This window comes from Leopardus geoffroyi, chromosome D2 (genome assembly GCF_018350155.1).
Source record: "Leopardus geoffroyi isolate Oge1 chromosome D2, O.geoffroyi_Oge1_pat1.0, whole genome shotgun sequence".
NCBI classification, from domain to species: domain Eukaryota; kingdom Metazoa; phylum Chordata; class Mammalia; order Carnivora; family Felidae; genus Leopardus; species Leopardus geoffroyi.
This window is the reverse complement of record NC_059334.1, coordinates 77835251-77907339: the sequence shown is the minus strand read 5'-3', so window position 1 is coordinate 77907339 and position 72089 is coordinate 77835251.

Genomic DNA, 72089 nt, shown 5'->3' with positions numbered 1-72089 from the left:
AGAAGCCTTTGCAAAAGAGAATGAAACGCAGTGGAGGTTCATGGCACGGTCTAGGCATCTCCGGTGGATAGCCTATTCTCTAATGCCTGCGAGTGAGGAAGTTAAGAGGCCCTGGATTATACAGACAAATTGGGAGCGGAAGTGGCTTTTCTGAAATGGCACGTTAATAAAACAGATGGTCGTTGAATACTCGCTGGTCATTAATTTATGCATGCAGGCAACACCGTCTGCGTCTTCGGGGAAAGAATATGGACTCAGAAGTCTCGAGTTCTGTTCTGGGCCGTGCTACTTGCTATGGGTATGACGTTCAACGCGTCGTAGATCCCCTGCGAATCTGCCTCTTCATCTATGAGACAGAAACAGTAATCGCTGGTGTGTCAGAACAGGCTAACCTGTACCGAAGGTGTCTCTCTTCCACCTGGTCCCTCAGAGGTCTAAGATCTCGTCGTCTTGTCCTAAGCCGTCATGGGGTCTTCAAAGACACCCCCGCGGTGGATGAAACACATCGCCTATTAACCGCCTTGACTGGGAAGTGACACCCATCGTCTCTGCTCACGGTCCGTGTGAGTCCCGTTCCCCTGAAGGGGGAACAATGAAATTCAACCAAGTAGACGTGCGGCTCTCATCGGCTTCGTTAGGCGATTGGTGAAGAGGGCAGCGCCCCTTCCAGCAAGTAGAGAGGCGAGCCCAGGAGGTGAGCACATCCCGTCTTTGCCATGGGTGCCTCGCACCTGTTCTCCATGTTCAGATGAGATTCCAGATGAAAGCGCGTTATTGACAATTTACTCTCTTTGTCACCGGATTATGCGGATTTATATTTCTCCCAAGACCTGCTGATCCAGATATTTGCTGGCATTGTCCTCTCGCATTTCTTATTGTCTCACTTTGATGCTTCGGCGGCTGTGACTTTTTTTTTTTTTTTTTTTTTTTTTTTTTTTTTTGAAGGCTGGCTTGCAAAAAAGGTCTTCACCCTTTACCTTTCGGCACCGGAACACATGGCCGCACATCACTTGGTGAGAGTAACGAAGCGAAAACGCACCGGAGTGAGCAGAAGACTGGAATTGCAGAGGGTTTTATTTATTTAGTTTTAAATTTATTTTCTTTTTTTAAAATATGAAATCGATTGTCACACTGGTTTCCATACACCCCCCAGGGCTCATCCCGACAGGTGCCCTCCTCAGTGCCCATCATCCACCCCCCCCATCAACCCTCAGTTCGTTCTCAGTTTTTAAGAGTCTCTTATAGAGGGTTTTAGAGGAGATACAGGGGCCCGTGGAAATGTGAACTAGCTTCTAACAAGCCGGTTCTCCTTTCACGAGCGCTAAGATGCCTCTGTAACAAGCCGCTGTTATTTGCATACAAACTGCTCACTGAAGCCTTCCTCCAGGAGCTTGAAGACATCTCCTTGCCACCTTATTTGCGTTATTGATTTGCTCCCCGAAACCACTTCTCGAAGAGCCTACAAAGGCAGGCTTCAATGCAGCCAAAGCCCCAATTATTAGGATTCTGGAATGAGTGGAATCTGGAATAATGAGGTTTTATTTTACTTTGTCCCAGAGGTTTCTCTGTGTCGTATCGGGAGAGGAAAAAAAAATATTTGTTTTCTTAAAACAAAACAAAAACAAAAAACACGACTTTCATTGTGTTCACAGTAGAGTTAGAAAGCAAGGCGACACAGCAACCTTGTGGTACCAGGGGACCCGTTCTGTTACTAATTTCACTCTGCAAGGCATTTACCTTCAAAGGGTTGAGCTCCCCCCGCCCCTACCCTACTATTTGGCTCATTTAATTTCGAATTCACGGCTTATAAACATGACTGCAAAGTCACTGTCTTTGGTACTAATTTCTTGTCTGGGGTTCGAAAACTCTGGACCGTGAATTGTGTGTGTGATGTGTGGGCTCCAAGTCTTTCTCAGACAGGTCGATCCACGTACGGGGGGGTCATGCACATGGCCTCACCTAGATAAGCCTCTGTGGAGCCAATTATTACTCTTGTTCTCGTTTTCTTTCTGCACCACATCTGTATAAAACACTGTGTGGAGCATCTGGCCTTAGCTTTGGAACACGAGGGGGTCTTGATTTTTTTTTCCCTGCCCTGGGGTCCGTTCCCTCTCTTAGGTGGACATCCGTCTACAACATGCACAAGAACGGAGGGACCTTCCGCTGAGGTGCCCTGCCTTGTCTTGGCCAGGAGATGAGCATGTGACCAAGCTGAGCCAATCGGAATTCTCTCTCTCGTGCACCTATTGACCACAAGGCTGTACGCTGTTCGGGGTGATGAAGCTTGAAAATATGTTTGTCACCTGGATCCCCTGGTCATCATATTTAAAGTGAAAAGAATCCTCTTAGATAGAGACTTACAGACTCAACTTCTCAATTGGCATTGAGTCTCACAGGCACGTCAATGCCAAATTGTCCAAAACGAGACTCAATTTTCCCAAAACTTAACTCCAGGGAGGCACAGAGAAGACTTCAGGTATAAGAAAGGAGTTCTCATTTTCATCCTGTTGCAACTTCTCACTTGGCATCTTTACTAGAAAGGTGATATCTAATAGACTAATTTAGAATTATATTTTTTTTCTCAAAGCTTCTAAAAGCTTCTCTCTCTCTCTTTCTCTCCCTACTCATCCATGCATCCATCCATCCACCCACCCAACCATCCGTGCAACTATCTATCTTCATTATAATTACATTATTAAATTCAGAAAATAAAGAAGAAAAAGTCTCACCTAATCTTAGCACCCAGAGAGAGCGCCTGGTAACATTTTGGTGTGGTTCCTTTCCTATAGATTTTAATGTGCTCTCACTAATAGCACATGTGCATGTTTAATCTTGCTTTCCACTTGACATTGTACAATAAGCAGTCTGTATATGGCAATACAGGCTTTATAATTATCTTCCAAAGGGCTGTATGTTATTCTATTAAGTGGCTATTCTATATTGACTCAGCCATTTACCTTCAGGACATTTAGACACGTTGAGCAAATATAGAATGCTCACATTTTATACCTCCCCTTGCCTTGGTAGAACAATTCAGACAGCTCCATATCCCGCTTAGTGAGGGATTTACAAAGCATTTGCAGCTCATTTGGTTCTTTTGCTACTGGAGACAAGATGGCTCAGATATGATTGCTTGTCACAACACAAATATCTGTAGTCACAAAACAGTTGGAAACTTTTAAAATCCAAATTTGATGCTTGTCCTTAAAAGTTTGAAAGAACAATAGCTTTTTTTTTTTTTTTTTTTTTTTTTTTTTTACTCCTAGCCTCTAGAATTGGTAAGATTTTAATAATTTGTATTTAATTTCTACCACAGAGTTTATTGGGTTTAAGTTTTGGATCTCAGCCTCTTTGGATTTACTTCTGCTCCTTCCCCTATATTTCAGCAGAAAGTGATTGTGTTTGGGTTTCCACTCTTGGAGGGCATTCCCTGGTCTGAACTGTTTTCATTTATTTTATTTTAACATTACAAAGACATTTCCAGTTATATTTGGTTTTGCAATTCATTCCTCCCTCTGTTTCACAAAAACCATAAAACCCACATTGTCTAAAAATGCTGTGTTGAGCAAAATGGGTTCAGTCCTCCTTGGAGAGCAGAAAAGAACGGAGCCAGTATGTGTTATAAACATTTCCAGGGAGATTGCCTCTTCCCCAGAAGTGGTTTCAGACAAAGGCTGCTGACCAGTTGTGCGATTTCATTTTGGGTTGCTGACCCCGGACCCTACTCGAACTTGACTCTGGATGTCACGGAGGCATCTACCCATGTCTCATCCATGCCCTCTCAACTCTCACTTCTTCAGCCCTTCTGCCCCTGCTGGTTCGGCCCCTGCCACTGTTTTTGAAGGGCCGGAGCCATGAAACACCAAGACTTTGGATTTCTGAACGAACATTTCTGATGTGAAAGGCAGTGGTTTCCTGTCACAGAAGCCCAGACCCGGTGGATTCGGATTGTTCTGCAGTGTGGATCTTTGTCTTCCGGTTATAGATTAAACATCCTCATTCCCTTCGATTGCAACATTTGATCGTCCGTGCTCAGAGTCTGCAAATTCTTTGAACAGTTTATTTTCGGCAGATTATAAGTAGCCTTTCATTTTCCAATCTGAGGAAAACCAAGTGGAAAGTGTGGGTTTTCTGTGGGATTTATTTTTCCTGTTTGCCCTCATATTTACTTGAGGACTGTGATATGGAACTCTGATGGAGGACTTTCTCATGCAGGCCCTTGCTTCCGGTAGGCACTTGAGTTCTAGGTGTTATTAGACCGAGCCCTGCTTCCCCTTATGACATTACAGGTATTAGCACCTGGCCCCCACGTCGATGGCAGTTGTGGTCTCAACCTGAGGCTTGGGGAGAGGATTTTGAGGGAATCTGAGTCTTGCTCCCTCTACGGAGATCGCTTCACAATTGTCCTTGCCACCCTCCACCTGCTCCTTCCCTACCCAGCTTTAAGGAGGGAGAGAAGAGAAGGGAAGAAATATGGAGTAGGCATGTTGCTCACTGCGCTGGTATTCTTGGGTTGGAAGAACTGTCCATTCCTTAAGGAATTTAGGTGACAAATGGGCAAGCTCCTTTTGGAGGCACCCATACATTTTGTATCGCCTTTGTTGTGTACTCACACCATTCTCGTTATTTTGGTGCCACCCTGCCTTCTCTGCCAAACTATGGGCCAGCTGAGGGTACGGGGACGTCTTGATCAGCATATGTTTGCTGAGTGAATGAATAGATAAGTCATAGTGGAGCGTCTCCCGGAGACTCTGCGCTAAGAGAAGCGGCGACTTCCTAGTTGGATTTGAGGAGGTTCACGGATATTCCTCGGACCCTCTTCCCCAGCAGCCCCCTGTATTCGTTTTCTCGGGCCGCCATGACAAATCACCATAGTAGATGGCTTAACACAACAGAAATTGGTTCTGTCCCTCTCCTGGAGGCCAGGAGTCCAAAATCAAGTTGTCGGCAGGGTCTCTTTCCCTCTGAAGACTCCAGTGAAGAAGCCCTCCTTGCCTCTTCCAGGTTCTGGTCACCCAAGAATTCTTTGGCTTCTCACTGTAAAACTTGAATCTCCACCTGCACACGACCTTCACCTCCCTCCGTCTCCTCTTCTGCCTCTCAGAGGACACCTGGCATTGGGCTGAGGGCCCACCTGTGTAATCCAGGGTGCTCTCATCTCGAGATCCTTAACCAAATTACATCTGCAAAGATTTTTTTTTCTGAATAACATTCACAGGTTCTAGAGATTGAGATGTGGGCATATCTTTTTGGGGGGCCACCATTTCACCTACTACACTCAGCAATCTGAGTTATGCAGAAAAAGACTGCCTTTCAGAGGTTTGCAGTCCTGATCAGAAAAGACTCAACGTTCAGTTGGGTTGGATTTCGCTTCTGTTAAGGAGATAGTCAAGGACCAGGAAGGACCGTGTCGTGCCTCTCCAATTAAGTCTCCTTTTCCCCATTTACAAAGGGTGTGTGTGTGTGTGTGTGTGTGTGTGTGTGTACAGCTTGGACTTTTTTCTCTGCTTTTTGTTTCCAGTCTGTGCTGCTTGTTCTGACATGGAGCCTCTTCCCTGGAGGAACAGGGCCAAACATCCACATTAGTTGTTAATTGTGAACTTGCAACCGAAAAAAAAAATGCTTTCTTACTTGATCATTCGTTTACTTAACAACAGGTTAAGTATTTACATCAAGAGTTTGGAAGATGTCTTTTCTGACTTTAGTCAGTATTTGAACTGTCCTAAGCATCGATGAAAGAATACCATCCTTCCCTTTATTGGAAGATGGTTCTTGTTTGTTCTGTGTCAAATCAAGGCCCCTTCAGCAGTGAAATTCTAAGCACAAGGTGGGCAGCTTCTTTGGAGAAGCTATTACCTTTTGTTTGTTTCCCTCATCACTTTACTTAGTGATTTTTGTTTGGCTTCAGTCAAGTCCTGACAGTACAGAATCAACCAGTAAATGGGTTTTCAAAGGGGCGGCTCATGAAGAATCCCCTGGAGCCACCTGGGGCCTGCACTAGAAATAAATAGACCCGAGTCTCGTGTTTCACTCACACTTAAGAATGTAGGCTTTACTTCTTGAGATTATAAAGGGGGAGGGTAGAACAGATTACAATCGGAAGACAAGGATTCTGGCCACTTTGCAAACTGGTGAGTGACTTTACGTGTGCCACATAACCTTCTCTTGGCTTCAATGTTCCCATCTCAAATTGGCCTCAACTTACCAACCCTCCCCTAGTTCTGAAAGTCCAGTTCTTTCTTTGATCTAAGGTTCATTTCTAGCTCTAAAACTAAGCGTCTACGATTGGTATCTTTATTACTTGCAAAATTTGTTTGGAAGTAGGAAATAGATCATCTACAAAGTTATTCATCATTCTCTATGTATCCAACCTTTCTGCACAAAGCAGAATTTGTTTTGAGTTGAAGTTTAGGGTTCCAGTTGCTTTGGATGGAGAAAAGTCCTGAGTATCTTTACCTGGGTCTTAGCTAACTTTGCTCCTTGTTCTGGGTCTTTCATATCCAAGATGGTTTCTCTCTCTTTTTTTAAGTTTATTTATTTTAAGAGAGAGAGAGGAAGAAGAAGGAGGAGGAGGAGGAAGAGGAGGAAGAGGGAGGGGTATGGGGTAGGGGGGAATCCCAAGCAGGCTCCACACTGTCAGTGTGGAGTTGGATGCGGGGCTCAAACCCATGAACCGTGAGATCACGACCTGAGCCGAAATCGAGAGTCAGACACTTAACTGACTGAGCCACCCAGGCGCCCCTGAGATGGTTTCTCTTAAACAGAAAGTTATCTAGAGCTTTAGTGAAAGGGTAATTATGTTAATCAGCGTATCTACACTAACAGCAGTCCAAATCTCAGTGGCTTAACACAATAAAATTGTATGGCTTGCTCATCCAAAGTCTAACATAGATGCTCCTGGAGGCTCTGCTGGGAGGAAAGCCTCTTCTCCACACTGTGACACAGCTTTCCTCCATCATTGGCTTTCACTTCAGAGTCTATGTTTATGGCTTGGGGGTGGGGGTGGGGGTGGAAAGAGAGAGAGAGAGAACACAAAGAAGATGGCACCAGAAATTTTGTGGTCCCAACCAAACTGCAAAGGATGTTGCAAATGCAGTCTTCCTGTGTGGCCAGGAAGAAGAAACAGATTTGGTGAGCATACAGAATTATCTCTGCCACAGTAATTCTACTTCTTATTTTGGAGAGATGAAGAGAACGAGGCCAAATGGTTACTCTTAGCCTTCATGGTAGAGCTGGGTAGATCTCAGAAGAAAATTTGTAATTTCTATTGCACTCCTGAAGACATTGATCCACGCTTGCCTTGTCATCATTTTTTACCACAGAAACATGATTTAACCCAAGACTGTGGTTTATTCCTTAATTTGCATCATGTGCTCCCAGGGCCTCATGGGAATAAATGAGAAATGATTTAGAGGCTATCAGTCCTCTACCCACTGAGGCTTATACTTCCTTGTAAAAGGGCATCCAACCACATCTTAAGAGTTTGCAAGAGTAATAATCATGATAATAGTTAACATTTATTATGTGCCTACTATATACTTAGCCCCATGGTAGGCATGTGTTAGACCTACCTTATCGAATCCTCTCATTTAATCTTCAAGATTTACTTTGACCAAGTGACTTAGAAGGTGACTAATTTCTAAGGATGGATTTCTAAGTGGCTTTGAGGAAAAGAACAATTATAATTCCTTTTAAGGTGTTCCCCTCGAGAACAGCAATCACTTGGATGGATAGGTTCTGATAGGTTTGTGAAGACACGGGTCACATGACCATGGAGTCCCATCTCAAGTGACTTGGTGGGGGCCTGGGGCTGGCCTGTCATCACTTCTGTTGGCAGATGGGGTTGCCCATTGGCTCTTCATTTTTGTTGTTGCTTGCTCACCCTGCAAGCTCGCAGTCAAAATGGTAGACAGATCTCCTTGTCCATCTAAGTGGACAGAACAGTTTGTTAAAGATGAAGGGCATCGGTATTCTCTTGGGGGTCTTGGGATCTGTTTTGGGGAGATGTGCTTTGGGGGGGGGTCCCTGACCAAAAAGTAACTGCAGTGATTGGGAAGGTAGTATTCATGCATCCAGACACTTTCATGGATGAAATTAGTGTCTCTGGACATCCTTCCTTCTTCTGGAGGTAGTGGATGGATCTGATCCTTGTCCAGCGAAAATCCCTATGCTCCCTATGCATTACTCAGATCTATCCTATATAAAGACATGTGGTTGAGGGATATCTGAATCCCTCCTTCTCTCCTCCACAGATCTAGAGATGGCCCTAAAGATACATTTCCCAGGGACTCTTATGGGGCTGGAGTCAGGTGAAATAAAAGGTCATCAAGTTGTTGGAGGGAGACCTAGTCTTTGGGGCACCTCTAGCACAAAAGATGTTTTCATTTGGGATGGACACTCAAAAATATTTTGCGAACAGGTTTTCAAGGAAACTTTATGCCACAAGGACAATGGAAGACCTTTCCTTATGCCCAAAGAACACCGTCGAGCGATGCCAAAGATGAGGTTCGAATCTGGACGGATAGCTTTTTAAATTATAGCCTCTGTTTCAATGTCATTAGTATTTCTGATGAAAACGGGCTAAAGCAAAAGTCTCTTAAGGTGTAAAATCATAGCTTTTAGTTCCGGAAATAGACATTTTTTTTTTTTAATTTTTTTTTTTCAACGTTTATTTATTTTTGGGACAGAGAGAGACAGAGCATGAACGGGGGAGGGGCAGAGAGAGAGGGAGACACAGAATCGGAAGCAGGCTCCAGGCTCTGAGCCATCAGCCCAGAGCCTGACGCGGGGCTCGAACTCCCGGACCGCGAGATCGTGACCTGGCTGAAGTCGGACGCTTAACCGACTGCGCCACCCAGGCGCCCCCGGAAATAGACATTTTAAATTTCCTTGCTCAACTCAACTGTCCAAAAGGAGAAGGGAAAAGGCAGCTTGGCAAATGTTTTGAAGCTCTTTCAGGAGAACAGGGAAGATTTGCACAGATGCTCTTAACTGTGTGCCTACACACTCCCCCAGGGCCTTTCAGGCCATGAATTTGGCCGTGGTGGCTTCATGGGGCAGTCTGGAATATGGAGTTACCAGAGAAGGTGAGCTCCATTTTCTATCCATTAGTGAGGTACCACGCTGCTGGGCTGGAGGTGTGTATAGCCAGATGAAACAAGGCAAGATTAAAGAAACACCAGAGCAATTGACTTCACTTGACTTTGTAGGCACATCCACTCTGTGAGGGTGACCTAGGTCTTTCTCTCTGTTTTCTGATCATCAGAGATTGGCTTTGGTCTCAGCCCTCATACTTCAGTGCTCTGACACCACCAGGACCAACCCCCTCCTCCCCACCCCTATCCCTGCAATATGTATCCTGGGTGTGATATTCGTAAGATAATCAAATAAGCCACTAAACAACTATATCGCATGTTAGTAAGGCTGTTTGATTTGAAAGTCTTTTGCTAAATAACCATAATAGCCATAAGCTGCTAGAGATAGGTTAATGACGATCATAACATTTATTACTGAAAGTATCTGTTATCTTCCTGAGAGACGCCCTCTCTTTATCACAGTTGGGCTGATTACATTTCCATGGTCAACATTTCACTATGGCCTGTGTTTCCCTCAGGGTCCCATAACTTGTCAAGAACTGAAGCCCGTCAGCCGGGAGCTCCTTTTGGGAATTTGATTTTATTAATACTTTACGGTTAGTGGCCTTTAATTAATGTTAAATGAAAATGGGATTCTAAAAGCATCACAGAAGACTTTTCACTTGGGTGTCAACATAACTTACAGTGATGAATAAGCTTTAAATGACCATTATAAGAGATCGTTTGAATTCCATTTTGATGGTAAGACACTGATTGGAATATGTTTATAATTAAAAAAAAAAAAAAGTGTCCCTAGGAGGAATTTCTGTCTGATCTTACCAGTAAGAAATGTAACACGTCTGCTGAACAACTAGTATGTCCTTAGGGGGTGGCCGTAGGAAGAACATGCAACAACTTTGTTGGTGGCCTGCCCTGTGTTATTGTGGGATTCATTATGGGATGCCTGAATCAGCTTTATTTATCCATCCCTGTTCCCTTCTACCCACCCTGCTCAGCGCGCGCGCACGCGCGCACACACACACACACACACACACACACACACACGCTCGTATTCTGGAAAAAGGTGGAGTATAAATAAACAAACATTCACAGAGAGTTTCTCATGTGTCCAATGGTGTGCTATTCATAGGCATGGGCTCATTTAATTCTCAGAGCAACTCCATGGGGTAGGTCTTACTATTCTCCCCATTTTATGGATAAGGAAACCAAAGGCTAACAGTGGTTAATGACTTGCCCAAGATCTTCTGCTAGTAAGTGACAGAGTGGGATTTAATCGAAGATTTTCAGAATTCAGGGTCAGTATATCATCCAGTTTTTCGTGGACAAACAGATAAAATTTCAAACCCCCTGCTTTCCTGCCAGTAAGCATCAGTGACCTGAGATCAGGACAGGTCTCTGCCTCCATAAGGAAACAGGGCAGGCAAGGGATCAGAGCAGGGCCCTGTGCATCCGGCTAGGCAAGCTCGGTGGAGGGCGGGAGAGGCTGTATTACTGGCCACCAATGCCCCGGAGCCAGTGGTTGCCCCTCTTACCCAGTACTCATGGGCTACCAGCTGTAGGGGAGATATGAACTGCTTTCAGAGGGCGGTGTTTAGAAGAGAGTCCCGACTCTGCCCTGTTTCATAACACCATTCAACACGTTTACTCTGATACTCTCCTGTCCATATTTCTGTATAACCCATTTTCACAATGGGTCCGAAACGTCACAGAGAAGAGGAGATTTGAATCAATCCTGGCTTCTCCTTTCCCCGGTCACTCAGGGCTGAATTTTCACCCAGGCCACCCTGCCCCACCCCTGAGCCCTCCCTGGGACGTCTGGCCTCTCCTCCCCCACTGCAGGGTCTTTTCTCTCGGAGGGATACAAACTTCTTTGCTGGAGAGCCACAGCCAAGCATAAATCGGATTCTGAGGGGTGAGGTGCTGGGTGCAAGGTCCACGTGGCAGGTTCACTATCTGCTTTGTTCCTCACACCTATTTCTCCTCTGTCAGTTTCTCCTGCCAAAACCATGCAAAAACGTCTGCAGCTACGCACATCCCCGGCGGTGGGTGAATGTGTTGATCGTGAGTCTTTCGATGGTCTGAGCGTGCTGGTCTCTGGGGTCCTGGGTATTAGAGAGTTCAATGGCAACAGCAATGAGGCCCCTCTGTGGGCCCATTACCTGCCTCACTTGGCCCCAGACCCACACAGCTGGGTGGGACCGGGTGCTCTTACCCAATCTCTCCCCTCGAGGGGACCAGAGCTCTTTTTACAGCTGTAATTTTCCATCCCTTGGCGTGATTATTGGTTCATGTCTACCTCCTCCTCCCACAGCTGTTCACCAAGGTGCCACCAGGGCCCAGTGTGTCTTTGGTCCTGGCTGGCCATCAGGAGGGGTCTCCTGAGTGGTTGCATGAGCGATGAGTTTGCAGTCCCCGGGACAGCCTTGCGTGGGGGCCCTTGCTGATTGGTGGGAAGCTCAAGGTCAGCTGATGCCATCTCATTCCTGGGTCTCATTTAAACAAAAGACATTGGCGGGTTATCTGTGGAGAGTGATCTATAGACGTGTGAGTCTTCGAGTGTGCCACACGTTGGCCACAACCTGCACTCACATCTGTCAGGACAGAGGAGCTGCTGAACTTTAGAGCTGAGAAAAGTAAACGCGGCCATGGAAACGGTCTGCTTAATTGGTTGAACTTTATAATGGGCCCTTCTGGAGCCTTGTGTGCAGAAACTTCTCTCTCAGGTCCTGGTGGGTGGGGGAGTCGCTGGGACAGCTCATCCTTGGATATCCCTGCCTCCCTGCTGTGCAGCCTGCAGCCTCCTTCCTTCTTATCCCCTGTGTGCGTGCAGGTGTATGAGTGTATAAATAAGTGTGTGCACGTGTGTGTCCGTATGTGAGTATATGTGTCCGTCTGTCTGTGCCCATGCAACTACGTTTGTGGGAGTGTGTGCACGCATACGTCCATATATGTGTTGGCGGTGAATATATGCATTTGTGGGTGGGTGAGTGTGCACAGGTGAGCGTGTGCCTGTGTGTGTGTTCATGGCTTGCGTGCATGACTGTGTTTGTGGAGGTGTGCTTCTCTGTGTGTGCACGTCGTGTCTGTATACACACACGGTGGAACTTTGTTGGGAATGTACCTGGCAGCGTGCGTCTGTGTGTATGAGTGCGTGTGTGTGTGTGTGCATGCACACGCGGTGGTGGGAATGTACCTGGCAGTGTGCACGCATGCACGTGTGTGTATGAGTGTGTGTGTGTGCGCGCGCGCGTGTGCATGCCCGCGTGGTGGCATATTGATGGGAACACACGTGGCAGCGTGCGCGCGCATGTCTGTGCGTGTCCGCGTCTGGTCTGCGCATGCCCCGGTGGCCCCCCGCTGCGAGGCAGAAGATGCCGGTGCTGCGCCCTCGTCTCTTGATGTTATCGCTTCGGCTTCCAGAGTCTGGCAGGAGACGCAGAATTAAACGCAGACGCTGTGGTGCCAAAACAAAATCGTGAAAAGATTTGAAGCCCCCGTTCCCTAGACTCGCAGCCTATCGAACTGGGAACAAGCCCGGCTTTGTTTCATTTCCTGCACTGAATGGGGGTGGAAGAGTCTGGAGCCGCATTGGTTCCGATAGCGGAGCTGACTCGAAGCCAGAGAATTTGAAATTGCTGAAACCCCAGGCAGAATGGAGACAGCAAGATGTGATGGAGAAAAGCCTATATGCGGGGGGAAAAAGACATTCTTACCTTGAGTTAGGGATGAGAAGTGGCAGCTTAATACTGAGAACTAGAGAAGCACAAAGAGAGAGGGAAAAAAAAAAAAAAAAAAAAGAAGAAAAGAAAAGGTGGTCCAGGTCCAGGCAAAGAAACCAGGCAGAGGTGGGTCTGTCCCTGCCCCGCTTTACCTGGGATATGGGATCAGACAGGTGGGTGGGACTACTGATAAGCACAGAGGAAATGGGTCCAGTTAAAAGTGTTCTCCTGTCCAGCCCTTGATTTTGTAGCTGGGGAAACAAAGGTCCAGCTCAGAAGTCACCTCCCAGAGTCACAGCGGATCTGGGCCGCGGGGACTCTTGGCCCCATGCTCCCTGCACCTGGTTGCTCTAACAGGAGGTGAGAGCTGGCTTCTCCTGGGTCTCTCCGGGTGCCCCAGGCTGCCTTGCTGTCTCCTTGTTTTGCTTTCTGAGAACAAGTTTTCCGCCTTCTGTTTGGAGCCTCTGATCTTGAACCAGCCTTACCTGAGATTTCTGCTTTTACTGTAACAATAGTGTTGGGATAGTGATATCAACCGGGTCATATTTTCACCGATTATGACTAAAGTGTTTTTCTTCTTTTTTCCCCATCATCCACCCTAAGGGAATTGATGACACTTGTTCTCCAGAGCTGTAGCTGCCAAGACGGCTGGCCTCCAGGTCAGCTGTGAATATGAAGTACACGGTGTGTTTGTGGGAGGGTCACAGAAGGCCAGAGGAGGAACAGAATGGAGGCCACAGTGGGGGCAGGGGTTAAGAATCATTGCACTGCCAGGGGTCGGTGTCTGAGCCACCTGTGTCCTGGGATCTGGCTGAGACCAACCCCATGAACTATAGATATCCCCACAACGGTGTTCCCGAGACCTTGGCGGGCCCGGAGCCTGGTTTCTACTCTTGTACTGAGCCTCTCTCCCCAGCGAATCCCCAGGCCGGGGGAATGGGATCTCCCCTGCTCTGTTCCACCCCTCTCCGCGCTCACCCTCCTGAAAGGGGCACATCTGTATAGAAGACCAGCCCGTCCCAGGAAGGAACCCTTCCTTAGTCCAAAGAGCTGAGGCTGTGGGTTTTTGAGCAGTGACCGTGTTAGCCACTGACTTCTTCACTGTCGACCCCGTTGCAGAGGAGCACTTTAATGGCCATTAAAACCAAATTTCTAATCTCCTCAGGTTCAAATGACAACTCTTCCCTCTGTTATCTTTTGCCAAGAAAACTTTGGATAATGAATCTCCTTTATGGAGGGGGTTGTGAGACGAATTGGGGTACATTTGTGCAGGAGAAGACTTTGTAGTTGCTAAAAAGAATGGGACAACTCTATGTAAAGAAAAGATAGCTAGGGGCGCCTGGGTGGCGCAGTCGGTTAAGCATCCGACTTCAGCTCAGGTCACGATCTCGCGGTCTGTGAGTTCGAGCCCCGCGTCGGGCTCTGGGCTGATGGCTCAGAGCCTGGAGCCTGTTTCCGATTCTGTGTCTCCCTCTCTCTCTGCCCCTCCCCCGTTCTTGCTCTGTCTCTCTCTGTCCCAAAAATAAATAAACGTTGAAAAAAAAAAAAAAAGAAAAGATAGCTATGATTTTGCTCCCTATTCTTTTACTTTGTTAGGTGAAAAAAGCCAGCTATAGAACTGCATGAATTGTGTGATTCCGTTTTTATTACATAACGAGTGTGTATGTGTCTGGAAAGCCATAAAGCAGACTGTTAACGGTAGTTATCGTGGGGGAGTGGAGCTTAAGAACTTGTAATTTTTACTTTATGTATCTTTGTTCTCTCTCTCTCTTGAGCATCAGCAGCTTGTTTCAATGGAAAAAAAATCTCTTTTTAGTATGGCAGTAAATATACTGTCAGTCAAAGGTGGCAGGAGTTCATGGTAAGAGCTTTTTTGTGTATGTGGGAAGAACGTGAGGATAAGCGGTCAGGACACCTGACTTTTCTCTTCACCAGGCGTCTTACCTCTTTTTGGGGCCATGGACCTTTTTGACAGTCTGATGAAGTCTTTGGACCCCTTCTCAGCCCAATGCTTTAAATATAGAAAATGATATATATGTATATATAAATTACAAAGGAAGCCAAATACATTAAAATACAGTCATCAAAACATTAAAAAAACAAATTTGTGGGATGGTAATATATGTGCATCTTAATTAATGCATTAATGTACAAAATCTAGCTGAAGGTCTAATAACTCCTATAATTTAGCGTTAGCAGTTGAGCACACGTGATATTTTAGGAAATCTGCAATGAGTGAACGTTACATGAAAATATCACTGATTGCCATTAGTGGTAACGTCAGATATGCTAATACTACTATGGTTTGTTGCTTTCCTTCCTAAGTGAATGAGATGCTAAATTACAATTAGGGATAGTGAAAATAAAGAGGCATTTTTTTTTCCCCCTTCCCCATCCAGTACCACAGACTCGTGTTTGAATTTTCCAGGCGGAGAACCAATGCTCTCAACTAGCTGTGAGACACTGAGTGATACTATTCCGTCCCCGGGTCCCAGGCTCCTCATCTGTAACACGAAGAGCTCAGCTGTGGCAAGTGCATATTCCCCTGTGCGTTCGCTGTAACTAATTCAGAGCGACCTGGGGACGCGTGTCGAAGACGTTGCTGAGATCGCCCCTGAGATCGGTCGGAAAGGATACCACGAGTGATTGGCGAGGTCTGCCACGAACAGATGAGAGAGAGAAAGAGGGGTATGCGTGGTGCAAATTTCCACTCTTGGACTAGATGAGCCTCTGATATTCTAGTAAGTCTGAAATTACTTATTCTCTTCCGACTCTCGTGGAAAATATGTGCTGTGTGACAACAGCAGGAGCAGCACGAGGAATGTTAGTGCTTCCTGAGGGTGTGTGTGTGTGTGTGTGTGTGTGTGTGTGGCATTGTTACCGCTCTGCCCCCGTAGACCACGTCTTGGGATAGACTTTTCACTAAATGAAATTGTAAGCATTACCTCCAGTTTCAATGCTAAAATGGGTACTGGGGACAAATTGTCTAGAAAGAAAACAAGAATTAGTAAACACAGCCTTATAAATGAGCCATCTGGAGATTTATTTACATAAGAAAAGAGGAAAGCCTTGGTATTTTCAGGCTGGGGTTTGTTTCTCTAGCAAGTAGCCCCAGGGGAGTATTTATCCTGAAGACACATTGAGCTTTTTAGCAAAGATTGCTGAAAGCAGGAACGAGGGATGCTCATTTGGTTCCCTAGTTGGGGACTGGGTGGGAGGAGGAGAGACAGAGTAGGAGTCACCAAAAAAAAAAAAAAAAAAAAAAGTTTTTGAATGAATTTTAGCAGATGGGATTTCAAAATAGTTACAATGTGCTCACACCCTGGTTTTGAAATTACACATTATCCCCAAAGTGCCAAATGAGAACAATTTTCCCATAACAAGGTCAAATTTTGGAGGCATTAAGCCATCAGGCAAATGCAGAGGGACTGCAGAATAGCGCTGAGGGCCCCAAACCTTGACACAATTTGCTCAGCTGTGGGAAGAGTGGTCTTTCCACCCCAGGGAGCCCCCTGGGTGTCAGACCAGCTCTGCAGAACCACTTAACCCCCTCTGCTAGCTTGTCCCTTTTCCCACCGTTCACTCAGGAAGTACACATGGAAACAGTCCTCTCTTCCTAGGGATTCCAGCCACATGACCTGTCTTCCCACCCACCAGGAGTGTTCCTCCATTTGAGCAGGACAACACAGGGTAGATGGGAGGGGTGGGGAGGAGCCCAGAGGTGACGGAGCTCACCGGGTCGCAGTGCCCATGTTGGAGACCACACAGGCCCAGGTTACATCGCCTGCCAGGCTCGCCAAGTGACAGTCTGGATAAAACTAGCCTCGCCGCGTCTGGACAAGCCCTGTTTGGCCAATAAAATACAAATCAATAAGACAACACTTGGACTGACTTTACAGAAAGAGAACTTTCTGCTCCTGGACTGGGCTGGGTTGTAAAGTATCTTACATGTTTGCTCTGGAAATTGTGTAGCTTAGGGCAGCAATTCTGTATAGAGGCAAGAAGAGGCAAGACTGAAAGGGCTGAGCAGGTCTCCTGCCCCAGGGCTCCTAGAGTCAAAAACAGCTGCGGGGAGAGGATGGGAAGTGAAGCTTGAAGAGTGAACAGAGCTGGAAGGCACCCAGCAATTCAGAGCCATCAGCATAGAAGATAATTACCTGCTGACAGGTCTCTGATGTGTACCTGGATGTGCGTGTGCACACACGCGCGCGCACACACACACACGTACAGGCTCTGGTTAACCATGTCTTCACAGGCAACTTGGGGGCATACTCCATATTCCATACCTGGGCAAGAAGGGGAAGGGCTCATAAATAAAGATCCAGAACGCTTAAACATTGTACCGTGAACAAATCTGCAACTAAACTTGAAAATGTCAGAGGTGCAAGGAGGAACAGAATTTGAAATGTGGGAAGTTTCTGGAAGAGGTAGGTTGAGAGCAGTGCTCTGGGCCAGTGCCTGGCTTGAAGGAGACGTTTCTGAAAAGATTGTAAAGGAGTGCAGGATCAATTGGCCAACTGCTTGAAGGGAATTATAAGAAGAAAACCAGCCGATATAGACGGCAAATATGTGGCCAGGCTCTGGGGCTAAGGGCCTTCGCCCTTGAACCTCCATGGTTCATCTCACGGGAGGCACTGTTTGTGGATCCATTTTTAAGATGAGCATTTTGAGGCTGAGAGAGGGTAAAGTAAATTGCCTGAGGCTATAGAGGAAGACTGGGATTTAAACCTACCTAGCCTGATTCCATAACCTGCCTTCTTAGCTATTACTTAAGCAAAGGTGACCTTGACCTTACTGAAATGACAAACGGGGGACCACGTGAAGTGGGGGGAGCACTGAAGTAAGAGACCCCAGCTTCTGAAGCTAAGGACCTCCCCAACATTGGGCAAGTCATGGTTATTTTGATATGTTCTTTTTTTTTTTTAACGTTTATTTATTTTTTGAGACAGAGAGAGACAGAGCATGAACAGGGGAGGGTCAGAGAGAGAGGGAGACACAGAATCAGAAACAGGTTCCAGGCTCTGAGCTGTCAGCACAGAGCCTGACGCGGGGCTTGAACTCATGGACCGTGAGATCGTGACGTGAGCCGAAGTCGGCCGCTTATTAACCGACTGAACCACCCAGGTGCCCTGATATGTTCTTCTTGATATCATCATAATTGTTGTGATTTATCATTACCAATATGTGGAATTGGGTGATAAGGTTGTAGCATTTTGGATTTTGTTTTTCATATTCTTAGAGAGGTATTTATGGGGCTCTGAAAGTGAGTTCACACCATAGTGAACAATAGTGAAATTGTGAATAGTGAATTTGGCAGGTGCCCCCAGACCAGTACATTGCGTATCCAGTGTGGACGATATGCACGTCCATGGTGCTCTAAATTTAGAACACTTCTAAATGAATTTGTATGCTGCTGTTATGATATCATACGCGTGTATTTGAAAACAGTTACATATACGTGAAGGAGACAAGATTATTTAAGACACAGATCATGCTTCCTGGGCAAGCGTGGTTAGGAAGGTATGTTTCAATCCTAAAATGAGAGAGGAATGGTTACTTTTCAAGTAACACAAGGAACACCGAATGGAGCTCTTGACTTTCTGTGTTATCCAACATCATACCATACGTCCAGTATGACTCATTCAAGGACAAAAGTAGGGCTCCAGGAAATGGCAGTCCAACTTGACCATTGAGAGCGTCAGGCTAAGAGTCTCTCAGGTGAGGTGATGGATATGACTTGTTCCATCAAAGTCATTCCAGAAGACGTGGCTTCAGAGTCAGGCGAGCAAAGGCATAAGTTCAGCACCCTGTTTTCCTCTTCCAGTTCCCATTATTGAAAGCCTCCACTGCTTCCTTTATGATGGCGGTTGGGGGAAATGTGATCTTGGGAGAAATGAAGCTTGCAGCCCTACTGATGAGTTACATAGATGCTTTCTCCCCAGGCTCCCACCTCCAAAAGCAGAATTGGCTCTGCTTAAGTCGCTCTTGCTTTCTCAGCCCTGATGCCGGGAGCAGCAAATTCCACAGGCACTCGGTAGGATTTTATCTGATTGTCCCTCTCGGGCACTGACACAGTGTAACTCATTGCTGATGGAAATGAAAGGTAATGTAATACCGATACTTTGCTACTTTTCCATGAAAGCCCATAAGTGAGAATCATGCTTGTTTTCCATTCATCTTTCTCTCTTCCTGAAATTTGCAGAGTTTAACCGGAACGCATTTGTGTTCTCTGTCGTTTTGGAACTGGTAGTGCTGGAATTTTCTAACATTCCTGGTGTTTTCAACTTGAGTGCCAAATAGATTTCTTTCTGCCTGGAAATGAATTAGCTCTTGGAGTTGCAGATACAGAGACCAGCGCTGCTGGGTCTGCCTATATCTTGAAACGCAAGGACCTACCGGGGGGAAGGCAGAGGCGTTTGGTGGTTTCCTCTCACTTCTACTGGTGTGCGAGTGAGATTACATTATGGGTGACAATTCTGTCTTCCTTTGCAAGGACAACATCGTGCATTTTGCTGAGCTTTCAAAGAGAGCGCAAGCGGCAAAGATTCGATAATTGTTGTGAGTAGAATCTAGTAGGCTTACAGTTCCAACTTGTTTTGGGGCTCAACTTCTGGAAGGCAGCCTACAAAAATAGCAATTTACAGCGGGGGGGAAGCAGGTCCCGAGGCATTGGGTCGGGGCAGACATTAGTTCCATTTAGGGTTTAAACCAGCCCACAGTTAATTGTAGGTCTCTTGCATTAGCTTGTAGGAGCAGTAAAAGCATGTAATTTGAGCTAATCTGATGGGCAAGTGAACTGGGTACTTCGTGCCAAGTGAGACCGTGAAACAAAAGGACACATATGTTTTCAGGAAAAGACACACACACACACACACACACACAAAACCAACACAACATAGTTTCAACTGTTGCACACGTGAAACTCTGGAGAGTTCTTTGGAAGGTTTGCCATTTTAGAAAAGAACCTTTAGGGTACAGTGGATGAAACTTGGGAGCTCAGGGCCTCTCAGCTGGGCAGTGAAGCCTGTGGTCCCGGATGATCTGGGGGCAGCCTTCCGAGGAGAAGTTTTGCTTCAACTGATTATCAAGGTCTTTGTTAGAAAACCCCTCTTTCTTGTGGGTCTTTGCACCATTCCACCTGACCGTACCTTAGAATCAGGTCCCGTCCCTATCAATTCTGATTTACTTAGTTTGGGGCGAGGCTCAGGAGTCCTGGCCTTCTGGAAGCAGCCCCAGAGGAATGCAATGTGATGATTGTAGTTAGGATTAGGAACCCCTGATCTAATAGCAGATATGGCTTAAGGAGGGTGGGTTCATGGACATAATTTCAGCTACCTGAGAGGGAAGTGACACAAGGCCAACTGTGAGGGTGCAAATGGATTTTGGGCATTTTGCAATGATGCCATCTTGTTGGTCCGTGTCGTAGGATTTATGTTCCCGAGGAGTTAATGCACTCGTGGTTTTTCTAATGTCATTCATCCGGAGACAACTTCCTCAAAGCATAAATGTAATGTGACCTTAAATCAGACTGCTCTGATGGGCTCCACCCAAGAGCAAGCCTTCCAAAGGAGATGATTCTGGACCTTCTTTGTTCAATCCTGAGCCTCAAATGGGGCTTTATTATTTTCTTGTCAGGGCTGCCCTCCTGGGGTCCAAGGTGTGAGTACCTGTTGGTAAGCAGGTTTTAGGTTAGGAAAACACTTAGGTAGTCTCATCACTCAAGACAGAAATTATCCACTTCAGCAAAAAGGTATTAAACCCCTAGTTGAAACATCAGTTAAATCAGTAGTCAGTATGTTTTGAATACACTTTGCTAACTTAACTCAATTTTTAGTGTAAGAATTTGTGTGAAAATAAGGCATCTTCAGGGTACCTGGGTAGCTTAGTTTGTTGAGCATCCAACTTCAGCTCAGGTATTGATCTCACAGTTTGTGGGTTCGAGCCCCCCATCGGGCTCTGTGGCTGCCAGCTCAGAGCCTGGAGCCTGCTTCAGATTCTGTGTCTCCCTCTCTCTCTGCCTCTCTCTCAAAAATAAATAAACGTTAAAAAAAAATTAAAATCAGCCATCTTGATTTTACTATTCAAAGAAAAATTGCGTAAGGGTAAAAAAATTTAATACCCAAAATGTGCCATTTGGGTTGAACCACAGGACTAGAATCCTCAAAAATTAGAGGCAGAAAATTAAATAGTAACTCAAACATAAGCTAGTCTATATCTTGAAAATGAAAAAGTGTTGAACATCTTACAGAGTTAATAAGGCTCGTCAGAAAAGACCCTAAAAAACGCAGTCTTCTCTGTTGCAGACTACATATTAATCTCACATCAGGGAAGCAATGGGTATGTTGTTTTATGCTCCAGATGTTTATATGGAAAGTGGAAATTGAATCAGTAAGTCATTTGCAAACTTACCGGTTGTGATCTCCCTGGAGAGCAGTGCACGTGGCATCGCTGGTGTCCTCAGGTGTGCTCAGTTAAGGACCTTTGGGCAAACCAGGTGTGGGGGGGTGGAGTGCCAAAACAACTTCTGAACAGACATTTATATGTATACAACATTCGTATACAGGCAGGAGCTCTGTGAGTCAGCAGCTGATAATTTTGTGCGTGTTTTCATCTACATGACTTTCCCAGAAGGATCTGAACGGTTGGCCTAAGGGGACTCCATTCCAGGGCCCAAGAATAGTCTTCTCCTCCCTCCCTCATTTAACAAATACCCTCATAAAAGAACGGGCTCGCGTGATTGTAGAATCGCGCGAGGCCAAGATCTCCGGGGGATGCCGCAGACTGGAGACCCAGGAAAGAGCTGATGCTGTGGCTCCGGTCTGAAGGTCACCTGCTGACAGAAGCCCTCTTCCTTAGCGCATCGTGGTCTTTTTTCTATTAACGTCTTCTACTGGTTGGGTGAGGCCCACCACATTAATCAGCCTTCCTCAAAGTCTACCGATTTAAATGTTAATCTCATCTACAAAATACCTTCACAGAAACACCTAGGATAATGCTTGACCAAATATCTCGGTATTACGGTGTAGAAAGGTTGGCGAATAAAATTAACCATCATAGACAGAGTCCTTGTGTGTGAGATGTGAGTATAAGGATTCTGAGTGGTGGGCTTGTTGGCTCCCACCCTCTGTCATCCCCAGAGGGTGCTTGAGGTCCAACCAGTTTGTCAGGTGGGGGTTACCAGGTGAGGCTCCATAGTCAAGGGGAGGAGCTTCTGACCTCCCTCACATACGATTTCCTTCCAAGAGATGGAAAAGAAATTTACTGAGGAGATTAACAGTACACGTGTGGAGTTCAGAAAGCAGAATGATCCTCTTGTGTTGCTTTTATGGCACAGAAAATTATTCTCATCACCAAGGTTATAATGGAACCACGTTTTGACTCTGCGAAAACATTGTTATCTCCTTTCTCTGCATCTTGACCGTGGCGGATGGGAGTCTGTGACAGCTGTCGTTTTAGCATAAATGGGACAGGCAATAGGGTAGTTGGTGGTTTCCGTGTAAGTTGATGAATGGAGTCGTTTCGCATAAAATTTGTATGATTGACTTAATTTTTTTCCTAAGAACTGTGTGATGATATCTCAACAACTTGGGAACACGGAGGAAGAAAAAATGATTCGGCCCACCAGGTGAGCACAGTGATTTCTGCTTTCATGTGGACCCTTCTGCTTTTTAATATACATATATTTGCTTGCATGCTTATTATAACTTACATATATTTTTACCCTTTCCCCATTAACATTGTATCACAAGTGCATTTCCGTGTCTTTTATGGTCAGTTTTTATGGAGACATAACGTTCCATCAAAGGATGTAGCATAATTTAATTAACCAATCCCTATTGTTGCTTGTTGAGGTTGGTCCTGGTCTTTTGCTGATACAAATCATCTTGCAGTGGTTTGTTTTTCTTTAGTATAAATTCCTGAAAACAGGGTCATTGAGCCAAAGGACATTTTTATTTTTTTATTTTTTTATTTTTTTATTTTTTCAACGTTTATTTATTTTTGGGACAGAGAGAGACACAGCATGAACGGGGGAGGGGCAGAGAGAGAGGGAGACACAGAATCGGAAACAGGCTCCAGGCTCTGAGCCATCAGCCCAGAGCCCGACGCGGGGCTCGAACTCACGGACCGCGAGATCGTGACCTGGCTGAAGTCGGACGCTTAACCGACTGCGCCACCCAGGCGCCCCAAGGACATTTTATGGCACTTGATGCATACACTGCTTTGGTTGGATTTGATTGGATTCTTTGTACTTTTCTCCTTTTTGTGTTTCTTTGATAATGACCTTCCATTTCCCCTCCGCCCCACCCCCCACCCTGCACCCCCGCCCCGGTTTCCAACAACGACCTCTGCAGCCAAGGTGACTCTGAGGTGGCCATCAGAACTCCAGTTCCTGCAGTCTTATCGCTGACAAGAATATTCTTCAAGGCTAAAAATGTCCATACCCAGTCCTAGCTTGAGGGAGATTTATAGCTTGGAGCCTCTGAGTACGATCTCTGCAGCCATTTTTCAGCCGAGAGTGGAAAAAGCCCACATTTCACACTTAAAAAGCAATTTGGGATTTATTTTTGGTTCTTTGATAATTCAGGGAGACTTTGAAATGCTTGACATCTTGCTGCCTCTTACCATAATTGAAAAAGAGCTCCAGGTTGAGAAGTTTAGGGAACAGTGGAACTTGAAGCAAACATTTGAGAAGGCGGAAGTTAAGGGTGCCATTATCTCTTTAAAAAGAGGCTTAGTTTTGTTTTTTTATGTTTTGTTGCAATATGTGGAGTTTCATATTGGGCATCCCTGCTGTATTTCGCTTGGTGGAGTCTGATAGAGGTGCTTCAGGTCTTGTCTCAGTACAAGAAGTGATGCATTTAAAGAGGTAAGTTAAAAAACCAATGTTAGCCATGGTGCTAGACTTAAGTATGAGGAGTGAATTACTTATATTTGGGGAAAGTTGTTTAAACCTGAACCCGATAACTTTTGAACATCTCACATAAATGGACTCCTACACGACGTGGCCTTTGGTGACCTTCTTCTTTCACTTGCCGTGGGTCTCTGACGTTAAACCCACGTCGTAGCACGCGTCCAGCCTTTGCCCCTCTTTATAGCTGAATAATCGTCTGTTGTATCGATATGCCGCATTTTCTTTCTCCATTCATCAGTTGATGGACATTTGGGCCACTTTCACTTTGGGGGCTATTACGAGCAGTGTAAATATTCGTGAGTGTTCACGAGGGTCCATACGTATTCACGTGCAAGTCTCGGGTGGATGTCTGTGTTCATTTCTCTTGGATACGTGCCTAGGGGTGAAATCGCTGAGTCATATGGGGACTGCATGGCCAGCTTTTTAAGAAATTGCCATATGTTTTTGCAGTTCACCCTAGAGATGGGCAGGGTTGTGCTTAGGCCTGCCCGTGTCCGCGTGGGTGATGGGAGTGACCCTGATCGAGCGTCAGAGAGCAAAATGGAAGAGAGGAGTGCCTCAGACTAAGGAAGTTTTAACGAGGACGGTTTTTTTTTTTTTCGTAATAATTTGCCCATTCAGAACAGTCTTCAGTCGTGAAGCGTACTGACTTGTGTGGTAGTGGTGTTGTAGGAGGGATCTGCAAGGTTTGGTGTGATCCATTTATAAAGCTTCCTATCATGCCAAATGCCTAATTGAGTTTTTAGGAATGCGTCTTTGCGTCAGAAAGCAAAGACCGTACCCCGCACACCCACAAGCTCTCCAAATAAATATCCTGTTTGGGCCTTCTGATAAAAATAATCTTGGCGTCTGCCTTCAGTTCAAGGTACCAGCGATGCTTCCCTGCGACCCAACGAGGGGACCCGTCAGTTCACTGCATGTTTGACCTCTGCCTGAATTCTGCCGCGTATGCGAAGGTTATAATGAAGTTGGTTGGTTTCATGCAAAGCCCCTTTAACAACATGGGAGGCAGTGTTTGGGGAACATTGCTGAAATTGACATTTGATAAATTGAAGATCTACGATAAGTGTGTCAATGTTACTGTCAGAGGCTTCCTTTTTTCACTTCTAAATGTCTGAACATGAATACCTTAGGAATTTGAGATTAGCCTTGGTATTAAGCTTAAAATGGTTAATTCACATGAACGTTGGCCATGAGGATTCCTTTTCCTCTTCGTTAGTAGAAAGACGATATTAGCTTGTGTAATTATATCCCTAGGTGGCATTAACCACAGAATTGAAGGTTTGGCTTCCTTCTGGCAAACAAACCTCCGTTTCTGACTTGACGCTCGCACGGCTCACTTGTATAATCACGCTACATGTGAGGGTGGAAATTAGATCTAGGGTTGCTGATTTATATTCCATGAGCTCAGTTTTCCTGTGCCAGCCCAGAAAAATCTTAACATTGCTGAAGTGTTCATTTTTTTTTTTTTTTTTTGTGGCTTCTACAGACCCTGTAAATGATCCAGGAGGGCAGATTTGGGTATATTACCCCACAAGTTCTAATTATGGATGTAATGATTGGTGAACATTGAAAGCAAAAGCCTAAATGCTAAACGTGGACCTTCTTGTTTTTACATGAAAAGGTCAGCAACCCAGTGTCAACAGTTTTAGACAGCTTGGGTTCTACCTCTAAGAAATAATCAAAGTCAGCAAGAAAAAACAAACCCAGACCATTCCGCTGCTCCTAAATGAAGGAACCCAGTTGTCTTCTGTGTTGTAACTGACACGACCTGACATGCTCATTTTTTTCTTTTTTTTTTTTAGTCTTTGGGTTTTGAATAATTGCTTCTTGCAGAAAGCCTATATTTTCTGTACTCTGTGGTTGCCAAGTTGTACTTGACTTTTAAAAGAGAGTCAAAGGAACGTATCCTTGTGAGAAATTGCTGCTTTGTGGAGTACAAATGAGAGGTTTCATGATCTTTGAAGCTAGGAAGGCCAAATCCGGCTCCGAAACCCCATCGCCAGGCTGCATTTTATATTCTCTGTTGCTCTACTGTCCTTTTGCTGGAAGTGGGGGAAAAAAGATATCGTGGAGAGTAAGGGTCCAGCTAAGTGATTCTCCATCTGGTTCAGAATGTAGAAAGTTGTCCCTGACCATTGTGGTCCAGAAGTTGGGCTGAATGGCAGCTTGCTCCAGACCTAGACCAGTGGGCCTCAATTGGGGACAGTTTTGTCCCCGAGGGGACAGTGGGCAAGGTCTGGAGACCTTTTGGTGGTCGTAACTGGTGGGGAGGGGGCAACTATAGTTAGCGGATAGAGGCCAGGAGTTGCTGCTATGCATTCTACACTGCACAGGACAGCCCCCTGCCCCCACGACAAAGGAATATTCTGCCCCAAGTCAGTAGTGCCCGGTGGAGAAATGCTGACCTGGAAGGTCGCTCTTTCTAACAGGTAGGTAGGTAGGTAGATTTACGTATATATATAATTTATTTATTTTGAAAGACAGAGAGAGAGCACATGTACAAGTGGGTGAGGAGCACAGAGAGAGAATCCCAAGCATGCTCCACACTGTCTAGCAGAGCCCGACGTGGGGCTCGATCCCACGGACCTCGAGATCATGGCCTGAGGCGAAATCAAGAGACGCTCAACTGACGGAGCCGCCCAGGCGCCCCTGGAGGGGTGGCTCTTCATACCAGATGTGAAGTTTCCTACTCCACTCTTCACAGCGGGTGGAGGAGAACAGAAAGGAGACCCAGTGCCTTCCTTCCAACAAAATGTTCTCTTTATTTGGCACCTCATTTCTCGGGGCCTCTCTTTTTTTTTTTTTTTTTTTTTTAAATTTTTTTTTTTCAATGTTTATTTATTTTTGGGACAGAGAGAGACAGAGCATGAACGGGGTAGGGGCAGAGAGAGAGGGAGACACAGAATCGGAAACAGGCTCCAGGCTCCGAGCCATCAGCCCAGAGCCTGACGCGGGGCTCGAACTCACGGACCGCGAGATCGTGACCTGGCTGAAGTCGGTCGCTTAACCGACTGCGCCACCCAGGCGCCCCTCTCGGGGCCTCTCTTAAAGACAGCGTTGGAATTGTAGGAAGCAGGAAGCAAGCACCCCTACCTGTAGGAGGGCTATGGAGCCAGTGCAAACACACAGCTTCTTCCCACACTGCTCGGTAAGCCATCGACAAGATCCTGCAGGCCTGGGCTTATTTTCTTTCTTTCTTTCTTTCTTTCTTTCTTTCTTTCTTTCTTTCTTTCTTTCCTTTCTTTCCTTTCTTTCCTTTCTTTCCTTTCTTTCTTTCTTTCTTTTCTTTTCTTTCTTTCTTTCTTTCTTTCTTTCTTTCTTTCTTTCTTTCTTTTTCTTTTTTTTCTTTCTTTTCTTTCTTTCTTTCTTTCTCTTTTTTTTTTTTTTTTTGTCAAGTGTTTCATAAAATGCTTTTGTCCCAGGTTAACTTTCCGCTTCTTTGTTGTTAAAAAGAAAAAAAAAAAAAAAAAGCTTTCTCGGAAGGGAAACACTTTGACAAACAGATTAGAAAGTTGTCCAAAGTCACCAAAACTGCTGGTCTGTGTGGAACCTTGCTGACATGTGAGTATTCTTGTTCAACCACATCTCCAGTCAAACAAAACCACTCCCGCTGGCTCTCTAGAATCAAAACGTCTAAGCGATCTGGGGGCTGACCGTGGCCTGTGAAACGGTGTAGAAGCCAAGGTGGACCCCTCCCTGGCCTCTGAGGCCCCTTCCTACTGTGTGAGCACCGCTGATTCTTGGGGCAGCTCGAGGCAGGAGGAAAGTGAACAGAAGACATTTGTACTGAGACGTTTATGTTTTAGCTGACTTGCCTCCTTTGCTTTTTAACTCGAGAGAGAATGACACGAGGGGAAGGGGTGATACCCACCATGGTTGTTTCAGAAATTGCGGGTGGTGATGGTTGGGTGGGGTGGAAGTCTTGGGATCCGGAGCTCTTTACCTCCGTAACACACGCAAAGTGAGCCGGCCCTCCTTCCCACCTTCCCACTGTAAGCAAACGTTTATTGCACTACCCAGCACTAATCACCCTGAAGAATGGGAAATTGAGTTAAGCATGTTTTCTGCCCTGTGCTTGGTTAGGAGTATCTTATTTAATGTTTAAAAACAACCCTAGGAGTGGAGAATGTTTGTTATCTTCGTTTTGCTGATGAGAAATGAAATGATCTGTTGCAGGTTCCAAAACTAGTAAGTAACTGTGTGAAAATCTGAACTTAGGCGGACGCCTTTGTATTTTCTAGATTCTGCCACACAGTAGGAGCTCAACAAACGTCCCTGAGCTGGAATTTTGTCCACATAGGAAGTGAAGGCATATATATGCATATCACTTCTAGTTTCAAGTGAACTTGAAGTTTCAAGTGAAACTTCTAGTTTCATGTGCTGAGCACACCAACAGTCAAATCTCGGGGATCTATAGCACGTATGAGGTGGTCAGGGAGAGCCTGTCCCTCCCGGCATGTCCCGACGTGTGGCTTGGAAGCGAGCACGTCTTGCTCAGTGATTCTGATGCTTAAAGATCATTTCTTGGGGGTGCCTGGGTGGTTCAGACGGTCGAGCATCTGACTCTTGATTTTGGCTCAGGTCGTGAGCCCGGGGTATGGGATCGAGCCCTACGCTGGGCTCCGTGCGGAGCGTGGAGCCTGCTTGGGATTTCTGTCTCTCTCCCTCTGCCCCTCTTCTTCTTGTGCTCTCTCCTTCTTTCCTCCTTGGACCCTGGGACCCTCAATGCAGACCAGCTATTTTGTCATGGTTCTCAGTTGAAGAAATGGGGATCTGTCTCAACACTGGAGAAAATCCTGGTCAGGGTGCCGTATGGGGATGTGGCCTAAGCCACAGGAGACACACAGATGGTCTAGAGCTGCACCGTCCGATACTTTAGGCGGCTCCTGGGCCCTCAGAAAGTGGCTAGTCTGAGTCAAGATGTACAATAGGTGTGAAATTCACCCTGGATTTTGGACTTAGTACAAAAAAGTAAAATATCTCACTAGCAATTTTTTTTTACATTGATTCCGTGTTAGGTTAAGCAAACTGTATTATAGAAATGAATTTCACCTCTTTCTTTTTATATTCTGAATGCAGCAAACAGAAAATTGTAAATTACTTATATAGCTGTCATCATATCTCTATTGGACACTGGTGGGCAATTCAGTGAGTTTTCAAGGAAAATATGATTCAATGTGCTAATTTTGTGGTCTGATTCCCCCTACCCCAAATGCAAATGCAACTCCATTATAATTGTCAACATAATCCTAGGAAGTAGGTGTCGTTACATTTTTACAAATGAAAAATACAGTGTTCTGGCAGGGTTAGATTATTAGATTACTCTGACAACCATTGATGATTTGTACCTGGGAGTTGAATTCATGTCCATTTGAATTCAGTCCTTGTTTCTTTTCCTTGTAGTTTGTGAAAAGAAAACCAGAGAGCGGAAGAGAAGGAAATGTGACCACCCTTTCAGTCAAGTACATGCCGAGGCCGCAAATTTCACGAGCATTTTCTTACCATTGCTACTTACTTAGATGCAGACGGTGTACAAATTCCAGCAAATTGAGGGTTCTGGTTAGTTGCTCTTCAGTTAATCCAGGTTTCATGGAATATTTCAATTTTGAAAGTTTCCTGTAAAAAGTAGAGAACATAAGGGGCGCCTGGGTGGCTCAGTCGGTTGAGCGTCCGACTTCGACTCAGGTCATGATCTCACGGCTTGTGAGTTCGAGCCCTGCGTCGGGCTCTGTGTTGACAGCTCAGAGCCTGGAGCCCGCTTCAGATTCTGTGTCTCCCCCTCTCTCTGCCCCTCCCCTGCTCATGCTCTCTGTCTCAAAAATAAGTAAAAACATTAACAAAATTTTTTTGAAAAAAAAAATTAAAAAAATAAAAAATAGGAAAGAATGGGGCACCTGGGAGGCTCAGTTGGTTGGGCCTCTGACTTTGGCTCAGGTCACGATCTCATGGTTTACGGGTTCAAGCCCCGCGTCGGGCTCTGTGCTGACAGCTCAGAGCCTGGAGCCTGCTTCTGATTCTGTGTCTCCCTCTCTTTCTGCCCCTAACCGACTCGCATTCTGTCTCTGTCTCTCTCAAAAATAAATAAACATTATGGGGCGCCTGGGTGGCTCAGTCGGTTAAGTGGCTGACTTCAGCTCAGGTCATGATCTCGTGGTCCGCGAGTTCGAGCTCCGCGTCGGGCTCTGTGCTGACAGCTCAGAGCCTGGAGCGTTTCAGATTCTGTGTCTCCCTCTCTCTGACCCTCCCCCGTTCATGCTCTGTCTCTCTCTGTCTCAAAAATAAATAAACATTAAAAAAAATAAAAAAAAAACAAACAAATAAACATTAAAAAAATTTTTTTTAAAGTAGAGAACATAAAAGAAATAGCAATTTGCAAGACGACCACTTTTTCTCCCATTTTATTGAGATAAAACTGACATCCAACATTGTATTAGTTTGAAATGTACAACACGATGTATATTGCGAAATGATCACCGTGGTTAGTAAACATCTACCACCTCACATAGTTACACATTTTTTTCCTTGTGATGAGACTTTCAAGAACTACTCTCTTTAGTTACTCTCATAGACAATACAGTATTGTTAGCCACAGTCACTATGCTGTACATTACATGTACATTACAACTCGGTAAATTGTAGAAGGAATTTACATCTGTAGTTTGTCTCCCTGTATTCTTTTTTAAAAATTGTTTGTTTATTTATTTTGGGGAGAGTGCAAGCAAGCGAGGAGCAGAAAGAGAGGGGGACAGAGGATCTGAAGCGGGCTCTGCAGTGACAGCAGTGAGCCTGACTCAGGGCTCGAACTCACAAACTGTGAGATCATCACCTAAGCTGAAGTCAGATTCTCGACTGACTGAGGCACCCATGTACCCCCCACCCAATGACCATCAGAGAGGACTCTTTGGGGGACTCCGGGAAGTTAGTAGGTAAGAGGGGTTTTTAGCTGACTTCGTCACAGTCCCCATGCTGCAGCCTGCCTCAAGTGTGTGCCTGCGTGCCTCGGAGCACAGCTGAGATGTGTCAGCTCTTCACTTTCTATGCTATAGACCAAGTGGGTGGCCCTTTTAATTTTTCGCATCTCTGGCCAAATGTGAATAGAAACTAGCTTTTTGTCCTATCATGTTTTGGATTCGTATCTTGACTGCCAGTCAGAAGATCCCCACCTATCAGTCCCTCCTTTCATGCTTAATGTATTTTATGATGATTTGCTGCTCAGGCTGAGAATCGTGTTCCCCATCCAAGTCGTGCCAGCATTGGGAAAGTCAAGCCAGGGGCCTCTTCCTTCACAATATGCACAATTTTGATTTTGGAACAATACAAGTTGAGAGGCTGGAGAACGTGTTTGAACACAAGTAGTGTCGTCCTTGGAGTAACAGATGACAGCAAGCCGCGGAGGCAGCTGGTGGCCGACACGGGACGTGACCCAGTCTCCCGCTGTCTACGCTGCCAGAGTCTGCCCCGTTTCTCAAGTGGGTGGTGCTGGGTTGGCTGGCTTCGGGCTGGGGCTGAACCATGGGCATAACGGCCATCACCTTTGCGACCGTGTCTGCGTCCATACGACGAAAGGCATCTCGTCCCTCTGGCATGGGTCACTTAGCTGCAAGTTGCCACCTCATGGGACAGATGACAGGATTGAAAAAGCGAATAAAATAAGGTCTGTGTTTCCAGTCCTGCCCAACCTCCTCGGCCCCAGACTAACGTCTTCAATCACTGGACGTTCCTGTCTGAAGGTCTGGTGACAAAACCTAATACGTGCCAGATCTTACTCCTTTAATTTTTACAATAACCCGTGAAGCGGTCACTCCCGTTATGTCCATTTTCTACATAGAGAAACTGAGGCATAGAGCAACGAAGGAGGCTGCCCAGAGTGGCCCAGTGAGGTAGGTCAAAGCCAGGATCATGAATGCAGGCAGAGGCCGCTTTAGAGTCTTTGCTGTAACCTCTACACTGTGCTCCCCACTCTGCAGAGCCCTCAGATGTGTTGGCTTCCAACTGAATAGCTGTCCTCATCCTCAACCAGCCCCTCCTCTTACTGTCCCATTTCTCCGAACAGTTTTGTCACTCTCCTCGCTAGGGAGCGGTGGAAGACTGGGGGTAAAGCACCTGCCACCTTCATGTACCTGAAACATTGCCAAGTCTGGTAGATGTTCCCCTCTAAGGGTTTTCCAATTCCTTCTGTTTCTTTCTGTCACCGCCACCGGCGAGGAGCTCAGGTGCTGGTTACAGCTTCGGGTCATAAAGCATTAAGGGGGAGGGGCTCACAGTGACACCCAGGCTCAGCCTCTCCCTTCCCAATGGAGAGCTGTTGCCCCCAAACCTGCAAGATCCTCCTGTCCGACCTGCCAGCGCCCCCCTCCCTTCACCCCAGTCCTTCCCATTCTCGGCGCAGAACTGGCCTCGTGAGGACCAGCCCCCTAGGGCCCATGCAAATACGTCCTGTGCCCCACGGGCCACGCAGCAGCGGAATCCCCCGATGAAATCTGGAGTCTTGTGTTTTTAGCGAGCTCCTCGGGTAGTTTGATAGGCTGCTTGGTTTGGGGATCGCTTCTTGTTTACTGTCCCAGCAGGCCCTTTCGGCCCTGCACCAACACCCTCCTTGGCTTTCGGCGGCCGTGTGGTTAGCACACTGCTCTGCTGGCGTGCTCAAGGCCAACGCCTCGTGCCGGGCAGCGTTTCCAAGGTCATTCCAGCTCCTCCTCCACGTGCACCTCGTCCTCCAGCTGCTGTAGATCACGAACCTGGGGGGGGACGTACGAGGAGACTGTCCACGGTCTGCGTCGTCCAGCCAACCGGGGGCCTTTGCCGAGCTCGGGAGTTTCCAGGGAGACCTTGTGAGTGAGCGTGGGGGCTGCCTCTCCAGTGGGACTGCATGATGTCTGGGAGCTCTCTAGGTCCTGGGAACGCGTGTGCTGAGCACAACCCCCTTCTCAAGTGGTGTTTAGACACTGGTTTTGATCACAGTCCGTGTTGTTTTTGCTCGGGGTCCCAACTCCCTGAGTGGAAGAAAGAGTTTGTTTTCAATTCCGTTACCGCAAAGTCGAGGCGTGTGGTGTTCGTAGGCTCCGAATCTCCGAGGAGCAGACTTCCTCTCTGTTCCGTCCCACTTTGCACTCCGCCCCTTCTGGACTCACCTTATCCTGCTGGACTTACCTCTGCTCGGTGCTCCTGGCGATCTCTCCACCCCTGGAGGACTCACACACGACTCCGACTCCCTGTTACTTCCCCACGGCCTTTCCTGTGCCTCTGTTGTCACCTGTCACGGCATGGGCTTCATGACGCAGCTCTAAGACACTCTCGGAACCTGGGCGCAGGTGGGAATCTGAGGAAAGCTGTGATTGGCTTGTCAGGGGGGGCCCTGTTCTCCTGTCTCCTCCTTGTATGTTGCATTTTCAGAGGCAAACCCACAGATAGGACCCTCTTTCCTCATGTGCCCTTTCCTCTGGATAGAACAGACGGGACACCTGAAATCTGTGCGTCAAATTTCCTCACTTGTTTATACCTTCAGTCAGTTGATATTCATTGAAGGCCCAGGTTTTCCTATAGTCCGTCTTTCTTTCTTTCTTTCTTTCTTTCTTTCTTTCTTTCTTTCTTTCTTTCTTTCTTTCTTTCTTTCTTTCTTTCTTCCTTTCCTTCCTTCCTTCCTTCCTTCCTTCCTTCCTTCCTCTCTCTCTCTCTTTCTCTTTTCCTTCTTTCCTTCCTTCCTTCCTCCCTCCCTCTCTTTCTCTTTTCCTTCCTTCCTTCCTTCCTTCCTTCCTTCCTTCCTTCCTTCCTCCCTCTCTTTCTCTTTTCCTTCCTTCCTTCCTTCCTTCCTTCCTTCCTCTCTCTCTCTCTTTCTCTTTTCCTTCTTTCCTTCCTTCCTTCCTCCCTCCCTCTCTTTCTCTTTTCCTTCCTTCCTTCCTTCCTTCCTTCCTTCCTTCCTTCCTCCCTCTCTTTCTCTTTTCCTTCCTTCCTTCCTTCCTTCCTTCCTTCCTTCCTTCCTCTCTCTCTCTTTCTCTTTTCCTTCCTTCCTTCTTTCCTTCCTTCCTTCCTTCCTTCCTTCCTCTTTCTCTCTCTTCCTTTCTTCCTTCCTTCCTTATTAATGAGAGTGCACACATGTGCAGGAGGGGCAGAGGGAGAGAGAGAACCTCAAGTGGGCTCCACTGATGTGGGGCTCAATCCCATGACCGTGAGATCACAACCTGAGCTGAAATCAAGAGTCCGATGCTTAACTGACTGAGACACCCAGGGGCCCCGTGACTTGCTTTCTGCCTCAGAGGGTTCTTAAGTGAATACGGCCATTCCCCTGCCTTTTTAAAACCGTGCCACCTCCGCTAAGTAAAAAACAAAAAACAAACCCCTCGTGTCCTCTTTTGTCATTGGTTGAGATAAAAAACAAATACACCCGTTGTCACTAAAAGCAAATCAAAACAACGATAACTTTAATTTTTTTAAGTCTATTTATTTTGAGAGAGACAGAGACAGTGCGAGTGGGGGAGGGGCAGAGAGAGAAGGAGACCGAGAACCCCAAGCAGGCTCTGCACCGTCAGTGTGGAGGAGCCCGACATGGGGCTCCCACCCACGAAACCGTGAGATCACGACCTGAACCAAAACCGAGTCAGATGCTTAACCAACTGAACCACCCAGGCACCTCAAAGCAAGGATAGTTTTCGATTGTGCTCCCAGCCTTGGATTAGTAGCCTTCTGCTCCTACCTCAGCCTTCCCGCAGACTCCCCCAAATGTGGGAAGTTCCTGAGTGTGGCACCCTGGATTTGTGTCGTGGCCAAGGTGACCACGCCTCTTCCCTGCATATGGCAGGCATGGGGCCGTGGTTGAGTCAGGACCACTTGGTTTTAGAGCCTGCCTTTCCCTCCTCAGGGGCTGGATTAACATAAAAACTCGGAATGCTGGTCTCATGTCTAGCCACTGCCTGTGGGTTCGTTATGCTCTCTTCATGTGTTTATCCCATCTCCCAACCAGATGGGAAGCCCCTTCCCATAAGAGGTTGTGACCTTCTTTATCTTTCTCTCCCTCTTTTACTCACCGAGCCCAACACCATCCCCTGCACATTTTGGATGCCCCGTGCATACGTTAAGATGATTAGAAAAATAAAAACTTAAAAATTGGTGCCAGAATGCCCCAAGATCCTGCTCAATAAAATTTTGGCTGCCTTTCTTTAAAACCAAAAGTGAATTGTACGTTTTTCTTCCCAATCTTCCTATTTCCTTAGCCAGGGAAGGATGCAACATGTCTTTGGTGAGACAGGTTCGGCCTTGTGATGCCCGTGGGTGGTGGCTCTCTTGCCGCTTTGACTTTGGATCCTGGGCCAAGGCTACCTCATCGCTCTTGGGGGACGTGGCTGTTGGAACCTCCCCCAGCTCCTTCAAAGGGAGAAGAGCTTTGGCTGCAGAAGGAGGCAGGGTTGGTTGACCTCATCTCCTTGGGCAGTGCTCAGTATATCCCTGTGGAGAGGTCTCCCTGTGACTTTGGCTGTGACTCCTGGCAAGACTTACTACACCTGTGTCTTCCACGGGCCGTTCGTGCACCAGGTGGCTCCCCATAGGTGAGGGAGGGACACAGGCCAATCCAGCCAAGGCTCTAGTAACTGATGCAAATTCTCTTTGGCTGCTATCTGTGGCTGAGTTTTATGGCAATGAAACATCCTTCCGTGTCCGGGTCATTTTTCTTTTATCGCCTGGAGTCCTGTACTGAATATCTTTCGAACTTTAGAAAGACCTCATCTGGTACGTGGGGCTGAGGCCGCTTGCCTTAGTGTCTGAGACTAACAACAGCTGACATTCGTTATGAGAACATTCAGTGTGGATGTGCCGGTTACTATATAATTAATTTTAAGAACCCTCTGAGACCGATATTCCTGTACCCACTTTACCATGCGGGAACCTGAAGCTCCAAAATTGGGCAGTCTCGCTTGAATCGCATCCCTGATACAGCAGCCAAGCTGGGATTTGAACCCTGTCAGCCTGGCTCTAAAGATCTTGTTGTTTTTTTTCTGGATACTCGACTACAAAGCACATGGACGCCGTAACCGACATTTCGGAGAGAATACTTAATCCGCGAAAAAGCAAATGCTTCGGCAGCACCGAGGCAAAATTTATTGCTATCCAATTGATATATTAGTTAGAAATCAGATTGCATTTTCCATAAAGAGTTTCCTAAAGGAGTCCTGTGTGGCAGGGATGCCAGCAAAGTATGAATTATTTTAGTACTTGAGAGTTACGAAACGACTTGTCGTTAAAATAATTACTTCTCTGACTTCCTTCTAATTCAGACCGGCAGCTTCCTGGAAGTAGACTGCGTTAGCATTTATTATCATTTGCTAATTCATCGGGCCACGAAAACAACCAGTTTGGCTTGCCAATAGGCTAACGTAGTCCTGGCTCAATTTATCAGAGAGGCTGATGGTTGTAGCTTCCCCCCATCAGAATTAACCTAGGCCCCTTCCAGCTTGATCTCATTCACTGATTTACTAAGCTTTCGTCTAGGACATGCCCGGCACAGAGTATGCGCTCGATGAGTATTGGAATAAATGAAGCAATGTGCTCATTTGTGGCATTAATCAAAATGCTGAGCAGGACAGGGCTGAGGTCCCCTTGGGTCCCCGCCACGTCCACATAGGAGCTTTGCTATGGTCACCGGTGGTTGCTTTGCTCCTAAACCTGGCTCTTTCTCTTTACCTCGACCCTTTCTCCTTAGTTATGGCCCAGGACAAAACTGTCACCTTGGAAAGATTTTTAAACCACTCTGCCTTGTCTTATCTGTCTTGTCTGTCTTGTATGTCTCCATGACTTTTGTTCTCTTCCTTCTCTGATTATCTCATAAGGGCCAAGGTTCTTCCCAGCATCGCTGTGGGCCCCTTCTCTTCTCTCCCTGTTCTCGCCCCACTATGGGCTCTGACCCACCCGCATGACATCTGGGGCCACAACTAGAGTGACAGCTCCCAAGTCTCTCTCTCTTCCAAGTTGTGGAAGCATATGTCCAACTATGTATATTCTGAATGTCTTCTCTGGATTAGAAAAGCTCTGCGGGAGGAACATTTCCAAAATCAACTTGCGCAGTTTCCCCACCCCCAAACCTGAGCCTCCTTTTGTATTTTCTAGGTTGTGCCAGTGCTATCACTAAATTGAATCTAGAAACATCATGCTTGCTCAGTGCGCCTCTCTCTCCTTCTCTGCTCTCCTGTCACTGTCTAGTTAGTCACGAAACCCTAGAGAGTCTATCTCAGAAACATCCCCCAAAGGCACCCCTTCGTCACCTTGGATTCTGCCCCTCATTCCCTTCTCAGCCAAGCTCATGGTGACAGGTTGTCAGGCAGGAGCATCATGGGACCAGAGTGGGCCTGTTTTCAGACTTCTCTCGACTGAAGGCGGCCAATGGTTGACTTTGTTTCTCCCCCAATCATGTTAGTGATCAGAGGATCTCTTGCACCACGTGTTCTGACTGCCCCGTGAAGATAGGGGCTGAGCCAGGCTTCCAATTGGGCAGAAACCATAAAACAGACAGACACAGAAGCAGGTTGGCATTCCGGAGCTGGCCTCTGGCCTGCAGTCCATGGCGTGGTCCTCAGGCCATGTCCAATAAGCAATGTAGACAGAAGAGGGCTCCAGGGAGGCCCACAGCCTGCTGCATGGAACCTGAGCCCTTATCTCTGATTGGTGACAATGGTCTTGCTGATGTCACATTTTTTTCTCTTTGATTAAAAGCACTATATTGCCAGGGCACCTGGGGAGCTCAGTCCATTAAGCATCCGACTCTTAATTTCAGCTCAGGTCCTGATCTCACAGTTCATGAGTTTGAGCCCCGCGTTGGGCTCTGCGCTAACAGTGTGGAGCCTGCTTGGAATTCTCTCTCTCTGCCCCTCCCACAAATGCACACGCTTTCTCTCTCAAATAAATAAACTTAACCCCCCCCCCAACTATATTGCCACTGTTTGTTGTGTGTGTTTGAGTAAGTGTAAGTTAGTGTGTAGGAGTGTGAGCGTCCGTGTGTGTGTGTGTGTGTGCGTGTGTTTTAATCATCAAATTCATAATGAGCAAAATGTAACCAACATGGCCTAGAAGAGAGAGACCAGGTCCAAGGAAGCCCGGGATTTAATCTAGTAGCAAAACCCAGGGAGCACACTTGTACCTTTAAATAGGAGCCACTAGGGGCGCCTGGGTGGCTCAGTCGGTTAAATGTCCGACTTCGGCTCAGGTCATGATGTCGCGGTCCGTGAGTTCGAGCCCCGTGTCGGGCTCTGTGCTGACAGCTTGGAGCCCGGAGCCTGTTTCAGATTCTGTGTCTCCCTCTCTCTGACCCTCCCCCGTTCATGCTCTGTCTCTCTCTGTCTCAAAAATAAATAAACGTTAAAAAAAATTTTTTTTTTAAATAAATAGGAGCCACTGAAAACAGTCACCCCTGTGCTTAAAAATCTCAGTTCCCTCCCTGTCATCTACAAGACTGAGTCTGACCCCTTGTCCTGGGATCAAAGCCTCTAACGTGGGATGCTGGGCACCTCCAGCAAATTCACCCTCTGCAGCCACACTTCATCTTTAATTTTTTTTTAAAAAAAACATTTTTATTCATTTTTGAGAGACAGAGGCAGGGCAGAGAGAGAGGGAGACACAGAATCGGAAGCAGGCTCTAGGCTCCGAGCTGTCGGCCCAGAGCCCGACGTGGGGCTCGAACCCACGAACCGTGAGATCATGACCTGAGCTGAAGTCGGAGGCTTCACCTACTGAGCCGCCCAGGCGCCCCCACACTTCCTCTTTAGACAAGGAATGGCGGCCAGAACCTTGTGCTGTGTTGCGCGTTACAACCTGTCCTTTGAACGTCTTGCCCTTCTTTCCCACCTCCTCGTTCGACTTTGCTCAGATATCAGCCCCGCTGTAGACGTCCCCTGGTTCCTTGTCAGATAAAATGTAGAACGCCCGGTTAAATCTGAATTTCAGAAACACAACAAATAATTTTTCAGTACATGGCCCAAATAACTTAGCGATTGTTTGTCTGGCTCTCAAAATGAACCGTGCGTCCTGTATTTTAATTTGCCATTTCTGGTACCCCTACTCCTGAAATTTCTTCCGCCTCAATATTCCCACTAATCTCTTACGGCTCTTCTGCTACCGAGGTGACGTATTATTTGCCAGGTGTCTTCTGGACCAGAGTACATATTCCTGCGTCAAGAACCATGGCCAAGTAACTCAACGCGCCCGATGTTTGTCAGCCACGGCCGTCCCGTCTGGCAAGCACTGTGCTGGGTGTGGGGTACCAAGTCTAGTGAAATCGGGGCCCTGCGCTACGGCGTGGTTGGCAAACTATGGCCTTGGGCCGGATCCAGCATGCTGGCTGTTCTCCGGGCCACGGCCACGCCGCCGCCACACTCACTCGCTTAGGTATCATTGTCTGTGGCTGCTTTCACACTCCAACGGCAGAGCATGTGGCCTCTTGGCCCACAAAGCCTAAAATATTTACTATCTGGCCCTTTATAGAAAAAATATGCCAACCCCTGGTCTAGAGGATCTTACAGTCTAGAGGAGACAGACGTAAACAAATAAAAGCAAATTCATCTTTCATCTCCAAAGCCTTGTAGAAGTCAATGTGTGGTCTGGAGACCACCTATCTGAGAATCACCTGGAGCTTCACCCTGCAGATCCTGATTTCTGAGCCTGGAGAGGTTGCCCTTAAAGAAGGCTTCTAGATGATTCTGCACATTGAAGTCTGAGCATCACTGTCCTAGTGCCTGCCATCCTGTCTGGTGTGTGCACAGCCCTGATAGATGACTGGGCAGAAAGCGTCTGTTCATTGACTGTTTGCTTTTTTTTTTTTTTTTAATGTATTTGTTTATGGAGAGCCTGACGCGGGGCTGGAACCCACAGACCGCGAGATCACGACCTGAGCCGAAGTCGGACGCTCAACCAACTGAGCCACCCAGGCGCCCCGTGACTCTCTTTCAATTCTGTTATTATTATTATTTTTTAAAGCCACCGGCTCTGTGTGTTACAAAAAGTCACGATTTCAGCCTTGAATCCTGCGAGGGGACTTGGCAAAATTTACCACCGATCCAGGCGCAGTGCTGCTGGCTTCCTCCAGAGAAACGCACCCCCGGGACCATCGTCCTCAACTGGCTTCAGCAATGTCTTCCTTATCCTGAGGGATCGAGCAGAGGCCGCCTGCCATCCCCTGGCAGCAGGAGCGGAGCGATACGTCAGCGGGCATGGCCCTCCTCTACCTCCGTCACGGTCCATTCCCAGGCCGACCCGCGAGGCCCCACCAACAGTCACCTCACCAGAATAAGCCAAGTGGCTTCTTCATATTCCCCAAGCCCAGCGAATCCTGTCTCCTCGTGGTGCAGCGTGATGGGCCGACAGAAACTAAATAGCGAATTCAACCCATTAGTATTTGGAAGGCAAATGTTTCCTAGTGAAAATAAAGTCTGTGACTCTATGTTGAGACAGATGTTCACACTGGCTACCCTTGTTAGAGTACTTAAAATAAATTCCAGATAAGAGAGCCGGCCATGGGCATTCCTGGGGCCTGCGCGTTCCCGGCTCTCCCAGCCCTTGTGAGCAGCGTTCAGGGCACCAAGGGAATAAAATAACAAAATAATCCACCCCCCGCCCCCGCCATTCCACCTAAATTTTCTTGTTCTAGCCAAATAATTGGGGCAAGCGGAGTTTTTAAAAAGCTGGATTGTCTGTATAATTAATTACTTTAATGGCCCTCTGTAGCTTGCATGCAAGGAGCCAGACTAAATGTTCTGTTGACGCGTTGGCAAGAGCAGAGGGATCTGGACTTGACCTTATACGGCCGGCAGTGAGCTCAAGCGGTTTGCACTTGCTTCTGCTGTTTGGGTTTAGGTGCATCCACAGGAAGGCATGTCACTGAAATCGTCCTGAGATCGTTGAAACATCTGGGCCTCGCTGGCGACCACAAGCTCGCCTGCGATAGGCGTCCGTTTTTCCTCTCCATTCTTCTTATCTGATGCATGAAGTTATTGGTTGTAGACATGCTCATGGGAGTGGCTCTTAAGACGTGTTAAACGAGGGGCGCCTGGGTGGCTCAGTCCGTTAAGGGGACAACTTCGGCCCAGGTCGTGATCTCACGGTTCATGGGTTCGAGCCCCGAGTCAGGCCCTGTGCTGACAGCTCAGAGCCTGGAGCCTGCTTCTGACTCTGTGTCTCCCTCTCTTTCTCTCTCTCTCTCTCTCTCTCTCTCTGCCCCTCCCTCCCTCCCTCCCCCCCCCTCTCTCTCTCTCTTTCAAAAATAAACATTAAAAAAAATTAAACATCTGAAACGAAATGCCATTGCGTGAGCAATTTGGCTTTGGGGTATTTAAGTACGTGAGAACTATTCTCTCTCTGACGATGAGAAGAAAAAAAAAAAAAAAGAAACCCCCAATATCACCAGACCTACCATCTTGGCATCTTTGAAAAAAATCCAAACAACATAGGTAATCTTGTACTTTATGATTCCTCTGATGAATATGTTCTATGTGTGTTAAGTTTATTATATTCCAAGCAGTTTATGCTATTTTATTTCCCGTACACGAACTTGTTTGATATAAAGATTCGGCTTGCCGAATTATTATATTTTCACATTCAAATGCCCAGCACGATTGTTTTCCTCTAAAATATATTCTTAATAACTTACTGCTCCTTTGTGTGCTTCCGTCACTGACAGCAACACACGAGGGAGGGAACCCTGAATTAAAAATTGTCTTGCCACATTTTGTGGAAGAGAGCCTTCGAACTCCATACTGGTTACACCAGCATGGGGCTTATTAGCCAGTTAAAGCCCTGGGTAGATAAATTATTAAAGGAGGCCAGATAAATTTTATTTGCAAATCTGAACTTTACCAAGGGGGGAAAAAAAAAAATAAAACTTCCCTTATTTAATCATGATGAGAAGGGTTCAGGGGTTGTCATACATCTAGGACACAAAGTAAACACCAAAAGCAAGTCCCCCACCATTCAGCTGTTTTTTATTAATAAACCCCCATCCATCATAAATTGCTGGAAAAGCCGGCCAGATGTTGGAAACTCACCCCACTTGTCACCTAGGTCATTCCTGCAGGAGTTACAATTTAGTTAATTTCGCCACTACAGTAGCTTGATATAATTAAAGACTCAGTAGGGTGTGTTTTAAATGCTATTAAGTCATTAAGGGTTTTTAGGGAGCCAGGAATGTGCCTTCATTGTAGTGAAGAGGGCAACATTTTCTCAACACAAAGAAGCCAGTGATCCGTGTTTTAAAACGCAGGAGTTAAAGTACCTAGCGATGAAATGAGATTCTCAGACATCAATTATGGAAATCAATAAAGAATGCTACAACATACACTGAGCTTTCTTGGCCCTTTCTTGATAGAAGGAAAGACCACGGCAGAGCCAACAAGACTGCTTGCTTCGTCAAAGCAATAAATTCTCCGTGTCAGAGCTGCATTTTTAAAGAAGCTCTAAAATCTCTTTTTGGTGCTGACGCCTGTTTCTGAGACCAATTCACCTAGTTCCTGAGAACAATAAAGGCACAATGAAGGGTTTTCCCCGCTGAACCAGTTTAAAATAACGTATAGATATCACCCCTCCGTCCTGTGAACAAACACGTGAGGCGGTTGGAGGAAGGCAGGGGCTGAATGAGAATCTACGTGCAACAAGTTGCTAACAAACACAAAGAATTCTAATGGCACCAGCGTGTATTTAAATAGGTCTAGAGGATCTGACCGTGAAGCCTTCTGAGCCTGCTTTCCGGAGGCCAGGCCAAACCCACCTGTGACCGTGGTGCTTTGTACTGTGCCGAGGGCGCCTGACGTCACCCTGGGAACAGCCCCCGGCACCTGGCCGGGCCCCCAGTTCTCTTGGGCCCTTTCAGCAACGCCTCCGGGAGCCCCCTTCCAGGGTGTGCGTGAAGACCATCCACGTGCTCTGTGATTGCTTATTTAAGTTTGGCTTTACTATGCCAGTGCTACAGCAGTTAACCATCAGCTTCAGAGACAAGGCTCATAAATCAGGACGATGGCCTCAAAACTCCCTACTCCCTCCTCTCCGGTAACTAGGAGAGAACGGGGCCCCAGAAGAAGGTGTTGTGTTACTCTCGCAGAGCCGTCCGGGGCACCCCAGACTTGCCACCCACGCGTTGCAAACAAGATGTTGAAGACAGGTGACGAGTGGGGTGATGGTCACAGAGAGTTGGGGTCAGTCTGTGTGGGGGGCGCATAATGCCGGACTGTGCTGGGGCCGCAAGGCCCTTGTTTGCCCAGATCTGGAATGTTTCAGGCACTTGGAGGGAGCCCGGGGTAGGAGGAAGAAGGATCCAAAAGGAAGGCTCAAGACCGTGACGAAGGCTTCAAGAGCAAGAGGGCTGTGCACATTCAAGGTCAAGAATGTGCACAGCCGAAGCCGAAGGCTGGCTCATGGTCACTGTCAGCGGAGTGATATCTGAAGGGCCCAGGCAGTTTGGTTTTGGCCTGAGTGCGGGGATATATACCATGAATTATATCATCAGGCCCCGGAGGCTTTCGGGATAGCAATCCCCGCGTGTATCTGGATGAAAATCCAACCGGACCCTGGACTGACTTTGGCCCAATAAGGAAATCTTGTCCCATGGGTCCTGGGCCTAGGGCTGAACCACTTCTTGGACGTGCCTGTTGGGAGCTGTCACGAAGAGGAGCGACCTGGTCTAATTGGAACCTTGATTCCTGACTTGATCCAATTAGTGTGCCGGGTTTGCTGAGGTCCTTTGGGGACTAGAAAGGATGCTAGTGACCAGCGGCAATGGAAAGTTCCTGTTTTGAGCTGGAAGGAAACCAGATGTTGAGTATGCGACTGACTGTCAGCGTTGATCCCGGTTCACACGAGGATGGGCTCCTTGCAGATGTGTGGGCTAATCAAAGCCAACTGGCTGTCTGGTCTTAAATGGGTCTGGTCCTCTTGCGTAGTCCCCAGCCTCCACCATAAGTGATTCAGCCTTTAAACGGTTTAACTGTAGCTGAACGTAAGGATTCATCCATCTTTGAGCACCTTCTGTGTGTCAGGTACTGGGGACACATACGAGGCAGGCGTCTCCTTAACAAGGGCTTCAAGGCCATGTGCCTCGTTGGGCTTTGGCCTGCCTCTTCGACCTCTTTGCATGACTCCACCCTTCTGTGCTGCAGTCACACCGGCCTGAGGGCCGTTGCATGTGCTGCCCCTCTTAGAATGTTCCTCCTTTTGCTCTTCCCCACACCATTTTTTAGGTTACAGATGCCTTTCCTGACCACTGTTTCTGGAATAGATTCCACCCCCGCCAGTGGCCCAAGAGACAGCCACAGTAATAGAAACGATTACATCTTAACTTTTCTTTATAGCTTTTGCCACAAATTGGAATTGTTTGCCCAGTAGAGCATGTTGGCTTAAAAGCGTGAGCTCTGAGGGGCATCTGGTGGCTCAGCCGGTGGAGCATCCGACTTCGGCTCAGGTCATGATCTCACGGTTCCTGGGTTCGAGCCCCGCGTCGGGCTCTGTGCTGACGGCTCAGAGCCTGGAGCTCGCTTCAGATTCTGTGCTCTCTCTGCCCCTCCCCTGCTTGTGCTCTGTCTCTCTCTCTCTCTCTCTCTCTCTCAAAAATAAATAAACATTAAAAAATTAAAAAAAGAGAAAAAAAGCGTGAGCTCTGAGGTCAGACTACCTGGGTTCACATCTTGCCTCTGCTGCTCCCTGGTTCTGTGTCTCCATCTCAATGCCTCAGTTTCTGAATCTGTAAAATGGAAATGGCAACAATAACCAATAAACAATAAAAACTTTCTTCTAATGTCAGTTTAATTAAATCTTTTAGTTCATGGTCCCACATTTCTCTTTTACTTTGAATCATGGCTTAATGAAACTCTAACATAGCACTGGACAGAGGCACACTGAATTCGTGCCCAGGATGCCTTAACTCAAAAATGTGTATTTTTAGACGATGATGATTAAAATATACATCTTTATTAAATAGAGAAATTAACAACCATGAAACATGAGGAGCTTTTGCTTGCCTGTGAAACAGACCAACATAGTTCCAACGTTTCATTTATTTTTGGGACAGAGCATGAACGGGGGAGGGGCAGAGAGAGAGGGAGACACAGAATCGGAAACAGGCTCCAGGCTCTGAGCCATCAGCCCAGAGCCTGACGCGGGGCTCGAACTCACGGACCGTGAGATCGTGACCTGGCTGAAGTCGGACGCTTAACTGACTGCGCCACCCAGGCGCCCCACATAGTTCCAAATTACGAGAAGACAACTGCCTTCCAAGCTTACAAAGTGTAGCCTGAGATTTACATGGTCGGTGCTCTCACATGCGTAAAGCAACTGAGTTCAGATGGTTCAACTTAATCTTGAAAAGTTGGCCATTTCTAGGATTTAATCATTTGCAAGTTCAACATAATGAGAGAAGACCAGGTAGTTAACACGTCTACAATACAGCAGGTGTTAATGGCACAAGTGAATTATTGTAAACTGTAATGGGAAGTATAATGAGTAGCTTCAAACCCAAGAAAACAATGACTTTAAAACAAAATAGGAAGCATTGAAAAAGAAATGTAAAGCGCTGTTGGCGGTAGGTGATATTTGATGAGAGAAGGCGTATGTTTAGAGTATTTTTAAAAGGCGAATCTTGTGGTGGGGAGTCACTTAGTTGAGTCAGATATTCATTCACGTGGTTAGCATGTGATGATATGGTGGCTGTGGTCATGGGAATGACACGACGTATTTCTAGTGCTTTTACCAACAGTCTAGAACTTCCTTTGTTCCCTCATGAGAGCATTTTCAATAATCCATGTTTGGGATTCCTAAATGGTGCGGACATCATCACAGTGTCAGATAATAAGGAGAGTCTCATGTTCTCTTTCCGCCATTAACACGCTGGTAGTCAATATGGTTGGCTGTTGGTGTTCTGTTGAATTACGGGGTCTGGTTAACGGAATTACCGTATGTACCCCGTCGAGATTCTGAATACTCAGAGTCGGACCCAATAAAATTCACAGGACGTTAAAACTCGGCCGCACAGAATTTCATTTTTAACTTGAAAATTATACAAGGTGGTTATAATGTTTTATATTTACCATTCTGAACACCAGTAATCATTCTGATGACGGAGCACTAGTGAAAAGCTGATTCCAGTTGATGCATTGGACAAATCTGTTCTTCCCAGACTGGATGTAGAGTTAATAGTGATAGAGTAGTTGCCACTTAGAGCTTTTCATGGGCCAAGCCCTGATTTAAGTCTCTACAGGCTGACTCTCGTTAAATCATCATAGCAGCTCTTAAAGAGAAGGAGCAGTATTATCTCCATTTACACACGATGAAATGGAGGTCCAGAGAAGTAACTTGCATAAAGTATCTCTCTCTTTTTTTAAAAAAATTTTTTTATGTTTATTCATTTTTGAAAGACAGAGACAGAGCACAAGTAGGGGTAGGCGGAGAGAGAGGGGGGACACAGAATCTGAAGCAGGCTCCAGGTTTTGAGCTGTCAGCACAGAGCCTGACGCGGGACTCGAACTCATGAACCGCGAGATCATGACCGAGCCTGAGTCGGGCGCTCAACCGACTGAGCCACCCAAGCGCCCCAAGTATCTCTTTCTAAGTGGAGATGTTGGGATTGGAAAACCCAGGAAGACTGGCTCCAAAGGCCATGTCTTTCAGTCGTTATACTTTAGTGGTCTTTGGTTTGTGTGGCCATTTTAGTGGGGGTATGTGTGTAGGGGAATTGTTAAAAATTACTTGAACGTTACAAAAACGCGATGATGATATGTGTATGCCTGTTTTCACGTGCTGTATACTTTCCGGTAAAGTCTGGTATGGGCCAGACTTTCACCTCAAATGGGTGAGATTATTCTTTCACATTCTGACTAGAAATTCAATATTAGTTATGAGAGCCTTCGGGTGAAGTGTTTCTCCCCTCTGCTAATTTTTGTTTTAAGTGAAAATTCCCTTGGAGGAGAAACAGCTTACTGTGAATTGAAACTTCAAGTGTCCCAAGATAATTAGTTTTTCAACTGGATTTCCTTTGTGAAGCTCTCTCTAAAACAGAGGTGTCTTGAGACCTCGGACAAACACTTCTCATCAGTGGTTCAGCCCATTCATCCAGGGCTCATCACAAGTGCCCTTTTTAATACCCATCACCCATCACACATGGCACACCTTCTTTATCCATCCATCAGCTGGTGGAAATTTGGGCTTTCTCTATAGTTCGACTGTTATTAATAATGCCGCTATAAACATTGGGGTGCATGTACCCTTTCGAATCTGTATTTTTGTATTCTTTGGATAAATACCTAATTGTGTAATTACTGGACCGTAAGGTAGTTCTAGCACACTTTTTGCTGAAGTGGGGTACATGAAGAGAAGTGGATAAATCCTACATGTAAAGTTTGATCAACTTTTACATCCAGGTAATCAGCACAACTATAATTATTACCTAGCTCAAGAACTGGAATATTAATGACCCCTCAGAAGGCTGCCTTTGGCATCATCCCAGGCATATCCTCCAAAGTTCAATTATCCTGACCGTTATCGCCATCAATGGATTTTGCCTGCTTCTGCACGTTCTGTATTATTGGGGTTCGTATAGTAGATCTTCCTTTAGTGTATAACTTCATTCCGGTGGTGAAATGTTTTCATTATGTGAATGTAGTAATATCTTTTCATTGCAGTAAAATATTCCATTTTGGGGTTCAGTGTTCTATATATCCATTAATATATATGTGTTCTCTATCTCTATATTTATATCTGCATCTGAATAGTCAAGTTCATTATTTTGTTAAGGTCTCTTACGTTCTTACTGCTATTTTGTCTCAGAGTTCTGTCTGTTATGGAGAAAGATTTGATAGAGTCTCAATTATAGTCTCTCTTAGAATCAACTCTAATTATGAATTTGAGTATGTTTCCCTTTAGGTCTATTGACTTTTGCTTAATTTATTTGAAGCCATATAATTAGATGCGTACACATTTGTAATTGTTGTATCTGCCTTTTGGTTTGGTGCTTTTATCATTATGGAATAGCCCTCTTTAATGATGTTTCTTAAAGTCTATCTTTTCTTTTTTTAATTTTTTTTGGTAACATTTATTTTTGAGAGACAGAGACAGAGCACAAGTGGGGGAGGGGCAGAGAGAGAAGGAGACACAGAATCCGAAGCAGGCTCCAGGCTCCTAGCTGACAGCACAGAGCCTGACGTGGGGCTCGAACTCACAAACTGTGAGATCATGACCTGAGCCGAAGTCAGACGCTCAACCAACTGAGCCACCCAGGCGCCCCAAAGTCTATCTTATATAATATTAACATACTACTTTCTTTGACTGACTTTTACGTAGTACATTTAGTATTTTTTTCCCAGCATTTACTATAAACTTTTCTATGTCCTTGTATTTAATGTTTGTCTCTTATAAGATAATGCATATATATACTATAATAATATATATTATGTATTATATGTAAAGATATATGTCTTTAATGAAAATATGTAGAACATTTTCAATAAATGTGATTATTGATGTGTTTTGATCGCTACCTATCTTTACTTTGTACTTTCCCATTTGTTTTAAGTGTTTTTTTAAAGTTAAAAAAATCATACCACGTTTCCTTCTTTGTTAGCTATAACTTGTGTATACTTTTAGTGGCTAATACAGATATTACAGCATGCATTCTTGTAAACTAGAGTCTAATTTAAATTAATACTTTCTCCCCTCCAGATAATGCTAAGATCTTTGAACACTTAAAAATCTATCTGTGGGGGGCAGAGGCGGGGCAGTGCCTGGGTGGCTAAGTAGGTTAAGCATCCGACTTCAGCTCAGGTCGTGATCTCACAGCTCATGAGTTTGAGCCCTACATCGGGCTCTGTGCTGACAGCTCAGAGCCTGGAACCTGCTTCGGGTTCTGTGTCTCCCTCTCTTTCTGCCCCTCCCATGCTCATGCTCTGTCCTCTCTCAAAAATAAATAAACATTAAAAATTAAAAAAAAATCCATCCTTGGGGTGCCTGGGAGACTCAGTCGGGTGAGCATCCGACTTCAGTTCAGGTCATGATCTTGTGGCTCATGAGTTCAAGCCCCACGTCGGGCTCTGTGCTGACAGCTCAGAGCCTGAAGCCTGCTTCAGATTCTGTGTCTTCCTCGCTCTCTCAAATAAATGTTAAAAATCTACCCCCTTTCCTCATTTTTACTATTGTCATTCATTTAAATTCTACACATTACTGGGGCGCCTGGGTGGCGCAGTCGGTTAAGCGTCCGACTTCAGCCAGGTCACGATCTCGCAGTCCGTGAGTTCGAGCCCCGCGTCAGGCTCTGGGCTGATGGCTCAGAGCCTGGAGCCTGTTTCGGATTCTGTGTCTCCCTCTCTCTCTGCCCCTCCCCCGTTCATGCTCTGTCTCTCTCTGTCCCCAAGGTAAATAAACGTTGAAAAAAAAATTAAAAAAAAAATTATTAAATTCTACACATTACTTTTCAAAAGTATTTATTATTATCTTTATATTTATATTTATCCGTGTAACGTAAATGGTCCTTTCTATTTTTCTTCATTTCTTCCTTCATTACTGAGTTTCCATCTGGGGTCATTTTTCTTCTGCCCCAAAACAAAGCAGAACAAAAACAATTCTTTTTAGTATTTTCTTTAATGCAGGTCTGTGAGCGATTAGTTTTCTTAATTTTTGTTATTCTAGAAACATCCTTATTTTGTCTTCAGTTTTGTTTTCAGTTTTTACATTTTTTTTTACTGAGGCATAAATTACAGTAAAGAGCCCAGATCTTAAGCTTCTGACTTAATTCATTTTTATGTACATCACACGTATGTAACTACCACAGAGCTCCAGATATAGACCGTCTGTGGCATTCTAGCACAACTTTTGTGCCATTCTAAGACAAAAAAATGGCTGCCCAGAGTTAACCACAACTCCGACCTCTAGATTAGTAAGTCAGATTAGTTTTACCTATTGAAAAAACTTTAATAAAAACGGAAGCATCTATTAGGTACTCTTTGTTTCTTCTTTGCTTCATGTTGTATCTGTGAGTTTCATCTATATTGTAAGTGGAGCAGTTTTCACTGTTAATCGCTGTATAGTATTCCGTTATAGGACATTACCATAATTTGTTCTGTCGCTGATGGGTCGTTTGGGTCGCTTGCTGTTTTTGGCTGCTGCAGGGAGTGCTTCCCTCGGTATTCCTACCTAAGTCTTTGGAGAGAGTAGTGCAATTCTTTTGTGTATATACCTGGAAATGAGAGTGCTGGGGCATTTGGTATTTGTGTATTTAGCAACAGAGAGAATGTGCCTTTCCCCCCCTCTGTCTGCTTTAAGATTTTGTGTTAGTCTTTGGTGTTAGCTATTTTGTTGTAATGTGTTTATTGTATTTTCTTGCAGGTGTGATTTTTCTTTGCATCTATTCTACTTGGGTTCATTCATAGTCTCTTTTGAATCCGTGGCTTGGTATTATTTTTTAGTTTTGGAAAAGGCCCAGCCATTTTCTCTTCACATATTGCTTCTGCCTCGTTCCCTTTCTTCTCTTCTGGGGCACCAAATGCACATATTTTAGACCTTTCACTATGTCCTATATGGCTTTTATATTGTTTTCTGTACTTTTCAATACCCTTTCTCTGTCTTCTTCAGTCCTGGCCATTTTCTACTGTATTTCTGAGTCTTCTGATTCTCTCTTCAGTTACGTCTCCTCTTCTGCTACAGCCCTCTATTAAGTTATTAGTTTCGGCTATTTTATTGTTCTAGAATTTCCATCCTAGAGTTTCTATCTTTTCATATATTTCAGTTCTCATCTGTTGTCGTGAACATATTAATTACAGTTATCGTCAAGGCTGTGTCTGAGAACTTTAATGTCTTGGTTAACTATAGCCTGTTTCTATTGTGAAATTTTTTGTGGGTTTTTTATTTGTTTTTTGGTGTAATCAGTTAGTTTAATTGTATGCAGAGAAGTTCTGTTTCTGTATGGATTTTTCAGAAGCATTGCATTATGCTGTCTCCCTCCAGGGAGAATACACCTTACCCTGGGGTGTGCAACAGGGAGACAGATTACTTCATTTCAGTTAGGGAAGAGGCTGACCCAAGCCTGGTTTGGAGTCTTCAACTCTTCCTGTTCCCAGGATATTAATCTCTGGGGTTTCCAACCGAATATCTGAAACGTTTCCTAGAGCCCTTCCTCTTTGGTTCATCTAGACATTTTTCACCTCTCCATCCATTTGAGATAGCCCAAAATTCTGGTCTGCTTTTAAGCGCCTTTCTACTTGGCTTCTTCGTTTCTTTTCTGTGCAACTCGACCAGAAAGTACCCCTAGAAGAAAAAAACTGAACGCTGGGCTGAGCCCTCTGCACCTTGCTGTATCCTAGGATCTCGTCCGCCCCAAACCTGGTTGCCTCGGTGACCCTGAACTGCCGTCTCACCAGGTTGGGAGATTGCCTAAACTCGACTGGCTCCTCTGATTCCTAATCGGCCTCTTTCCTCTCTGCTTGTCCACCTCTGGCTCCTCTGGCAAACGCTCCAAGGAGAAAGGAGGTGTGCAGAAATTTGGGCACATCTCAACGAACTCCCCTTCTCTCTGGGATGTGCCTTCTCAAGTCCTGGATGCGTTGGCCGTTCTCTGATGCCTTTAGACAGATGGGTCTTGTGTTTTATCCAACTTTTCTCTTGCTGTGATCTACCATTAGCTATTCCAGCATGGCTGGAAAGCTTTTACCATTTTGATAAACATAGTCTCCAAGCAACCCGAAGCAAGAGGAATAAAGCAATATCTATTAGAATAGAGCACGATAGGACTCTCTTTATAATTTTTTCAGTATCTGTTGTGATGCAGAATAACTTCTGGAAGGTCTTAAGGTTAAATTACGGTCTTACTACCGTCTCTGTGAAGGCAGAAAAAGGAAGATTAAAGCGTTACTTAAATATTCATCTGAGTGAGAGCCCCCTGGCATCTAGAAATGCTGCTGTTACCACAATGAGGTCACTGGTTGCAGGAGAGAGAACGCCGTGGCCGAAGAACCCACGTCTGTGTCGGTTCTGCCATATGCGAACGGGCTGTGGTTTAGGTACTGATATCATTTATAGGCAGAGGCGAGCTCCGTTGCTTGGAATCAGCATTGCCCTTTCCTCTGCGAGGTGAATATCTCCGTGACCCGAGGGGTCTCTGGCTGCCAGTCACTTCTGCAGTCATCAGAAAGACAAGCTCCATTTTAAACTGACAGCATTTTTAAAGCTGTCAAATAAGAGCCAGAAGGGCAGGAGGTAAGTCTATCTTCTTCGGAGGGCACCTCCTTTTAGAAGACGCCCACTTCAGATTTATCAAAGGCGAAAAGTAGCCGTTTTCTCTTTGTTCCCGTTGTTTTGATAAATACTATGTGCTTACGATGTGTGTGCAGCTGCTCCAAGTGATACACGAGGAAGCTAAAACATTATTCATAGGAACCCTAGCCCCGGAGCGCTCTCGGGAGTAGCCAAGCCTGAGCTCACAAGTCATAGCAGCCCTCTGTTAAGGGTGAAAAGGATTGTTGCAGAAGGTCCGTGCAATGGGAGGTGTGCCAGGGGGGCGATCCGTGAGACGTGGAGGTACCTGGGAGGGCTTCCTGGGAGAGGCGGGTCTCGTGTTGATGCCGGTGTTGGGCGGTTCTTACCCACTTCTCCCGCAGTGAACTCTGCCCGCCTCTGCTTCACCATTTCCACCGGCTCTTCCTTCCTCCTTCGGTTCTGTGGTCTGAACAAGACTCAACACCAAGTGCCACTTTGGCATTCTGCGGTTTGTTCCCCGGGCAAATCTAGCGGCGGCGTAGATGGGCGTTCTGGGGTGTGTTCCCAGCCTTTCTTCTCCTTTGGACCTTTGCCGTCCAGAAGGAACACTCACCTGCAGACAGCTCTGGCATCGTGCCGCGACTTCTCCTGGCAGCCAGCGGCTGCCAGAAGATGAATGTAGCGGCCGAGGCGATCAGAGAGCATCAGATTGCCTGAGCTTCTGGGGCGCCGTTGCGCAGACCTTTGAAGGGGTTTCAACGAATTAGCAGTGTTGAGAGCAAATTCTTTTTAATCATTTCCTCTCTTTTTCTTGTTGGCTCCGTGAATTTTTCCAGAAGGCAACGGCCAGAACTTTATGAAAACCAAATGATGTGTTATTTGAGAGAAAGAAGAGATAATTGATTCAGAATCTCCATTTATCTCCTCTCTCTAGTTCAGCAGCGAGGGTCCTCCCCTCCTTGTCCTTGAAATCCAAAGGGGGTTTGTTATTCAAGGCCGATGTTAATTTGTCACGTCATGGAACCTCAGAAATCGTTCTTTTAAGAGGTTAAGACTCGGGAGGCATCCCGTGCGTAAAGAGAGAACAGCAGGCAGAATACGAGGGAGGCAGGGACTAGTCCCCTCATTGCGGACCCCATTTTCCAAGATCTGGCACACCCCTGAGTCCATGGCAGGAATTCCCAACTGCCCAGGTGAACTGACTATCGGAATTGATTTGTAACCTTGCATATGACTGTCATATGCTCTCATATACTTCACCGGCCCGTGAGTGAATGGCTTCCGTACCTGTGCCCTACGTTGGGGAGTGGTTACAATGAGGGCTGCAACTCTCAGGAAATTTCCAAATCCATCATCATCGCTAGCTTCTAGGTTTCAGCAACCTGCCTCCCAGGGAGCCTTTGGGGGACACGATGGAAAAGTGGGAGCAGAGTGCTCAAGCCATATCGAGTTGGCGAATACCCAAAGGATGATACGAGTGGGTTGAACCCTGCTGGAGGGAGGTCTCAAGAGTATGCACACAGTTCAGACTTCAGTCCTTGCCTTCACCCTGTGTCACACGTTAGATAATGGTCAAGAAGAGGCTATTAATGGCATGTGTAGACTAGGGGCACTCGAACTTACTCTGTAAAGGGCGCTATACTAAAAAAGTTAAGTTTTCAGGCTCTGTGGGTCTTGGGTGCAACTGCTCAACCGTGTTGTCGTAGTTTAGAAGCAGCCACAGATAACACGTACCCAAAGGAGCATGGCTGTGTTCCGATAAAACTTTGCTTTGAATGCTGAAATTTGAATTTCGTATCGTTTTCACTTGTCATGAAATACTGTTCTTCTTTGAAATTTCCCTCCCCAACCACCTAAAAATGTGAAAGCTCTCTTAGCTCGTGGGCTGTACAAAAGAAGGCGATCAGTTGGACTTGGCCTGTGGTCTGTAGTTTGCTATTCATGGGTATACACAGCTGGATGCCGAGAGGGATTCCTACGGTCGCTGATGATAGATTCAAGGTCCCCAGGAACCTTGAGCAACTTGAAGGATGGACCGAATCTAATAAAATAAAAATGTGAGGGGACTCATTCATTCAGTTAATATTCCTTGAATATCTACTGTGTGTCAGGCCCTCTTCTCATCACTGACGATATGATAGTAAATCCCACCCTCGGGAGCTTGTTGTTTTGGGCCCTGAGGACAACTGGTCGTTGAAGCGCAGCCTGGACCCCCCGGGGCTAAACACCTCTTGCCTCAAGAGACACAGATAGAGAACCAAATCCACAAATACAGAACGAGGGCTACGTCTCCTTTGGGGTCTCAGTTGACTCCGTAGGTACCAATAGTGCATTGCAGCTGAATTAAAGGTAACGTGATCATAAACTGTGTTCACGGAAATAAAGTTTTTGAAGTCAAGATGTGTTCCTCCGTGTCTCCTCTGGGTTGGTCAGACCCTGCTTTGATATTGACCCGGCAGTGATGTGATCCCTCGTTCGACAGCTGTTTATCGAGGGCTTTCTTCATGCCAGACATGAGACTGAGCAATCCAGGGATGCTCTAGTGGGTGAGGCTGGGCTAGAGGACTGTGGAAGATCTTCCCTTTATTCATGGTCCTGTGGTATAGCTAGGAGAAAACAGGAATCCACAGGGGTCTAGAAAAGAATGTGGGTTATGAAATGGCATAGTTAATAAGAGTACCTATGCCATGCCATGCCTCTGTGATGGAGGCTGATATAAGGACAGAGTCATTACCACGAGTAACTCAGGGCTGTTCTTGGCAACAGAATATCGAGCTGAATGGGTCCTGGTTCCACGAATCGTGGCAATTTCTATTTTCTTTCTTTCTTTATTTTAAGTTTATTTATTTTGAAAGAGACACAGAGTGAGTGGGGGAGGGGTGAGGAGAGAGAGGGAGAGAGAGAGAGAACCCCAAGTAGGCTGTGCACTACTGGGCGGAGCCCGAAGCAGGGCTCAAATCCACAAAGTGTGAGATCATGACCTGAGCCAAAACCAAGAGTCAGTCGCTTAACCAACTGAGCCACCCAGGCGCCCCGGCAATTTCTATCTTCTGATGAGACCATTTTAGGAGTAGAGAGGGCCTTAAATTATCTGCCAATGAAATGAGTTATTATTTAATATTATATATTTAATAATATATAATTATTATTTTATATTATTATATATTTGATATAATGATATATTTAGCAATATATAATTGTATATTATTTAATAATTATTTACTCCCCTTTCCATTGTGCATTGGACAATATGTTCTTAATTATGACCCTGAGGCAGTTAGTATATCATCAAAGAGTAAATAGTGTTTAATATCGTCTTAATACTAAATAAATGATGCTATGTTTCAATTGTTTAAAAAATGTACCCTCGGGGCGCCTGGGTGGCACAGTCGGTTAAGCATCCGACTTCAGCCAGGTCACAATCTCGCGGTCCGTGAGTTTGAGCCCCGCGTCGGGCTCTGGGCTGATGGCTCAGAGCCTGGAGCCTGTTTCCGATTCTGTGTCTCCCTCTCTCTCTGCCCCTCCCCCGTTCATGCTCTGTCTCTCTCTGTCCCAAAAATAAATAAACGTTGAAAAAAAAAAAATTAAAAAAAAAATGTACCCTCGTTATGATACATATAACTCTTCATTAACCAGAATGTTGACCTAAGTACCCATCTGGTTATCCAACCAACCTAGGTAACAGGTTGCCATTCTCCTTTTGTACAGGTGTAGGAAGGAGTTACTAGTAACTAAGTAAGTAGCCATTGCTTGCCCTGAAAGCTCGAAGGCACATTTCCAACTCATGTATTTTCTGAAGGAATTGGTGAAGGGTAGGTCATTCAGCCATTTGAAAAACTTGACATTTTCATCAACTCTAATATACATTTTTTCCCCCTAACTCTTATCATTTTTGAAATCACGATGCATCTGACAGTCGTTGATGTCTTGCTTCCATAATCGTCTTGCTTCTTTCTTTTCCTTTCCTTCCTTTTCTCTCTCTTTTGACTTTCTCATCGCGTGAAAGTGCGTCTTCCAATGAACAGCATTTTACATGAATGAAGTACAGTATTTTTAAAATATGCCATTCTACTCTTAATGGTAGTAACTTGTGGTGACATCGTAGGGGATGAGATTTGGTGGCCACCATGCTCTTCCCAACGTTACTTTATGTTGCGAAAATGATAGGAACATGGAAAATTGATGTTTTCTCAATCTTACGAAAGACCAGAATAAAAGCATCTTCATTTTCATGTCTTTTTAACAAAAATTCTGACTAAAGAAACCTCCAGAACCACTATGTCTGCTGTGCACCCAGCCTTAATTTTCTGTCCCCGCTAAAGCCAGAGTGCTGACCTAAGGTGCTTCCCCTGTTAGGAGGTCAATGGCACCACTCTAAACGAGAGCCAATTTGATTTCAAACATGTCTTTGCATTTTTGACCCACACAGCCTCTGAGTCTTTTTCTTCGTCAGCATACTTCCTTGCAATGCATAAAAGAGGTGGGACACCAGTAATATTTTTATTTTAGAGAAAGGTATTTTTTGGTCAATTGCTAACTCATGGGCCCTCTGGATATGAGTTGCCAGCTCTCTTTTCATCTAAATCAGGACCAGGAGACTCACTGATGTGTTTGAATTTGGTGGTAAAAAGATTATTCTGCACTTGGGCTAGAGGTAAGGGAGACCTCACTCCTTGTGTCAGATCTCTGGGGGTGAGCAGTGTGGATGGTGTGACTAGCGATTTAAATGCTTTCGACACATCTTCCTTCTGGTTTTCATTCTGGGTAGTTCTTTTCAGGGTTCAAAGACTGTCTTCCAAGGCTCTAAAACTCGTTGATATATGACTGTCTCTCCATTTGTCCTACTTTCTGCGTTTCACAGTAATCAAGCCTCATTCCCCAATTTAATGTGGCTAAATGGGCTTGGATTATAATTCTAAGGGGATTTCTTGCGACGTCAGGAAGACACAACTCTGTTTCTTTGCCTTCACAATGGAGGGAATAAAGAAGTTGACAGGCTTTTATAGATTAAATTATGTTCTTTGTCTTTTCTTTACGTTTGAAGTGATTTGGTATAATTTAATAAACATCCACTTTCTTTTCTGCATCTTTGGTCAAAAGCTTTGTGTAGGAGTAAATAGGGAATAAAAGCTTTGTCCATTCTGCTGGCCACACAATCTGCAACCATCTATCACTCTGCCGTGTAGCTTCAATGTCTAGTTAGGGAAAAACAGCCGAGTCTGTATTTTTAACACTTCGGTCTGTCAGCTTTTCTAGCTCCAATTTTGCGATTAGGCAGCTCTCCACAATCACAACCATAGCGAAAAAACGCCATGAATTCAAGCAGAGACACTAGCATCATTTTTGATATTGTGGTTTTTTTTCCCCCCCAGGGGATATTATAAGTTTAACTAAGCATTCCAGGTAAGTCTTTGCATGAATGTTTGGGTCAATACCTACAAGACGTTTTGGGGGCTTCTAATTTTTTGTTTTCCAAAAACCATAGAGAGACCACTCTTGTTCACCTTTCTCAAGAACCTTCCTGAAAATATCTCCAACCTGAGAAGCAGGTAGAAATCAGCCCACAGATCTTTACTTTCATCACTGCAGACCCTGAACACTTTCTGCGGGCAGAATATTTTGGCTTCACTCGAAACTGAAAATGCTTTTTAGCAAACACCTTCCCTCCCCCACCCCCATCTCTCTCTCTTTCTGCCCTTCCCCCCTCCCCTCCCTTCTCCTCCTTCTAATTCTAATTCCTCTCCCTCCTTCTTCTACTCTCTGTCTCTGTCTCCCTGTCTCTCTCTAACTTGGCAGCCAGCAGCTCCGCAATAAGATTAAACTCTTTATTTTATTCTTATTGTAAAACTGAAATAATATTTGTTGCAGAAATGACTTAAAAACCCTAAAAGTGTAATGCAAACATTAAAAATCATTCACATTTCCAGTTCTCAAATGCTGAAGTGTTGGTGTATTGTTTCCCTCTGGTAATAAAACCTTTTTTGCTCCGTTGAGGTTCATTGGTAATGTATTTTGTATTCTGTACTTTTCATGTAACAAATACTGTCCTTCCATATGCCATTAAAAACGTTTACAAATGCACTTTTTTTTTTTTTTTTTTTTTTTACAAATGCACTTTTTGATGGTCATGTGCTATTTCATCACGTGTCGACCATGTTTCCCCAACCATTGTTCTACCCTGTTGGCTGTTTAAGGTGAATCTAATTTTTACTCCGGCGTGTGAATTCATTTATAACAACCACCTCTAGGAACAAATCGCTGTCAATGTTTTCTCTCTCTTATCTTTTCCTAGTGCAGGAGCCTGCGAACTTTCTGGTAAAGGTCCGCGTCGTAAATATTTCAGGATCTTCGGGCCGTATGGTCTCTTACAACTACTCAACGCCTCTCTTGCAGAGTGAAAGCAGCCATGGCCATTATGCAAACGAATGGGCATGGCTGGGTTTCAATAAAACTTTATTTGTAAAAGAGGATTAGGCTTTTGGGGCCTTCCTTGCAAACTCCTGCTCTAGCGTATACAATTCAATTTGATACTTAGGGGGTTCCAAACCTTTTTTTAGGAAGAGGTGGGTAGTTATAAATCAATCGTATTATTCTTTCCCACTGAGTCCTTTAGGGTTAGTGTTTGGGTCCACACTGGCTCACTGGCAGCACTCCATGCCAGCCTCGAGCACAGAGGAGTGGTTCCCTGCCTGTGGCTCTCCTGGTGGGTCAGATGGGACATCTCCCAGGCTGCAGAGCCTCGGGGGACCCATCCGCCGACCTTGAGCAACCGCATCGTTACATTATTTACCCACAGGCCAAGTCTGTTCACAGAGTGACTCCAAGGAGCCTTGCCCGTGTTGACACCAGCGTTGGCCGGACCATCGCTGGTTCCAGCCTCCAGCCAGGTAACGAGCCAGAAAGTGGCGTGAAAAGAAAAATGCCGTGAAACTAGTCCTACTGTCTTCTCAGGGCGAAATCCCCCAGTTCTCAGTAGTCAAATCCTATTTTCCCAAACTTGGCTCCTTCGAAAGTATGAAGGGAAGCAAGTTGAACAGGAGACTTCCAGAAACAGTCTCTCATACCGGATCACCTCAAGCCCCCTCGCAGCTGTCGGGTAGAGTGTTCCTCAAAGGAAAGGGATTCTCCCACATGTCTGCCAAAATGTGAGTGGGCGCAGGGGATTCTCTTGCTCTTGGAATATCGGAAAGGATGCTCGGGAGCAACGGCGTTCGTGTATTCGCATGGACGCAAGAAGCCCAAACGTTGGTATTAAAATCCCAGTCAGCCTGCTTTCTTCCAATGGAAGGAAGGAAGCTTCTGTGTGACCGAGCTGTCCATTAGGGTAGTGCGAAATGCTTCCTAAAACACTAGCAGGTAGTCTCTGAACACCTCCTGCCATTAAACCAACCATAATATTGAGTAAAAAGCCAGATGAGGCCTTTATACTGTTACCTGAGACGTGATCTTTTTAGCCTGTTATCAGGGCTGTCTCAACTTCTCTGGCTGTGAACTTCAACTTATGTATAATTTATTGCTCATGACGAAGAGCTAATTTGGAGTTATTATATTCTGTCTTGAAGCTGATATTTGAGGGGAGAGTAGAATCATGGCCCACCCACTCTAGGGTTTGCCAACGATAGATTTGCGTCTTTATCCTTAAAGTCAGTTGAGGAATTTTAGAGGGGAGAAGACAAATGTCGGCAGAAAAATGTTAACTTAATAAAACAGACTAAGATCAGATTTCTCTCTCTCTGGCCGCCTCCCGCCTGGAATCCTTTTGTTGACTTCTTGAAACTTCCTGTGATTTATAGGACCCCTTTCCTGTAGGCCGAATGCCTTTTGATTAAGAAGCGAACCACAGCCCCGAAACCACAGGGACAGCTGTTGTTCGAATTACCCAGAACTTACTGCCATTTCCCACTTTGGTGTGCAAAGACATCGTGTTAGTGCCGAAATTTGCCCCAAGTGCAAGGGGACGTTGTGTCATTCTAGACCATCATGGCCCCCCATTTTTGACCCACAGGTCTCAAAACAAGAAGGTCTTGAAAACTTCTTAATTGAATGGGGGGCGGGGAGAGGGCGTTGTACTCTGTGTATTCTGGATTCCTTCCCACCCTAAAATTCTGTGCGTATTTAAGACTCTGGAATGCTGTGAATAGCATCTCAACTACCTGGAACGGTGATCCCAAGGAGGTGGAGGAGGCTCTTTCTTCCTAGAGGGTCCTGTCAGGGTCTGGAGTAGTCGGGGAGTAGCAGTAGGAATGGAAGGGTGTGTGTTGTTTGAAAACATTGCAGCGATTACCCCTGTTGGGAAGATGTTTGATGTAGTTTTAATTGCAAATAGCATTAAGAGAATGTGGCATTTTCATTTGTCAAATGGAGGCACGGGGAGGGGGGGTTGGCGAGAGGGGATGTAACGCACTCACGTGGACCATGACCTACAGCTGAGACCGGGTCTTACAACGGAGGACGGGCACGGTAAGATGTGACTGAGTGTCTCTGCTCTCAGCCCCCCTTAGGTCTCTAAACATGCCCAGAACTACCCGTGTGAGAGTTCTTCCTTTGACATGGACCACATAATCCGAAGAACTTAATAAATGTACCTGTGGCACTTGGAAGGGGAGACAGCTTGAGGTGCCCCCATCCAGGAAAGTAAGAAGATCCTCATGTTATCATGGGGCTTACAAAGCAAATCATAGCAACTGGGACATGGGCCAGGCAGGCTTTGATAAAGACGGCGGTAATAATCTAGTACAGGGGCTGGCCATCCACAGCCCATGGGCTGATCTGGCCCACTGCCTATTTTTGTAAATAAAGTTTTATTGGAACACAGCCATCGATGTGCACATCGTCTATGGCTGCTTGTACTCTGGAGAGTAAAAGTGGCTTATGGCTGGAGAGGGGAGCGCCCCGGTATCAGAAGCGTGTTTTCCAGGCCCACCTCCTAGTAATGCGCAGTCTAGCACCATGTGCCAAAACCTAGCAAAGGCCCGGGAGAAGGGGGCAAGCGTTCCTCTCTGGCTCCCACAGCAGGTGCTTGGTGCTTCTGCACCAACAGGAATGAGTTTGCAGCCGGCCCCTCCTTCCCGACAGAGGCTTGGTGACCTGAGGGATGGGTGGGGAGGTAATCCTGGTGGAATTCTCCCGTTTATTCCTTTTGGGTTTTTTAAAAATGGTAATGTCCCTTTGAGAGGGAGCGAGAGCACGCGAGCAGGGGAGGGGCAGAGAGAGAATCCCAAGCAGGCTCCGGGCTGTCAGCGCAGAGCCCAGTGCAGGGCTCGGTCCTATGAAGCGTGATATCGTGACCTGAGCCGAAATCGAGAGTTGGACACTTAACCGACTGAGCCACCCAGGTGCCCCTCCTTTTGGATATTTCTATTTACATTTTTGGGTGCTTCACAGCAGAGGCTAGCCAGAGGTCACTTTTTGACCCCTGGGATTATGGATTATGCTGCAGAACTTTGGTCCATGGCTACTATCTGTGTAGCCAGGGAAACGGGATTGGGAATTGGGAGAAGCATTTAAAACTTAATTTTGACAGAAGACAGTCCCCCAGATCCCACAGCCTGTAAGTTTATTCTTTGTTTAAGGCAGAAGCTGTGTATCCAATCAGTGGTGTGCATTCATTGAAGTCATGTAAATTTTAAGGCCATATCAGCATCTTTCCAGCACGGTCTTACCTGCCTTCCTTCTGACAAATTCTCTTTTGGGGAGAGGGGCATCATGGTCTTGAGCCAGTTTTTCTGCTGGAGTCGGAGCTCTGGTCTGTGTCACCTGTATTGTCTGGCTCCCTTTTAAAAGTATGGTTTTGGGGGCACCTGGGTGGCTCAGTCAGTTGAGCTTCTGACTTTGGCTGAGGTCATGATCTCACAGTTTGTGAGTTCAAGCCCCGCATCGGGCTCGCTGCTGTCAGCATGGAGCCCACTTTGGATCCTCTGTTCCCTTCTCTCTTTACCCCTTCCCCACTCATGCTCTCTCACTCAAAGCGAATGAGTATTTTTTTTTAAAGTATGGTTTTTTGCAGTCACTGCAGTTCACTGGGACTGGTGAGGTCGTTCGTTAGTTCTGGGACTGGTCTCTGTGCCACCTCAGGAACGCATCACCTGTAAGTCAGACTGCTTGCTCCTGGCATGTCTGGCTCCATGGCAGGTCCTGGAGCACCCCGACTGTCACCCTCCTCCCTCCCCTTTCTTCTGCAGTGTCTGCCGCATCCAGAGTCCTCCTGGCACACGATGCAGGTTCTCTACTGCTATAGCTCGTGAGCCAAGGCAGGTACCTGCCGCAGAGTTCTTCCACGGGTCTGACCACTCGGGCAGCGTGGTGTGACAGGAAGTGCCTTGATCTGCGGCAGCCAGTCTTCCCTGAGATCCATTTTCTAACCGTTAGAGTTGAGAAGGCGTTAAGTTTTCTCTATTCTGCGCAATGGAGACGTGGATCTCTGCCTGACCTAGTCCACAAGGCTTTTGAGCACTATTGTTTCCTCTAAGATACATCGGTGACGGCGTAAAGCGCAGAATGGAGGAGGATGGATAGACAGCTTCGTGGCAGTGACAGAGGAGGTTAGGTTCCGTGAGGGCTCCCGAGAAGGATCCGTATAGGGAGATCTGCATCAAGAGCCAGATGCTGCTGTCTCTGGGCGAGATTATCCTTCCTTGAACTATGTGGGCAATATAGTTAAGCACAGTTGAGCACAACAGTGACAGGTGCTCTTTGGTGCTTTTATTGTTCTGTTATGTGTATAACGCTCTTCGGCCAGAGCAAAATCAACACATACCCTGGTTATTTAATAACAAGGAAAACGCCACACACCAAACCCGGGTGAAAAGATAAATAGAAGAGGAACAACTACTCTCCCGTGACAGGTGGCAGGTACCGAGGGGGCGGGGCCCAGAAGGGTATTAAGGTGAGGGGTTTATCTGTAATAAGGAACTTTCCAAAATTGAAATCTGAAGCCAAAGGTGTGTTGCTGGGTGTTGAACCCATCCGACCTCCCGTCGTGGTGCTTGGGGGGAGGTCAGACGGGTTCCAAGTACAGCCACGGTGAGGAGGGCTCAAAGCCATGGCAGTCCTGACCACTGGGGGGAAGGTCGTGGTCCCATCTATCTGGTGGGGGGAGGTTCAAATGGATTGCCAGATGCAAGGGGGTCAGAGGGTACCTCCAAATTCTCCAAATTATGGCATTATAAGTTATAGAGCAGGACCCTTAGATCCGGGGAGTTAGGGTGAGCCGGGAGAAAAGAGAGGGGAGCCAGGAGGAGAAAAAGGCAGCCGAAAAGAAGCTTGGCTGCCGCCCCGAACCACTACCAGATTTGTGACTTCCTTCTGTGGGCCAGCTGGGCACAGAGCAAGGGTCACCGGGCAGAGCATCATATCTTGAGAGCCTCCTAGATTTCTGTTGTTCGCCTGAGCCTTAGCGATCATTGGTCTGAAAAAAGACCTGCCTTCTTAGGGGAACTTGAGGGGAACTAAAAATAGTTTGCTTGTTTTGTTTTGTTTTGTTTTGTTTTGTTTTTTTCTTGTTCTGTCACTTGAATGATTTGGAGAGTAGATACCCTAGATATACTTCCACGGACGGAAAACTCAAGCGGGGAGGGGATGGACGAGAACCCAAGAACATCTTGTTCCTTTTGCACTCTGGTGGTAAGGAGCTGACAGCATAACTTCCAATCCACACATGCGTCGCTCATTTTTTCTTTGGCCTTTATACTTCCTTCTCGCGCCAGTCTCCTTTACAGCCGTGTATGCTTGCTGTTTGAATCGTTTCAGAGCTGTCCTGATGGGAATACAAGCTCCTTTAGAAGTTTGCCCTGAAAGTTTATCTTTGGGGTAACTGGAAACAACTTCCTTCAGGAGGGGCATAGACACACACAGAGAAAAGAAATGGCAGGTGTTTCTATCCCATTTCATACATCTAGAGGCCAACACTTGGCAAAGGCCAGTGCCTTGTTCCCATACAGTGTGATATGGGATGGGTCCAAAGCAGTTCTGATTGGTGCGAGGCTCTTGCTTCCGGCAAGATGGGAAGAAAAGTGAGCCAGGGACTCTGGAAGGGCAGAATTGCCCGCTGTGAATGCTCACAGGCCCGTAAGGTGGAGAGCCACTGTGGTTCCAGGCACCCAATGTTTATTGACTTGAGTTTCATTAAAGGTGAAAATGGAAGCAACCCGGAACCTCTGCATAATTTTATTAGTAATGAACCATCTTCTGACTGCTTTTCTTCCCATCAAAGGAAGGGATCGGAGAAAGCAGGTGCTTTAGATGAGTTTTCATCAGGCCTGGACCTAAAAATTAGGGTCAGATGAAGCAGTCACTAGCTTAAATAGTCCAGATGGACAGCAGTTAAGGATTAGGAAAGTAGATACCAAATTGTGATCAAGGGTCAGTCTGTGTCTTCAAAGGTTCCTGCAAGCTACCTGCTGTATTTGCTAAAAAAATACAGTTTAAATCCCAGATTCCATCCCTTCCTGTCGGCATCCCAGGAGCACGCTGGCATTCATGCCATCCGGGAAGTTTGAGACACAATATTTTAACCTACATGCAAAACTAAATGGACAACTTGGAAAAGTAAGAACTTGCTTCAGTGTTTATGTGCTCAATTCTTCAGGGTTACCAGGAGGATAGGGACTTGTCAGCTTCCTCTCTTGCCCCTGCCTGCTGCTGCTCATGCCTGAAGCTGAGGGAGAAACACAGGTATGTCTGTGTAAGATGCAGAAGGGATGTGCAGTTTTCTTTCGATTTCCTTCATATGGGCAGCTGGATGGAGAAGTTAAAACAATATCTTATCTCTAGGTATTTCCCCAAGAAGATGACATCCCAGGAGTGAGAGTGTGGGGAATAGAAGCCCCACCTGGGCAAACTATTCAGCTACCTGTTCCAGACTATCTTATCCAGATTCTTCGGGGTAGGGCTCTGCTGCATATAACAAAGAGGTTCTACACCTTCATTCTGCCATTGCTCCTTTTATAGATAAGTCACTCAGTAACCCCTCAAGGAGGGCAGCTGATGAGGAAGGAAATGGGGAAGTCCATTGGTGGGGGCGCTGATGAAAAGAGATGGAGGGAGCTTGATTAGAGAGATGACCAGGGAGTCTGATGGGGCAGGCAATGGGGCAGTGGGCAGGGCCTTTGGGGGAAGATGGTTAGGGAGGAAATTGGAGGGTGATGGTTGGGATGGGAGGCTAGTAAGGGGGGAGCCACTGGGGAGGAGGGCTTATTGGTAGGGTAGGACCTAATTATTTCCGAGGTTCTAATCATAGCTGTACCAAATTCAGTCAAACCTTTCTCCATAAGCACACCATTACCTTTTCATAAAAGGTGATGTGAGTGGTGATACATGTCAATCTCTAAAAAGGCCTGTCTAAAGTGCCACCACCCACTGTCACTGGGTAGAACTTGCTCTAATGACGGGCAAAGACCTGTAAAGAAATGGGTTCTGTGAAGCCTGACGTTTTAGAAACTGTAATAGAAGGTGACAGCGGCCATTACACAACGTTGGTGGAAAGTGCTTGAATCTTAGGCGTGATGCTGGGTAAGAAAACTCCCCATATTGCTCAACCACACACATTCTCAAACATGTGTTTCTTTTTGTAAGAGATTGTACAGCATAGCCAGTGCACCAGAATATTTTCAGATGCTGTTTGCCATTTCTACTTTTTAGAAGTAGATTTCTTACTAGAGTTGCACTTTGTGAAGTGCAGACCCTGTAACAACACAGTCTTATACATTGAATGACAAAAGGGAGCCAATAACAGTTCATTAAAAAATAACAAATTATTCTCTTTCATTTAAGAATGAGGACTATAAAAAATTAGTGATCTAGACTGATTCGACTTTACATGAAATACTTCTGAGTTTAGTGAAAGAATATATCCTGCGCTGACAGAATATATTTTATTTTATTTTTAGTTTATTTTATTTTTGAGAGAGAGAGAGACAGAGCACAAGCAGGGGAGGGGCCGAGAGAGAGGGAGACACAGAATCCGAAGCAGGCTCCAGGCTCCGAGCTGTCAGCACAGAGCCCGATGAGGGGCTCGGACTCACCAACTGCGAGATCATGACCTGAGCCGAAGTCTGAGGCTTACCTGACTGAGCCACGTAGATGTCCCACAAAAGATATGTTAGATTGCAAACATGGATGACATTTGGTTTTAAAATTATGCTGTTGCTTCGGGAAAGTGCTCATGCTTCACCACAGAAAGGTACTCTGACTTTAATCCCCTAAGAACTGAGTTTGGGAAATCCGGTCTTTGGAGTGTAAGGTCATGATAGAGGCTGTGGTCAGTTCTTCATGAAGTTGCATGAGGCCCAGGCAGAATCCAACACCCCCCCCCCGCCCCAATTCAACATCCATGTCCCCCCTACCTCCCCCTGACCACTCAGAGCTGCCCTCAACATGGACATCTGAGACCTAACCATTTGCTCTGTTCTAGAACCATCTCTATCCCCCCTTCAAGAATTACCTGCCTTTATTTTTTGGTCTCCAACCCATGTCTGGCTTCCCACCCCCGAACACTTCCTCCTTCTGCCATCTACAAACTCAACTCCCTGCCAAGTTCTGAAAACCCTGCAACCTTGACACAATCCTGATGGCCAGTCCAACCCTAATAGGAGTTATGGTTCTATCAAAGGAGTCCCCTGCTCCCCAGCCATCCCCTTGGGCCTCGATTGGAATGAAGCTCTGTTCTCCTCCTCTCTCTGGAGGTTAGATGGACCAGGGAGAGAAGCAGCTCAGGCCAGATGGTGTGCACTGGGCTAGGAACCTGTCCTCTAAAGTGTAGCCGTTGGCAGCTTTGAGCAGAGGAGAATCATCATAGCAGCGGGAGACTGAGGAGCTGAGAGCCAATCCCTCGAGTGTTTCCATTTCCTTCCTGCACATCCTGTCCCTGCCACTATCCACCCCTGTGGTTGGGAGCTTTTGACCTTGATCAGCAGGTTCAGTGCAACATCAAGCCCTCAGAGCCAGCCCCGGCCCTGTGTTTGGGTGAGTGGGTGGGTAAGGAGACCGAACCCAGGTTCTAGTCTCAGGGCCCCATTTCTCCAGAAGATGCTGCCTTATTTCCCTATGAGTTCCTTGCTTACAGGGGTCTGAACATCCTACCTTTGAACTGAAATAGTCGGATGAATCGTTTCCCTGCCTGCTTCCCACACCTACTTGAATTACTGGCCCTCTCAGACCCTCAGAGACAGTTTAGACATGGGCTATTAGGGCCTTTTGTCTGGTTATTCTTCTTCTTTAACCCGAGGTGGGCGACCACTCGGCAAGGAGTGCTGCCCGGGGGGCTGATGGAACCTCCCAGGGAAAAGGCCGGACCAGGACAGGAAATAACCTAGGGCAGCTGGACCCAAGTCCATCAGATGAGGGGAGGTGTGGGTGGCGGTAGGGGAACAACCTTTGATGTTGGAACAGGGGTCAAGTGTGAGGCTCCGACTGGTGTCGAATCAGAGTTTAGGAACATGGGAAGGTGGAGGGGATGGTACTATGAGGTGAAGTGGTTTGGCTCCAGAGATGAAGGTGCCGAGGGTGTATTTATTAAGTGGTGACCTGTGGGTGAGGGACGGCCTGCCTCGTGCACCGGGCTTATCGTATTTCTCATTGACACACCTTCAGATCTGGACCCACATTTAGTGGCCGGCATAGAGCCTAAGGGAGAACTCTTGGAGATCGGGTGACTTCGATGTGACCCAGAACATAACATTTCTCCTGTTTAAAAAAAAAAAAAATGTTTTTAACAGTAGGCTCTCCTCTACACACTGTGACACAGAAAGCTTGACTGAACTCCATGCTGACTTTCGACTACTTTGTCACCGGAAGTAATGTTTCCCAGCCTCCTGATTGTTGATGGACCAGGAGGGTGACTCCCCTTGGTCCTTTGGTGGCCTCAGGACTGAAAGATCCCTTCAGGTTTTAAGCTGAGGAGGTCGAGGATCGTCACTGCTTCTTGCCAGATTCTCGCATCTGCCAGAGGCCTTCTCGTTGTGCAGCATCGTGGGAACGGGGAGGGATCTTGGCACCTCTGACGCCGGGGGATAATGGGGCCCTTGATCATTGGAAGAAGTCTGTAGAACGTCTCTTGCCAAAATTACCTCGTGAAAGGCTGCCCTCCAGAATACGCTGCTCCCTCGGGCCCTCCTAATGCTGCCCCTTTTAACCTTTGACCTCACAGCCACATGGCAGAGTGCCATGACTTGTCCATCCATCCCCCCATCCCCAACTTCGCGGTTTCTGGGAGTCGTGGTCTCTCAGTGAAGGCAGAAAAACAGGACTGACTAAGAGGAAGAGTGGGGCAGGTGGATGCCCGAGCTGTGCCAATAAACCGTCTCCACCGGGTGGCTCCGTGTCTTATGTTCGGGGCACCTACACCCAGGGGTCGTGAAACCCACTTCCTACCTTATACCAGCCTGGCTCTGCTTTTCTGTTGCGGATTCCAACCACCTGGCAACAGTTTTAACTTCTCAGTTCTACTTACATCCAGTGTTTCTCCCCGGTTTGCGGCTGGCCCCTTCTTGTGTGTGTTCAAGGATGATGCATTTGTTTACTCGTTCGCTCACTCGACCAGGATTTGTGGAGATTGTGTTTTGTAGTGAGTACTTTTCTAGACTCTGGAGATACGGTGGCGACTAAAATCATTGCCTCTACCCTTGCCATCTTCACCAAGTAAAATAATAAAAGACTCAAACAATTGCAGCTGTGACAGATGGCAGGTGGGACAAGGTAGGAAGCTGAGAAAGACGATAACAGGGGGACTTACTTAAGCGGGGGCGGTTGGAACAGGCCTTTCTGAAAAAGTGACGTCGAAACTGAGATGGAGAGATGGAGAAGTCTCCAGACAGGTGAGGGATTGAAGAGAGCATTGCAAGCAGTGGGAACAGAATGTACCCACAGCTGGAGAAGGGAAAATGCTGGATGTGTTGAACTCCAGGGGAGCCAGTGGGCCTGGAGCATGATTTCTCCAAGGCAAAAGCAACGTCAGGTGAGGTAAGTAAGGTGGGCACGGGTCAGATCATGCAAAACCTGTGGGGGAAATTTTACAATTTGTCCATGCAAATTCTTTGGTACTCATCCCTTCAAAAGGCAGATTCTAATTCCCTTCCCCTTAAGTGCAGTCTATCCTTAATGACTAGAATGTGCTGGAAGTGACGATGTGTGATGTTCAAAATTAGGACAGAAAAACACACTGTGGCTTCCTCCTTGCTTGCTCTTGGATCGCTTGCTCTGGCAGAAGCCAACTGCTATAATCTGGAGATACTCCAGCAGCCCTGCTAAGAAGACACACATGGCTGAGATCTCCCAGTGGCACATGCGAGTGCGCCATTTTGAAAGCTGATTCTCTGGCCCTGGTCAAGTCCCAGCCAGTACCTGGACTGCAACCTTATGGAGACTGAGCCAAACCTCCTAGCTAAGCCACTCCTGAGCTCTTGTCCCACAGAAATGATGCGCTACTAAATGTTTGTTGTTCTGCAGCAACAGATAACTGAGAGAGCTTGGTGGACTATGTGAAGGGACTTAAATTTTTGTAAGTGGAAAGAAAAGTCATCGAAGAGTTTTGAGCAGGGTAATCACATACCCAGAGTTATCTTTTGAAAGGATCACTCTGGTTGTTGCATGAAGAATGGTTTGGAGTTGGCCTAAGGTAGAAGAAATGAGGCTCGTGAGGCTGAATCGGTCAAAATGCCTTTGGCTACAAGTGTCTGAAATTCCCAGCCCAAACTTACTTAAACACTAAGGACATTTATTATCTCATCTTTTAAGTAGCTCAGGTTTAGGGTGGCTCTCAGGTTAGTTAATCCAGAGGCTCATCAGTATCATCAGGCCCCTAACTCTTTATGTCCCTGTTCTGCCTGTCTTGGTGTGTTGGCTTTGTCCCCAGGCTGACTTCTTTCATGGGGACCAGATAGCTATTGCGATTTGTCACATCTAGAAATGACAAGGTCCCATTGAATTAAAGTCCATATCTTCCTAAATATCTCTTCTTAGGAGTGTGGGAGCCTTTCCCAGAAGCTCTCAGCAGATTTTCCCTCATATATCATTGATAATAATTGCATCACACATTCATGGCTAATCGATTCCTGGCAGGGAAATGACCAGCATGATCGGCTGAGACTAGACATTATGGTGGCCTGGAGTAGGATTGCAACAGTGAGCTGGAAAGAAATTAATGGATGAGATATATTTTATAGAAACCAGGAGGAATAAAAGAAGGTTTTGGGCATGAATAACCAAGAAGATAGAAGTACCATTTTCTAAGGTGGGAAGCCTGAGGAAGGGAGCTTTGGGCAAAGAGTGAAATAAAGTTTGTCATTTCCATGGACAGGGCTCATCAGGCCCACTTTGCTAACTACCATCATCTACCTGAAGGATACAGGACCTTTGCTTCAAAGATGGATTCCCTAGTGATAAATGTCTAACACCGTTGCAGGCTGGCTAAGAAAGGAGGGAGGGAGGCCTTTCTAACGAAACCATAAAGGCTGTAGCAGGGGCGCCTGGGTGGCGCCGTCGGTTGGGCGTCCGACTTCAGCCAGGTCACGATCTCGCGGTCCGTGAGTTCGAGCCCCGCGTCAGGCTCTGGGCTGATGGCTTAGAGCCTGGAGCCTGTTTCCGATTCTGTGTCTCCCTCTCTCTCTGCCCCTCCCCCGTTCATGCTCTGTCTCTCTCTGTCCCAAAAATAAATAAACGTTGAAAAAAAAAAAAAAAAAAAGGCTGTAGCAATTTCTTTATACTCCTGAGTCTTGCTTTAATGATTATTGTTGAGGACATTAACTGATACTGTAAACTATACCATGGCTTTCATTGGGTGTCCTTAGATCATTTTCCCTTCATCAGACACTTTCATTAGCTCTCTTGGCCGCCAGGCACATTGTCTTACAACTTCCATGAATAATAATCATGTGACTACTTGCCTCTAGGTTATACTTTCTATTTTTAAAGCTCTTTGTCACATTAATGGATTGATCCATAAATGTATAACCGCTATGTAAAAGAAGAATGCCCATCACATTTCATACCCTGTATTATTTTAAGGTTAAGACCAAAATTCTAGGTGATAACTTCATTTGACAAACATTTATTGAATACCTACTGTGTCCCAGGCACTGTCCTAGATGTTTAATCACTATTGTTGACTGTCGAATGAATGGATTTAGATGTACTTAGCCAAAGAAGTGATGATAGGGCTACGATCCATGAAAAAATGGCATTTTTTTCTCTCTGGCATAGTTTCTTCTTTCTAGAAATGATGGCCAAAAAATAAATAAATAAATAAATAAATCACCTTAGCCCTTGATTCTGGGAATTTAAAAGAAAACTGCCAGAGATGAGATCTGTTTGAATCTTGTTAGGCACAAGTCCTATTTCTGTCTAAGGTGGAAACGTGATGCCTGCAGAGGTGCAAACGCTTTACATCAATTTGAGATTTGGGGTCCTAAGAATAAGCTCCAAAAGCCTGAGCATAAATTGCTGCGACATTGGGTTTGTCCGGCTGGACATTCCATGCTTAAGTCTGCAGATCAACTGAATACATTCCACCAGTCTTGATTTTTAAATGTAATTTTCCTTAATTTATTTCCTTCCATATGAAATGAGCTTGTTTATCTATTAGTTTTTGTTTTTGTCCGTTTTCTACTGAGACACTAGCCCTTAGAGGAGTGCCTGGCACACAACATGAGCTAACTTAAATATTTATTGTGTGAATGGATGAAATCCCTCTCCTGATCGAAGTTTTCCTGACTGTTCAGCTCTCCTTTTCTGGATTCCAGCTGCCCTAAATATTACATAGTAAGTTCCTCTCGTTTAGGACTTAACTGTTTAAATCATCAACTAATATTGGTACCAAACTATAAGCTCCTCATGTCTAGGGATCACGTCTTGTACATCCCCTTAAGCCAACCCCCAAACTCGGATAAAGGGAGTCCATCAGATACTAGCTGGTCAGCGGCTCAGGGTGTAAGGCAGGTAGAAATTCAGGGAGGGAGGGCCCTCTTTCTACCCATCAAATCCCCAGGAACAGCAGACATCAGTGGCTCATGTGGAGAATGTAAGTCTAGTTTCCAAAACAAAACTCACTGGCTTCAGGAGGTTGATTCATTTCTAGGCGGTGGCCCTCAGCTCTGGAGCTGTGTGGCTTTGTGCGCGACCGAACAGTGTCATAAAATCGTCAGTGGTGTATGTGGCTTCGAACCGAAATTTGCT